The following is a 72,089-nucleotide window of genomic DNA, read 5'->3' as shown; positions in this document are numbered from 1 at the left end:
CATGTATGTGTATAGCTATGGGTGTGGGTATGGGTGTAGTGATAACTATACACTATACACACACATATGTAGACCTGAAAGAATATGTATCAATCTATTGAAAGTGACTTAGTCTGAAGATGACAGCAAGGATTCAGAGATGTGGCTGGCACCATGGCTCAATAGGCTAATCTTCTGCCTGCGGCGCCGGCACACCTGGTTCTAGTCCTGGTCGGGGTGCCGGATTCTGTCCCGGTTGCCCCTCTTCCTGTCCAGCTCTCTGCTGTGCCCGGGAGTGCAGTGGAGGATGGCCCAAGTGCTTGGGCCCTGTACCCCATGGGAGACCAGGATAAGTACCTGGCTCCTGCCATCGGATCAGCGCGGTGCGCCGGCCATTGGAGGGTGAACCAACGGCAAAGGAAGACCTTTCTCTCTGTCTCTCTCTCTCACTGTCCACTCTGCCTGTCAAAAAATAAAAAAAAAAAATTAAAATAAATAAAAAAACAGTGATGTGCTTATCAGTAAAATATGGATGTTTATATCGATCTTCCTAAAAAGTCTGTCATAAGAACTAGAAGAGGTGGCATATTTAAAGAACTTAGTGGTTGGCACATAGCATGCCCTTAATGAATGTTAGCTACTCTGTTTTATATTGCTGCAGCATACTTTGCTCAGGAGTCAGCCTGGTCTGTAATCTCTTCCATGTCTAGTTACGTGGCTTTGACCAACTTGAAGACTCTGATTCTCAAATCTCCTCATTGTTAATACACATTTTATTTTCTCAGATGTTATATCTGGACCCTGGACATATAGAAAATCTTGGTATGTATCTTGTCCATTTATCAATAGTTTCTGTAACTACAGGAGAACTTATTAACTAATGATGCCTTCCCTGGACTTAGCACACATAAAAAAAGACTTTTCCTTTATATTGTAGTAAAAATGGGTAACAACATTTAAACTTTATAATTTAAATTATATGTAAATAATGTGATGCACACTTGATGTTTTGATATAAATCGGTATATACATAGTGAACTTACCACCACACTCAAGCTAATTAATATCTCCATATCTTCACATAGTTACTTTTTTTATGAACACTCAAGACCTATCCTCCTAGCAAATTTCACATATACAATGCAATCATGCACCACATAAAGATGTTTTAGTCAAAAAGGGACCAAATGTACAACAGTGGTCCCTCAAGATTACATGCATAGCAATGTCACAACCATCTTAGTTTGACAGACTCATTTAATGATGCATTTCTCAAATATTCCTGTCATAAAGTGATACATGACTGTACAGTATTATTAACTACAGTCTACATGCTGCACATCAGATCTCTATAAATTATCTATCCCACATAATTGAAGTTTTGTATCCTAGATATCTAGTCCACTGCACACCCCTCCCATCATCACCATTTGGCTCTCTGCTTCTATGAATTCAGCTTTTTAAGGTTCCACATGCAAATAGGATCACACAGTATTTGTGTGTGTGTGTGTGTGTGTGTGTGTAGCTTATTTCACTTAGCATAATGCCCTCCATGTTCAACCTTTATGGTTTCAAATGGCAACATTTCCTTCTTCTTTAAGGCTGAATGATACTCTATTTTATGAATGTGTTGTGTGTGTGCAACTCAAATTTTTAATTCATTAATCCATTGATAAATAACCACGCCATTTCAATATCTTGTCTTTTCTGAGCAAAGAACATGAGAATGAAGATATCTTTCTGAGGTACAGACTTCTTTTCCTTTGGATACATACCCAAAACGTCAAGAAACTAGATCAAATGGTAGTTTTATTTTTAATTGTTTTGAGGAAACTCTGCCCTGTTCCCCCTAATGTCTATACCATTTCCATTCCTACCTAGAGTTTATAAAGGTTTCCATTTCTCCATTTCATAATCAACACTTGTTGTTTCTTGCCTTTTTGATACTGGCCAGCCTGACAGTTGTCAGGTGATATCTCTAATGATTTTAGCTGGCATTTCCCTGAGGATTAGTGATGTTGAGCAACTTTTCCCATGCCTGTTGGCCCTCTGTATGTCTTCTTTGAAAAAATGTCAATCCACTTGCCTACTTCTTAATCAAGTTATATGGGTTTATTTGTTTGCTTCACTATTTAGGTGTACTATCTCCTTATATATTTTGGGTATTAACCCCTTGATAAATATGTGGTTTTAAAATATGAAAAAAATGAATTCTTATCTACTGATTTAGTGTGGGGAGACTCAAATAGAAAACCTTTCTTTCTCGCACTCCTGTGACGTCACTTCTGGAGCTGTCCATCGCAGGCATCTTTGAGCAGCTGGGTCCTGAGCAACGTGATGCCGGTCAGTCTGTCTTAGGCCCCCACTGTTTAGACGCAGACCTTGGCAGAGATCCTCACCCACTTCGTTGTTATTAAGTTCAAGTTGAAAACAGGCTTGTATGTGCTGTTCTTTTTTACTCTGGGAATGGGCATCGCAATCCTCCTGAGTCAGTTGCACCTGTTCAACGTGCAACTCTTGGAAGAAGGAAGGAATTTCCACATAGAGTTCTTCTTGTGGAAGCAAAGCTCTCTAACCTTCAAGGAGAATTTCTTGGTGTGATATATACTCAACTGCCAGCACCTGCAGATCCCCAAATCAGGATGTCCATTATAGACACACTTGAAAACATTTCTCCAAGAGACCAGTGGGCCCTTGCTCACAGGGACACAGTGATACGGGAATGGGTAAATCTTAGAAGACTGGAAGTGAATTTTCATCCCCGACAACAAAATGTTCTGATGTTACTTCATTTCCTTGTACTCATAGCCCTATCTTCCACCTTTCCCTTTCCCCCTTTTTCCTTCCTTCCTCTCTTCCTCTTCATATCATACCCAGCACCTGTCAGAATCTTAGGTCTCACAGGGCTATCTGCCCCAAGGGATGTGTGACATGAGTGACTTTCTTTCCAAATGAAGCCCACTGCTGCTTTTCAAAGTCAGTGAGCCTGCCTGCTTGCCATTTCTACTCAGGATGACGTGGGACCCCCGCAGCAAGGGATGGCCTGCGGCTCCCAGGGATGACCTAGAACATTCAGATATAATCTCACACACAGCTTCAGTGAACTGATGGAATTCACAAGGAGCATTTTGCCACTCCTAGGAGAGTTCTCTTTGAAGCAAGCAATCTCTCTGGTCTTGAACTCCTTGCCTGGGGACAGGTTGGAGACCCTAACCTACACTCTTAACACAAAACTAGTGCTGTTTCTTTATCTCAGACACAAGGGTTTGAAATGGCTTGGAATCTGGCCTCACAATACCCTTTTCAGTTATGTTCCTCCCGTGCCCCACAATCTCCTTGCCAAAAAAAGGAAGAAGAGGCACAGATGACAGTGTAATTTCCTTAGGGTGAAAAATGTCTTCAATTTTATAGAGAAAAAGGCACTGAGTAATAGAGGGTCTTCCTGGATATTCAAGGGCTGGTTTCATTGTTTCTGTGGAGGAAACAGAGTCACTAGAGAAAGATAACAACTCTACCCATTTCTATTTTTGTATCAAATTTGTATTGAATTTTGCTTTGATAAACTCATTTCTTAAAGGCAGACATGTTTTCAGGCTTCCTTATCCAGAATGTTTGTAGAGTGAGTCATTCTCCAAGTTCACTTGTCTCATATAAGTGATTAATCATCCTTCAATGACTGAGTATGAAACCTGGTGTTTTTTTTTTTTGTATGTTTCCCCGTCAGGACTGTTGACAAATGTGTATATGCAAGATTTTGAAGGTTGTAGGTAAGATTCTTCAAACTTAGGCCATAGACTACCAACTTCAAAGACATCTAGGATAACACGATTGCAAATAGAGAACTTTATCCTTAAGACAATTTTCACTTTTTGTTAAACTGAAAACCAGAGGATCACCTGTCAAATTGCACAAACACACTACCCACCAACTTCATTTCTCACCAATGAAAGAGCTGGCATTACAGGGGCGCTTGAAGACTTCTCCTATTTGGGGCGCATGTCAAGGCATTCTGAAGTGTACTCATCCCCTGGGCAACCCAAACCATAATATTTTCTTGCTCTGCGTCTTTTAGTGGTTTTGGGTTTGCACTGCAGCAGCATATAGCACCTTAGCATTGCTGATTTTCAATGACTCAACAGGTTCAGACTCATAGGCAAGAATTTTAGAGCCATCGCCCAAGGCTGAATCAGCTAGGACTAAATCCAATTCATCACTTTGCAAGGATATTTGTTTATTCTTGTTCCAAATGAGGTTCAAAGAAAAATAAAACCCAGGGAAGCTGGGTACGATTTGTCAGCCTACAAACAGCAATTATTTTAATGACATTAAGTAGATTGGACCTGTTCGCTGTGCCATTGCAAGGGCTCTTTTGACTTCTATTTTTATTTGAAATGACCAAAAAAGTCTGAACTGAGTCATCACTCTTATTTATTGTTCTTAAAGAAAAAATGAGTAATATCTAAAGCCTTTTATAAAAAAAAGATACATGAGAATATTCATAATCCTTCTATTGTCCCTAGTTTTAGTTATCTAATTCCAAGTCTATTTATGGGTGCTCCTTGGATTAAGCCCAGATCTGTGTTGATGGGCAGGAATTATCTCAGGGAACTCATATCTCATGTGAATCTCTACTTGGCATTTTATAGACGTTGGTTGAGATGATCCTAATTATATTATTAATAAATCACCTCTTATTCTATTATTCAACTTCATGTCTACTTTAGGATCAATTAACCTTGAATATCTGGGAGTGCTGCTTCTGTTCTTCAAGGCCTGAGAATCCCAATTTACCCTTGTGTCTTGGAGTGCCACCAATAACTCCAAATTCTGACAGCACCAAGGAATGCCATTTCATTCTCTGACTTCAAAAAGATGCTCTTTTTGACCCATTATCAATAGCACAAAATTACAAAGAAAGGGAAACAGAGAGGTAGAATGGGCATAAGAGTGGAGATAGTCGGTTCCGCAGCAATTGTAGGAGGCCTGAATGCCTCTTTGACAGTAAAATAGTGATGACATGACCAACCTATGATTTTGTAAAGGATACCTTTCCTCCTTTACTTGAAAGACAAAAAAAAAAAAGAAAGAAAGAAAGAAAAAGAAAAAAAAAAAACACCCACATACAACCCACCCTACTTGTTCTCAAATTTTTGGAAAGAATTAAATGAGAGATTGGAATTGCCAAACCTTGTAAACCACAGAAAGATTCTGCTTTCATGTGGGTTGTACTGGTCAGTGTTACAAAGTAAGCCCATAGTTCTTCCTCTGTGTGTATATTAGGAGAAATACCCTCTCTGAGGTTACCTTCTTTCAGGAGGACTGTATCTACCACTAAGCTTCAATCAACCATCTTAGGGAGCTGGGGATGATGCTCTAACTGTTTATGGAGATGGTTGGAAACATCTCTTGCAAGGTAGTTGGGTATAATTGACTGTTGTGGGTCAGGACCACAGCTGTACAAACGGTTCTTGAAAAGCCATGGCATCAATGAGGCATTTCTGATGGTTGAAGTAAGATATTTCCTATTATGTCCTATTGTGAGACAATGTATTTGCTAGTCATGCAAACTTTCAAAAAACTTGTCCAGAAGCACTTTAACTTTGACATGCAATTCATCTTCCTTCAATGGGGGAGAATGGACTTCTTAAAAGTCTACAAGAAGCTTCAACTGCCAGTAAAAATGTGTAGATAGGCTGTACTTGAACGTAACTGTGGTTGTTTGTGAACAGGTGGTTTTCTAAAGTGAACTTCTTCAAGATTCTATAATCACCTGAGTCCACAAAGCTACTGATGGATGAAAGCATTCTGGGACCTGAGTGTGCTGTTATGCTCATAATGGCTTGAGCTTACACTTAAGTCATTAATATGCAAACAGGATCTCTCCTCAGCATTCTATTCACATCTGTCTTCTGGGATTTGTCTCTTTCAACTTGAGTCTAAGTCATATACTGGTATTTATGCTCATCAATAATTAATTTACCGAGGGTAAATTCTGTTACTCACTACAGTAATATTTAATTAGGAAAAGTAATTCAGACTTGCATCCAGATCATGTGGATATTACCATTCAGTAAAGGACTTAAGGCATGTACACAAATGAGGGCACTTCCAGAGTCTGTGAGAAAATTGAATTAAAGATAGCTTTATGTAGTTGCAAAAAAAAATTGGATTCCATACATATCAGGGTTTTCTAAATCACTCACAGTGAATGCCTATTTTGGCAAAACTATGTATGGATTTTGATCATTTTTGTAACAATAAACTTATCTTTTAATTCCATTTCCCCCAGACTTTTTGAAATACACTTGTAGATACCATTTGAAGAAGATGTTCATTCCTCTAAATAGGACACACAATTATACAGAAGAATATTGTCGAACGTAGATCAGGCTGTCCATATGGTGTTGTGCCTTTTCACAATGCCAAACTGTATTAATGAATCACACATGAATTTATCTTTGAGTTATGCTGACTTTCCTGAGTACTCGACAACCTCGGGTCCTCTCTGTTTCACATGGCAGTTGTTGAATTGGTAAGGCACATACGTCATGGCAATCACCAATGTACCTCAACCACATGCCTATAGGAAAGAAGAAATCAGGCTAACAAATCACTCCAAGAAGAAAGAGAGCAGAGAGAGGGAAAGGGAGAAGGGAGAGTCCTGAGAAATTTCTGGACATTGATCCTCATCTTGCAAGGAAGGAGGTGATCAGTTGAGCACAGCCTTCAGCCACTGATGGCTGAAGGGTCACCAGAGTTGTAATGAGTTCTGCAAGATATGCCCTGGACACGGCACAGCTGGCTCTGCAGGTCCAGGTGCAGTGTGTTCTGGGTTACAACTTAGTCTGCATGGGCTGTGCTCTACACCAGTGAACATGCTGTGAATTCTGTTTGCCCTAAAGACTTTGAGGCCTGGTTTACCACAGAGTTCATGTCTCTTAACATGGAGCTAGTCTTGCTGTGTTCAGATATGGTGATGGCTGTAGGTGAAATCTTCAGAGTGAGAAAAATCTTTGTTCCTGTTTCTGAATAAAATGATCTTTGAATTATTTTATAGAAAATTTTCTATAATAATTTTTCAAAATTTTCAATAAGAGAAACTTGATCTCTCTCTTCTCTGTCTAACCAGACAGACTAATTGACTTTGGGAAACACTTTGGTGTTTCTCTAATATCTAGCCTTCACTTCCAATTGATGGTTAATTTTTTCTTTTAAAAGAGAAGTTGGGGTAGAAGTTTGGCCTAGCAATTTAAGACCCTGATAAGTCACCTGAATCCTACAACGGAGTGCCCAGATTGGATACCTGGCTCTGACTCCTGACACCAGGTCTTGAATTCAACTCCCACAAGTGCAGATCCTGGAAGATGTCAGGTGATGGCTCAAGTAATTGGGTTTCTGCTACTCAGATGGGAAACCTGGATTGAGTTCCTTGTCCCCAACTTTAACCCCAGACCAGTCTCAGCTACTGTGAGCATTTGGGGAGTGAACTAATCATGAGAGATATTCTCTCTCTCTCTCTCTCTCTCTCTCTCTCTGTGTGTGTGTGTGTGTGCCTTTGCCTCTAAAATAGAAAAAGAAAAAAAAAAGCTTCAAGAAGGCAGTCACTGCTCTTCTCAAACAAAACTTTTAAGAAGTCTCTAAAAATACTTTGTGATGGGAAACCTCAAAAAGTCTGTGAGAAAAAAAAATGGAATTAAAAGAAAAGTTTGTTATGAGGAAAACAAATTTTGAAATCTATGCAAAGTTTTTTTCGTAATATTAATTTCCAATGAGCTTTTTGAAGACCCCTCATATGTCAATTATGAGTTGATAGTAAATTATAGCAAATAATAAAGACTATAAATCTTAGATATAGCCAGTGATATTCTTTTTTTTTTTTTTTTGACAGGCAGAGTCAGACAGTGAGAGAGAGACAGACAGAAAGGTCTTCCTTTTTCCATTGGTTCACCCCCAAATGGCCCCTACGACCAGTGCTCTGAGCCAATCCGAAGCTAGGAGCCAGGTGCTTCCTCCTGGTCTCCCATGCGGGTGCAGGGGCCCAAGCACTCGGGTCATCCTCCACTGCCTTCCCGGGCCACAGCAGAGAGCTGGACTGGAAGAAGAGCAACCGGGACAGAATCTGTCACCCCAACCAGGACTAGAACCCGGGGATTAGCCAAGTGAAACCGCGGCGCCGGCCACCAGTGATATTCTAAAAACTGGATCGCAAACTTTGTTGGACTGGTCTCTTTTCTATCAGGCTTCATGAGAATGCCAAAAGAAAAATACTATAATCTATGTAACATCATGGATAGAACTAAAACCTTAAACAGCTTCTTTCTACCTTGCAACTCTCAAAGGGGAGATTCCTTCAAAATACTGGAAAGCATTTTTGATCATCAGATTTCCAGGTCTTCTCCATTGCATAGTTGGACAGGAACTTTTGCCCTGCTCAGACAGACACCAATTTAAAAAAAAAAAATCCCAAGCATCTTTTTGATCTAACTTTAAAAAGCATTGTCAATGTCAAGAACACAGTGGCTGGGGGTTGTTTATTATGCTAGAAGGAGTTTTCTGTGTTGTATTGTTTGTGTGGTATGAAGCAACATTGTATGCTGGGTGTCCCTTTGGGACCCTCATGAAAAAAAAAAAAAAAGACATTTTATCTCCCTGCCTATGCCCGTAAATGAATTACATAAACACAATATATAAAGCTGAGCCCAGCTCCAAAATTATCCTATGTGCCTCCCATTGGCTATACAGGAAATTAGTCACTCTTACCAGAGGGCTAAAGTTGGTGTGCCATTAATTAGGTCCCAAGTCAGACATTGATGGGACACCAATAGAAGTTTTAACCAATAGGGCATGCCAAAACACACCTCTCAGCCCACTTCTGCCAAGGAAGCTTTCTCACCTTATCCACAAGGTAAGGAAACTTCTATACATGGAAAGAGAAGTCAGGTCCCTTGTGAACTAGCAGGAGCTCACTAGTTCATGTAGGATAACTGACCAAATACATCAATTCAGAAATACATGTACAAGGTCAATGTTATGGCACTGGCATCCTATATCAGAATGTGATTTCATTCCCAGCTACTCTACATCTGACCCAGCACCCTGGGAAGGTGGTAGAAGCTGGACCAAATGCTTGGGCCCCTGCGGCCCACGTGGGAGACCCAGTGAAGTTTTAGGATCCTGGCATTGGCCTCACCCAGCCCCAGATGTTGCAGCCATTTGGGGAGTAAACCAGTAGACAAATGATCTTTCTCTCTCTCTCTTTCTCTCTCTCTCTCTCTCTCTCTCTGCCTTGCAAGTAAAATAAATCTTTAAAAAATAAAAATAAAAACTCATGTTCACCTTTGTGGTACTGAGGTTTGAAGAATTTTAATTTTATTTTATGGCTTTATATCAATTAAAAAGCACTCGTCCAGCTGGCGCTGTGGCTCAATAGGCTAATCCTCCACCTGCGGCGCCAGCACCCAGGGTTCTAGTCCTGGTTGGGGCGCCGGATTCTGTCCCGATTGTTCCTCTTCCAGTCCAGCTCTCTGCTGTGGCCCGGGAAGGCAGTGGAGGATGGCCCAAGTGCTTGGGCCCCTGCACCCGCATGGGAGACCAGGAGAAGCACCTGGCTCCTGGCTTCAGATCAGCGCGGTGTTCCAGCCGCAGCACGCTGGCCGCAGCGGCCATTGCGGGGTAGACCAACGGTAAAGGAAGACCTTTCTCTCTGTCTCTCTCTCTCTCTCTCACTGTCCACTCTGCCTGTCAAAAATAAATAAACAAATCAATAAATAAATAGCACTCGTCTCTCATGAGGAAACCAAATATTTAGGAATTTAACCACTTGAAATGACCGTGAGCGGGTTACAAACCAGACGCTGAGAATGGACGACAGAGAAGTCAAGTTGAATGATGCCATGGGTATCCTGTTCCTGCCTTGCAGCCTCTTACGCCCATAGCATCAGGTTTGTCTAAGTCTTTCCTGTTTCTTCAGAACATGAGTGCCTGGTGTCAGTCATCGTTGCAATTACATTGTTGGCATGAGCTAAAGTTACCTCGAAGCATGAACATTTGGACTCCAGTGCTAACTGCTGCTTGTTAGCTGTGTGGTTTTAGACGGAAAGCCTTTCTGAGCCTTGCTTTATAGAGATTTTAGGGGGGCTTGCATTCTAGTGGAATGATACAGTGGATTAAGCTACCATTTGCCATGCCAAAATGCCATATTTGCAAAGTTAGTACCCCATTGCAGAGAACTGGTGCAAGGCATGGTTACTCTGCAACTGACCCCGCTCTATACTAATGTGCCCAGGAAGGTAGTGGATGATGATGGCCCAAGTACTTTGGTCCCTATCACCCACGTGGGAGACCAGGTTGGAGCTCCTGGCTCCTGGCTTTCGAGTGGCCCGGAAGTTGGCCATTGCAACCATCCGAGGAATGAAGCAGCAGGTGGAAGATGTCTCTCTCTCTCTCCCCTAACCACTCCACCCCATCATTCTGCTTTCCAAATAAATAAATGTTTTTTTTTTAAAGAAACAATATAGATTTTATAAAACAGCTGTATTATACCTAAAACACATAGTAATTTCATGGATAGTGAATATTTGAAACCAGATTATTATTCTAAGATATGTCTTGAGAAAAATATCTCATGAACAATACTTGTGGTGATGCCGTGGCTCACGTGGCTAATCTTCTACCTGCGGCACAAGCAACCCATATGGGCACTGGGTTCTAGTCCTGGATGCCCCTCTTCCAGTCCAGCTCTCTGCTGTGGCCCAGGAAGGCAGCGGAGGATGGCCCAAGTGCTTGGGCCCTGCACCCGCTTGGGAGACCAGGAGGAAGCACCTGGCTCCTGGCTTCAGATCGATGCAGCGCACCGGCCATAGTGGCCATTTGAGGGGTGAACCAACAGAAGGAAGACCTTTCTCTCTGCCCAACTCTCTCTCTCAAATAAAAAAAAAATACTTGTGCTAATTTCTCTTTAAGATGGAGGATTAAATTGGTATGTACTTTAATTACTATCCTAACACTTTGAGCATTTCCAATATATAATGTGTTAGTATAAGATTTAATTTTCACTAAAGATATTAAACTAATCCTTTGATATTCAAGTGAAAATATTGGTTAGATAACTGATTTTAAACTGATTTAGAAACAGAAAAGTTTAAAGTTTCATAAAGATTTCTAGATCTTAAAAGTCAAAGAGCTGGCACCGCGGCTCAACAGGCTAATCCTCCACCTTGAGACGCCGGCACACCGGGTTCTAGTCCCGGTTGGGGCGCCGGATTCTGTCCCGGTTGCCCCTCTTCCAGGCCAGCTCTCTGCTGTGGCCAGGGAGTGCAGTGGAGGATGGCCCACGTGCTTGGGCCCTGCACTGCATGGGAGACCAGGAGAAGCACCTGGCTCCTGCCTTCGGATCAGTGCAGTGCGCTGGCCGCGGTGGCCATTTCGAGGGTGAACCAACGGCAAAGGAAGACCTTTCTCTCTGTCTCTCTCTCTCTCACTGTCCACTCTGCTTGTCAAAAAAAAAAAAAAAGTCAAAGAGCAGCAGGTGTTGTGCAGTGTGCTAAGCTGTTGCTTTGGATGCTCACATCCTAGATCTGCTATATCAGAATTCCTGGAATCCAGTCTCATCTCTGCTTCAGATCCAGTTCCCTGCTAACTTTAATGCTCTTAGGAGGCAGCAGATGAAGGCCCAAGTGCTGGGGCCCCTGCCACTCATGTGGGAGACCTGGATGGAGTTCTGGCTTCTAGCTTCAGCTGTTGTGGGCATCTGGGGAGTGAACCAGCAGATGGAAGATCTCTCTCACCCTCTCTCTGTCAGTCTTCCAAATAAAAGTTCTAAAAAATTTAGCATAGGCATCTGTGAAAACATAAGTCAGAATCTTATAAGCTCTTCTTTATTTCTCGCTTGAGGACATCCTTCTCAGCTTAAATCATTTGTGGAAACTATTCACTATCACATTTTAAATCCACTGGTAATTTTAACTTATGATGTTAGTGAAGTCAACATTTCAATCACATATAAGGCTGAAGAATCAAGATTTATTCAAAGGGTCTGAATTTTCAATATCAAGGCCTATAAAACGAAATATATATATGTGTGTGTGTGTGTGTGTGTGTGTGTGTGTATTTTATATACATAAAATAAATAAGAACCTGTGTGGGGAGGAGTTACTCAAGAGTCATGTCAAACTCCTGAAGAGGAACAGTTTTAAATTGAATATTCCAAGGAGTGAACATTGGAGGTTTTTCTTCCCCTTATGGATTACAGAAACTTAAAGATCAAGCAGTTAAGATTCCCCAGGCTTGTGCAATGGAGAAGGAAAAGCACTGTGGAAAGAACCACTTGTGGTTCTGTTCAGTGTCCATCTGCTGGCCTTCTGTGAATTTAGTGTGGAAATTTACATTTCCACCAAAAAAAAAAAAAAAACAACTCAGTGTACCTCTATGATGCTCCCTTGGGTGACTTAACAACACGTCTAGATCTGAATGCATGTGCTTTTGAAACTGTAAGTTGTCAACTCCATCGTTGATACAGAGCATTTGTGGAGTTCGATTTGGGCTTGCCTTTTAAAAAAAAATTAAATAAAAACTTCTGAAAACTATACGCCTTTATCAGAAGTGGCCCCTCGGCTATTTACAAGTGCCATGGTTACAGACCTGCTAGACTGATGATATTCCCATGCAGGAAACAATGCAAGGAAAACAGGATTTGCACGGCTCCGACTGCACTGGCCCAAGAATTCCAGGAAGCGATTGTACTTTATGAAACCGTCTGTGCTCCACTAGATTGTCTATAGCTTTTAAGGTCAGGTCCTATCACACTGAGTTTGCAATGCCCTTTGTAACAAGGCTGAGTGTTTATGAAGCCGAGTACACGCTGTATTGTTTACCCGCCCATGTGGTTTCAAGGTGCGATATTCCAATCAGTGGTGCAGGATGGCACCGGGAATCCATCAAGGGCTGTTCTGACACAGGCTTGGGCCGGGTTCAAACAGTCACTGGCAACCGTGACCACGCAGTGGCCCGGCGCATGGAGAAAGTCACGGAGGCACAGTCCCTGGTGGGAGGGCCGGGGTAGTGTGGAAGATAAGTGTGGGGGGCACTCTGAGTTTATGTTATAAGATTTCCGTGCTTCCTGCTGGGGCTGAGCCGTCTCCGTGGAGAGAGAAGGGGCTGGTGTACAGTAACTGCTGATTCTGAGAGTACGGAAAGGAGAGGGAGACAACAATGGAATTTATTTCTTCATAAGAGAGCTGGGAGGCAGCCAGGCATTCCAAGGCCTGGCTCTGGAATTCTTTGATTTCTCTGCAGTACACAATGCCTAGAGACTCCTGGTGCCTCTGGGGGCAGAGATGCTGGAGCTGTGTAGTGGCCAAGCCGCTCACGGCCAGCATCAGTGTTGCCTGTAAACCATGCAGCACGGTCCTACCAAGTCTCTCTGTAACCACCAGGCTGGACGTGACCAACCAGACCCTGCCTGCTTCCCTCCCTCTGAAGGAGGTTGGCTGGGGAAACAAGCAGCAGTCTGTGGCTCTTGTTCAGGATGCCCTAACCGTCAGATCAGCAGGATCCACGACCTTTTTGCTAAGATGGTCAGCTGCTCCCGAAGGCCTCCATGAATATCTGTCTAGATATACTTGGATGCTGCACCCCAATGTCACGGCATCTTAGGCATAAAAGTGGCAGCACTGATGTTTTCAAATGCATAGACAGAGCAGACTTCAGTAAGAAAATGGAAATGCCAAATCAACTGATACACATTTTATTAAGTCTATTAGTTGATGAGTTCGGTGGCTCACACCTAAAGGTGCTACCTCAGGGCTCACAAAGTAAATGAGCTCCTTCTATCCATTTCCCATGCCATGTGCTTCATGCCGGCTTTGCAAGGTAGGGTTGTGTTTTGCTGATCATGTTTTATTTTATTTCTGAATTCATAGAATTTCATTGGAGTTCATAGCTGAATTAATGGGCCTTTTTTGTGGACAAAGATCACAAAGCTATCTTTAAGTCTTTAATAAAACTGTCATTTTTTAGAGATTTATTTATTTATTTGAAAGGCAGAGTCACAGAGAGAAAGGCAGAGGCGGAGTGGGGGGGGAATTCTTCCATCAGCTGGTTCACTCTCCAAACAGTCGCAATGACAAGGGCTGAGCCAGACTGAAGCCAGGAGCTAGGAGCTTCATCTGGGTCTCCTATGTGGATACAGGGGCCCAAGGACTTGGGCAATCTTCTGCTGCTCCCCCAGGTGCATTGGCAGGGAGCAGCCAGGACTGGAACTGGCACCCATATGGGATGCAGGTGCTACAGGTGGCTGCTTAATCCACTACACCACAGTGCTGGTCCCCAAACTGTCATTTCTAGTGAGCTCACAGGGAACTGTTCCTGGATGTAGTGGTGATCTTAACTACCTCATAATTGGTTATAATTACTGACTGAGCCCTTGAAACTAGATAGAAATAAACATAAAGGTGCCACTTATCAGGTAAGTGTAATGTAGAAAATACCAGATCAGAAGTCATGACACCTGTGCTCAGGGCTCGGCTCTGTCATTAACTCCTAGGAAATTTCACCTTCACCCTTTATTGACCTGGGGATGGTCATTTCTAGGCCCTTGGTTTTTCATGTGCAAAAAAATAAACTTTGAATACATGACTTCAGGGCTTCTGTAAAAGGCTATACAGATGGGATAAGAGTCTCTGGAGAGGGGCCGTTGAGGTTTCCCAGGGGAAGGAGGGAATGCAGGAAAACAGGGGAAAGCACAGAAGCATAAAGGGTGGAGGAGAAAGGCTGCAATCGGTAGGAAAAGAAGGCTTCGTACCTGGGAAGCACTGAAATTGTCAACGAGTGCCTCCACATTCATCAAGTCCTTGGGAAAAGTCTAGGAGGCAGATGTTGTGATTTTTGATTCACAAATAAGGAAACTGAGGCTAGGAAAATGCCAGGGACTTACTGAGGGTGCATGGTGAGCATAGACTTGAGTCTAAAAGTAAATCAGACGCTGAGTTCCAAAACTAGGGTTCCTTAGAGGTCCCGCTGAAGGGCTGAGTGCCTAGCAGAGGCGAGCATCAACTGAGGGCACGCTCACTCTGCTTCCTAGCTGCACTCCCGTACGCAGTGTTCAGTCTTCTCCTTGTTTTAGGTGACAAAACCCACAAAGGTCAGTCCTTTGTAACAACATTGTCTGACAGTAACTGTGCTGATGTTATTTTTCACTCTGGTGAGACCTGCATACATAAGAGAGAAAGGAAACTTGTGGAGCTCTATATATGAGGTGTATATATCTATAGGAGAAAACTATATGCTAGAAACAATGACAACTATACCCCAAGCCCTGATGCCTTCGTACACCATCAGATCATGTAAATGCCAAGAGTTTACACAGTTAGAGTTAACACAAAGGCTACATTTTAAAATTGTAGGGTGTAGGGTCCAGGATTGTGGCACAGAGGGTTAAGCTGTCACCTGCCACATCAGTGTCCCATGTGAGTGTTGGCTTCAGTCCTGGCTCCTAGGTAATATGCCTGGGAAAGAAGTGGAAGATGGTCTGAGTACTTGGTCCCCTGCCACCCACATGGGGGACCCTGACAGAGTTCCTGGCTCCTGGCTTCAGCGTGGAACAGCCCTAACTGTTTGGGGGCAATTTGGGAGTGAACCAGTAAGTGGAAGCTATCTCTCTCTGTCTCTCCCTCTCTCTCTGTAACTCTACCTTTCAAATAAATAAATACATCTTTTTTTTTCCTTGTTTAAAATTTTTTTAACTTTTATTTAATGAATATAAATTTCCAAAGTACGGCTTATGGATTACAATGGCTTCCCCCCCATATCGTCTCTCCCACCCGCATCCCTCCCCTTTCCCACTCCCTCTCCCCTTCCATTCACATGAGGATTCATTTTCGATTCTCTTTATATACAGAAGATCAGTTTAGCATACATTAAGTAAAGATTTCAACAGTTTGCTCCCACACAAACATAAAGTGAAAAATAATAGATGATTTTTTAAATGATGATGAAATCAGATCAGACCTATTGTCATGTTTAATCCCAGTGAGAGTCAAGTTGGGAATTGATAATTTCTTCTTTTTTTTTTTTTTTACAGAAGATCAGTTTAGTATACATTAAGTAAAGATTTCAACAGTTTGCACCCCCATAGAAACACAAAGCGAAATATACTGTTTGAGTACTCATTATAGCATTAAGTCTCAATGTACAGCACATTAAGGACAGAGATCCTACATGAGGAGTAAGTGCACAGTGACTCCTGTTGTTGACTTTACCAATTGACACTCCTGTTTATGGCATCAGTAATCTCCCTATGCACCAGTCATGAGTTTCCAAAGCTATGGAAGCCTTTTGAGTTCACCGACTCTTATCTTGTTTAGACAAGGTCATATTCAAAGTGGAGGTTCTCTCCTCCCTTCAGAGAAAGGTACCTCCTTCTTTGAAGACCTGTTCTTTCCACTGGGATCTCACTCACAGAGATCTTTCATTTAGGTTTTGTTTTTTTTGTTTTTGTTTTGTTTTGTTTTGTTTTTTGCCAGAGTGTCTTGGCTTTCCATGCCTGAAATACTCTCATGGGCTTTTCAGCCAGATTGGAATGCCTTTAGGGCTGATTCTGAGGCCAGAGTGCTGTTTAGGACATCCACCATTCTATGAGTCTGCTGAGTATCTCGCTTCCCATGTTGGATCACTCTCCCCTTTATTTATTCTCTCAGTTAGTATTAGCAGGTACTAGACTTGTTTATGTGCTTCCTTTGACTCTTAGTCCTTTCATTATGATCAATTGTGAACTGAAATTGATCACTTGGACTGGTGAGATGGCATTGGTACATGCCGCCTTGATGGGATTAAATTGGAGTCCCCTGGTATGTTTCTAATTCTACCATTTGGGGCAAGTTAGCTTGAGCATGTCCCAAATTGTACATCTCTTCCCTCTCTTATTCCTACTCTTATGTTTAACAGGGATCACATTTCAGTTAATTTTCAACACTTAAGAATAACTGTGTATTAATTACAGAATTAAACCAGTCATATTAAGTAGAACAGACAAAAATACTACTAAGAGGGATAATGTATTAAGTTGTTCATTAACAGTCAGGGCTATGCTGATCAAGTCACCGTTTCTCATAGTGTCCATTTCACTTCAACAGGTTTCCTTTTTGGTGTTCAGTCAGTTGTCACTGACTGATCAGGGAGAACATATGGTATTTGTCCCTTTGGGACTGGCTTATTTCACTCAGCATGATGTGTTCCAGATTCCTCCATTTTGTTGCAAATGCTTCTCGGCCTTTTGGCTAAGATCAAGTGTAGTATCTGTTCTTATCAGTTTAATAAATACATCTTTAAAAACAATTATAGGATACAATAGAAGCAAGTTCTAGAGAGAAAAATAAAGTTTACATTTCTTATATTAGAAAAAAATATTAAATTAAATGAGTAAAATACCTAGTCTAAAAAATTTTGGGGGGAAAGAGCAGAATAAAAACAAAGAAAGCAGAAAGAAATAATAAATTAAAAGAAATAAAATAGCAAATAAAATGTCAAAAAGCTAAAAGATGTTGCTTGAAGAGTTAAACTACTGACTAGATTACCAAGGTGAGGTGAGACGGAGAGAATGCACACATAGCATTGGGCAGAACATTAACAGAACATAATGAACGACCATAGATCAACAAGTTTGTAAGCAGATGAATTATATGAGTTATAGAAAAAGTAGCACCAAGATAACTCAAGAGGAAATAGAAATCACTTACATATTAAAATGATAATTGAATCTGTAGCTCAAAATCTCCTCACAAAGGAAAAGCATGAGACAAGTTCAGCCCTGTGGTTGAGACACAAGCAAGACACCCAAATCCCACATCTGAGTCCTTGGGTTTAACCCCTGGTTTTGGCTCCTGGCTCCAAATTCCTGTTAATGCAAACCCTCAGAGGCAGCCATGATGTCTCAAGTAATCTGGTTCCTGCCACCCACAAAGAGAGAGGCCTGGGTTGAATTCCTGGCTTCCAGTTTTGGCCCCAACCCAGTCCCAACCATTATGGACATATGGAGAGTGAATGAACAGATGGGATATCTCTCCCTATCTGTCTGTCTCTATCTGTCTTGTCTGTCTGTCTGCCACTCAAATTTTAGAAACTGGAAATATCATGCCAGATGATTTTACTCATGAATTCTACCACACTTCTTACATAAACTCTTTCAAGAACAGAAAAAGATGGAACACTTCCCAGCATATTTTATGAGACTTGCATAACCTTGGTATAAAAACTTGCTAAGGACAGAACAAAATAGGAAAATTACAGGTCAGGATTATTGTAATTCACTCCTTTAACAAGTTAAAGGAGATTAAACTATATAATTATGCCCATAGTTGCAAAATAGATGCCCCATAAAATTCAGTAACCATTCATGTTTAAAAAAAAAAAAACTGTCGGCAAAGTTCGAATAGAAAGGAATGTCTCTAATGTAATAAAGAAGACCTACAAACATCACACAGAAGAGCAAACATCAGACATGAGAGTGGAGGACTGGAAATACTCCTTCCAAGGTCATGAGTAAGACAGGGATCGCCCTAGGACAACTTCTTTCCACAATGTAGCAAAAGGTCCAACTATCAAGGCAAAACAAGAGAAAGAAGCTTTGAGAATTGCAAGGGAAGAAATCAATTTCTCTTTATTACATGATATTACTTAGAAAAGCTAAATTATCAACAGGTAAATTATTTAAATTACTAAGAAAAATGGAAACAAATTAAATTAGAAAAAAACATTCTTTCTATGTATCAAAAACTGGATAATGTAATTTGAAATACCCTTTAAAAAAGTAATAGGTGGTGCAAAGCACATGAACACATAGGGATAAATCTGACAAAAAGTATATGTGGCACCTATAGAGAAAACTGGAATTGTTGGCTTTTTTTTTTTTTTTGGCAGATCATTAAAGAACTCAATTAATGGAGAAATAAAGCATGTACTTGGATTAAAAAAAAGTATTTTCATAAAGCTGTCATTCTCCTCAAATGGACCTAAAATGGAAAATGTAATTACAATAGGACCTCCAACAAGTTTTTTCCTACAGGTTTTGAAAGAAAGGTACCTCACAAAGTTCATGGAGAAATGGAATTAAAAGATAAGTTTATTTGGTGCAAAGAACATGTGAAATCCATGTATAGTTTTTCATAATATGCATTTTCCAGGAGCTTTTAGAAAACCCCTCATATGCACCGATTTCAAAAAATTTTTGCACGACGATTATCCTTTAATTTCATTTTCAATAAACCTTTTGAAGTGTATATATATATATATATATATGTAGCCCTTTATGGGTAATAGCTAGCAAATATGCTTCCAAAGAAGGAATTTGTCCTATTAGATATCAAGGCAATTTTAAATTATTGTGACTAATTTATTAATAATGTGAATTTCATATTATCAAACAAATAGCCAAAGCAGCAGAATAAACGCTTTAAAAACAAGCTCACAAACACATGGAAACCTGATTTATTACACAGGTGGTATTTGAGATCAATGAGGAAAAGAAGAACTATTTTTAAAAATGCTAAAAACCCGGATTCAAATCCAAATTCTAAATTCAGGGGCAGTGGTGTGGTGTAGCAGGTAAAGCTGTCACACGTGACACGGGCACCATCTGGGTGCTGCTTCCTGTCCTGGTTGCTCCACTTCTGATCCAGCTCCCTTCTAATGGGCCTGGGGAAAGCAACAGAAGACGGTCCAAGTGCTTGGGCCCCTGATACCCACATTAAAGACCTGTATGAAGCTCCTGGCTCCTGGCTTCGGCCTGGCCTTTGTGGCTATCTGGGGAATGAACCAGCAGAGGAAAGATCTCTCTCTCCCCCTAATTCTGACCTTCAAATAAATATATAAGTAAGTCTTTTTTAAAAATTCTGAACTCTGACTATACCTTCTCCTAAACATCAAATTCAGAGGATTAAAGACATATATGTGAAAAAGTCAATCATATAATCTCAGAAAAAGAATGTAGACTGTCTCTATAAATAAAGCTTAACAATGTCTAAACTCTGAAGAGGAAAAACTGAAAAAATCAAGAACTTTAAAATTCAGAGCTCAGCCAGGCATTGCCTGGTGGTTAAATGGCAGATAAGACCCCACATTCCACACTGGAGCCCCCAGGTTCAGTTCCTGGCACTAGCTCTGGCTCCCAATTCTATCGGTTTTTTTCCTTATGCAGATCTTGGGCAACAGTGGTGATGGCTCCAGTAATTGGTTCCTGCCACCTACGTGGGAGACCTGGATACAAGTCCCGGCTCCTGACTCCAACCTCAGTCCAATGAGGGCCATTTGGAGTGTGTGTATGTATGTGTGTATTTCTCTCGCCCAGATAATTTTTTAATTTAGAGAAATATTCTTTGTCAAATGAGCCCACCAAAAGAGTGAAATAATTAACTATGGACCAGAAATTATAATTAAATCTCACATAACTTATAAAAGTAAATCAAATTTGCACAGTTAAAATTTTTGCTTATCACCATTTCTGCTTTGACTGCTTAAAGAGTGCCAGTAAGACAAAGAAACACCTAGAAAAGAATATCAGCTCCTTCAGTGATCAGAGAGAGGCAAGTAGGAACTCACAATAAGATTTCCATTCACATCCACTAGATGTGGTGGTGAAGAGGGGAGAACTGGACAATAGCACGTGCTGAAAGCATGTTGACCAATGGGAATTCTCATCTACATCTGGTAGGAGTTTAAACGTGTGCTGCAACTTTGGAAAACAGTCCAGCATTACCTAGAAATTAAAACACTCACAGCTTATGATCTAGCACTTAGAGGTTTATAGTCTGAGAATCTTACATATGTGCACTGGGAAAAAAAAAAAAAAAACACTCCAAAACTCCTATTAGTGCCTTTTGTGGTCATCTCAAACTAGAAAGAACTCAAATACCTACCAAAAGTAGAATGTAAAAATTCAAATGTCTATCAAAAGTAGGCTCTGAATTTACTTGGATAAATATTATGTAACAGTGGATAACCATGAGCCATACACAAAGGCATCATGATGGATGTATTTTTAAAACATCATTGTGGCAGCTGGTGATATGGCACAGCAGGCTCGGCCATCCAGGCAACCCATATCAGAGGGCTGACTCAAGTCCTAGGTGCTCTGCTCTGACTCAGCTTCCTGCTAAGGTGCCTGGGAGGGTAGGAGAAGGTGGCCCAAGTACTTGGACCCCTGTTACCCCTATTGGAAACCAGAATGGAGTTCCTTACTTCTGGCTTCAGAACTGGCTGTTGCAGCCATCTGGGGAGTGATCTAGCAAACAGAAGATAGCTTTCTCACTCTGTCTCCCTTTCTCTCTGTTCCCCTGCCTTTCACACAAGTAAATCTTAAAAACAAACAAACAAACAAAAAACCACATAATTTTAGACCAAAGAAGCAAAACCTGGGACAATACAGATATACAAAATCCCATGTACATAAATCCCCCAAAAGTCAAATCAAACCATATCTTGCTTAGGAATATATACACATGTGTTGTCCTAAAAAGCGAAGAATGATGAACATCAAGTTCAGGACAGTGATCACCTCTGACGAATGGTGGAGGACACAACCTGTGCAGGTTATATTCTGTCTGTGAATCTGGGTGGCAGGTATGCCGGTATTTGATTTATTGCTCTTCTTTATAGTACAGATGTATTTTAGACATGTTGTGGAATGTATATTCTGCATAATAAATAAATGAGTCTATACTTATCATCATCTGCTCATGGCCAGAGACCCCTCAAAATACTTTTAATTTTTGTCACTGGACCATTTTGGCAGGAAATGTTTCAAAGTCCTAGTCTCAAGCTTAACTCCTGTGGATGAGCAGCCATAAGGCTTGGATGTACAAGATGGTAGAGCATGATGGAATACTGGGAACCCAGGACGGATACGGAAGGTCACAGGTTGGGCGTTTAGTGGGAGCTGTCGTCAACACACTTCATTAACATTTTGCCTACCACTGTCTCCGCCTGTAGAATTGCCACAGCTTGGAAAGCCCACATCAGTCACCACTTCCTCGGTGACATTCGTTGTTCGAGTAAGTTCCAAGTAATGGATCTGAATCACAAAATAGAAGGAAATGGGAAACAAAGACAGAGCCCTAGAGAAGGAATGCCAAGGCTGGGGCTTCTCCATCAGCCTCTTTGCTAACACATCTGTTGATATTGTCCTCAGTTAAGTATTTGGAAAACACTTGACATTTCAGTAATTTTTTTTATTAAAAGAAAGCACAACAAAAACAGTTTGTTCCATCCTAGGAAGAATGACTAGTTTTCTATTTCCTTATTATGTGAAAGCACCATTTGACCACAAAAAAGCAGAGAATTCTCGTATGGAAATACACACACATATGTAAAACTGTAAAGCAGAACTGGGCGTGATGGACAGAGTGTTAAAAACAGCAATTAACCTCTGTAAAGAGGAAGCAGGAGGGCGCAGTCACCAAGATTCACTGGGTGAGGTGGGTAGCCCTAAAGTACTGGCAACATTATTTCTTACTTGTTATTCTTTAAACTGTACTATATCCTCTGTTGCACATAATATAGAGCCACAATACAGTTTTATTTGCTTTATTTTACCTGAAGTTCTGTCCAGGTTCAAAAAAAAAATATCCAGAGATTTAAAAAGGAAGCCCAACAGAGCAGGCATTAGAACAAAGTAGACGGGTATGAGAGAAGCTTTCCGGGCCATCTGTACTCTTCAGATTTCAGCCTTTTAAACATGTCTTTCAGAAGAAGCAGAATCCCTCTGACCTGGGATGAGTGAAGAGGGCAGGCAAAACCACGAGAAGCGAGGCCACTGTGTTTACAGCCCAAGTGACCCACAGGCAGCCAATCAAGAAGGATTCTGAAAGCAGCTGGCTGACAGGTGCAAAGCACCGGAGGGTAGCTGAGTAACTACCTAAAGGTAGGGTGACTCTGTCTACCAGTTTGCCTGAACTAATCCACCTGTCTTCTCTCCCAGAAGAGTATCAACAGCGCCCCCCTTCATTCTCAGAAGTTGTCCCCGTGTGACAGCAATGGCGGCATCACCCTCTGCCAAAGGGAAGGCTATGCTGGAGCACCTTGGGAGCTAAGGGCTCTCCCCAGAAATCCTTTTGGAAAGGGAAGATCTGGAGCTGAGACGCTATGGCTCTCACCAGCAACGAAGAGTGCAGGAAACTTGGCTGAAAAGGAAATCAGAGAGAGAAGGAGGTGGGGGCAGAAGTGGAGAGATTTGGATAGGAGAAGGAGACAGGAGGAGGAGGAAAATCTGTTGTGTTTGTCTACACCCATTTTTTTTTTCTTTTCAAGAAAATACAGTAGGAGTAGCTATTGTTTCCTTGGTCAACATTTCTCTTGCTTAGAGCTCTTGACTTTTTTTTTAACCCTCAATTCCTTTTCAAAAGATACTGGAATGATCAAGTTGGTTCTGAGATGAGAGAGGGTTCATTCAAGCCCTGTGTCCTGCCCATGCAGCAAAGGATGGAAGCTTCCTACCCATCCTCATCTCAGAGCTTGTGACCTGTAATTCTGGCTGTTTCCCAGTACGTTTTCTTGCGGCTTTGTCAGCTCACGGAATGCTGTGATTTATGAGCTTCCCCCTTGCGACTCCTTCAGCTAACGTTATCAGCATTCTCCAATTTTATTAACAAAAGAGAAGAAGCTATTTTTAGCGATGATGATCACACAAGGCTAAACCCAGACCATCTCATACATGTTGCAATTTTGCAAAGTAGTCCTCTGAGGCTGTTCCTCCTACATGTGGTCTTAGCTCAGAAGTCATTGCTTTTGCCAAATCCTGTCCTAAAAGAAGGACCAAGGTACAACTCTTTCCTTCTTTTTCCCTTTCTGGCCAAGTTCTAATTTGCATATAACCGAATGATGAATAGCTAATGTGGAAAGCAAGAAGAGACAGAAAAGTCACCAGAGAAAGCAGGAGTAAGCAAAAGACGTAACAGAGCCCACAGAAACCAGACAGGTGCAAGTTGCTTTGGGGGTCATTTTGCTTTTCTTCCTGTATCCCTCTTTCTAAACAGTGTCTGGACTGGGATGGGGAAGATCTGACTGGGATCCCAGAGGCTGCATCTATGTGATTTTGTAGATGAGGAGATTAGGAAGTGGCCAGGTAGGAAACCTTTAGGGAAAGGGGATTGTAATGACAAGGCCTTGGCATCCATCCTACAAAACTAGCCTTGAATATTTCTCAGCCTCCAGAAATCCCAAGAAAAACTGGACTGGTGGAACTACCAAAAAAATAAGCAAGTGAGTTGGAGAGAGTAGGTTAAAAAAAAGGCCAGGATCGACAGTCTTGTAGTGATATACTTCTGGGAGAGAAAAGGAAAAATGCCATTTGCTTATTTATTCACAGCAGGCAAGACAAGTAATGGCAGTCAAATCACAGTTTAGTCACAAGGCAGAAAATTTATTTATTTGCTCCATGTACACTAAGCTCTGGATTCCAGGTTCCTGGGTACAGGAGGATCACCCAGAACTATTCTAAAAAGTTAGATGGTATCCAAGGAAGGTCATTAATAGTGAAAAGACCTACACTACACAAGTTTAAGCAGATGGGTGCCGGCTCTAGCAGCTCAGTAAGTATTATCAGTGACGTCTCCATCATTCTTGGTCTTTGGGCTGTATCTTTTCTATATTGTCCCTTCAGTTCTTCCCTTTTCGCCTTTACTGACAAACATGTAAGAGCCATCAATTCTTACATTCGACTTTCCATGGATAGTTTGTGGTGAAAGAATATTGATTCAGTCTTGAAACAAATACATGTAAAGGAGAATAACAGGGAAACCTGCAAGAATCGCTGTCTCTCGTTGTCAACACAGACTCCAGAAAGTGTTAACAGGTGTTAGGATTGGGAAAGATATTGAGAGGTGAGCATGTAGCAGGAAGAGAGGCATCTGCCTTGGAAGTCCTTCAACACTTACTTACTCCATCTTTATCAGGGGAGCCTGTCAAGTGTTTGCTTCTCTTCCATTCCTTTACCACAGAATGGGCAAGCTTGCCTCTTTCCCAGAATCACAAAGGTGGTGAGGATGAGTATCTTCTGGGAAAGACAGCTAATCCCATCAGAGAGATGCTAAAAGGAAGTCACCCCGAGGGAACTCTTCCAGGTGTTGGAACGGCTTCTTTCCCTTTAACATTTAAGCGCATCTGCTTCTCCAGGCAACTTGCACTGTCCCTTCTTTTTAAGACGCACTGGAGAGGAGTCTCATTTCAAGTGTTGTTAACATTTGGATTAACTGTTGAAGTAGTATCTTAGCAGAAACTCAAACATAGTCAACTGGGATCAGGATGAAGCTGTGAGACATGGAGAAGCCTACCGACAGGTATGGGAGGTTCAGGCTGAAGAGGGATGGAAAAAACATCAGGAGACAGAAAATGATAGAAAAAAAGTGTGAAGAAGATTAAAATTAATTTCTCTGATTTAATAATTTTGTCTAATTTGGCTCTGACCATTCTTTGAAGAATGAGCTCATTCTTTTTTTTTCAACTTTTATTTAATAAATATAAATTTCCAAAATACAACTTTTGGATTATAGCAGCTTTCCCCTCCATAACTTCCCTCCCACCTGCAACCCTCCCATCCCCCTCTCCCTCTCCCATCCCATTCTTCATCAAGATTCATTTTCAATTATCTTTATATACAGAAGACCAACTTAGTATATACTAAGTAAAGATTTCAACAGTTTGCACCCACACAGATAACAAAGTATAGAACACCGAGTATTAGTTTTACCGTTAATTCACATAGTATAACACATTAAGGACAGAGATCCTATATGGGGAGCAGGTGCACAGTGACTCCCATTGTTGATTTAACAATTGACACTCTTGTTTATAATGTCAGTAATCACCCGAGGCTCTTGTCATGAGCTGCCAAGGCTATGGAAGCCTCTTGAGTTCACAAACTCCAATCTTACTTAGACAAGACCATAGTCAAAGTGGAAGTTCTCTTCTTCCTTCACAGAAAGGCACCTCCTTCTTTGATGGCCTGTTCTTTCCACTGGGATCTCACTCACAGAGATCTTTCATTTAGGTCATTTTTTTTTTTTTTTTTTTTGCCACAGTGTCTTAGCTTTTCATGCCTGTGAAACTCTCATGGGCTTTTTAGCCAGATCTGAATGTCTTAAGGGCTGATTCTGAGGCCAGAGTGCTGTTTAGGACATCTGCCATTCTATGAGTCTGCTGTGTATCCCGCTTCCCATATAGGACCATTCTCTCCTTTTTAATTCTATCAGTTAGTATTAGCAGGCACTAGTCTTGTTTATGTGATCCCTTTGACACTTAATCCTATCTTTTTGATCAATTATGAACTTAAACTGATCACTTTGGCTAGTGAGATGGCATTGGTACATGCCACCTTGATGGGATTGAATTGGAATCCCCTGGCACGTTTCTAGCTCTACCATCAGGGGTAAGTCTAAGTGAGCATGTGCGAACTGTACATCTCCTCCCTCTCTTATTCCCACTCTTATACTTAACAGGAATCACTTTTCAGTTAATTTTAAATGCCTAAAAATAATTGTGTGTTAATTAAAGAGTTCAATAAGTGGTATTAAGTTGAACAAAAAAATACTAAAAGGAATAAAATAGTAAGTTGTTCCTTGACAGTCAGGACAAGGGCTGATCATGTCATTGTTTCTCATAGTGTCCATTTCACTTCTACAGGTTTCCTTTTAGGTGCTCAGTTAGTTGTCACTGATCAGGGAGAACATATGATATTTGTCCCTTTGAGACTGGCTTATTTCACTCAGCATGATGTTTTCCAGATTCCTCCATTTTGTTGCAAATGACCGGATTTCATTTTTTTAACTGCTGTATAGTATTCTATAGAGTACATATCCCAAAATTTCTTAGTCTAGTCTTCTGTTGATGGGCATTTAGGTTGATTCCATGTCTTAGCTATTGTGAATTGAGCTGCAATAAACATTGAGGTGTAGATAGCAGATGAGCTCATCTCTTTCCCATCAATACCCATCCGTTGGAAAATATTTATTGTATACCCAGTGCTCAACTCTGGTCTTGGGATTCAAAAATGAAGATTTCAGGATGGATACTATCACAGATTACATGGCAACCACATTGAGCTTTGAAGAATAAAAGAAGAAGAAGAAGGAGAGGAAGAGGAAAAGGAAGAGGAAAAAGAAGAGGAGGAGCAGGATCATGGAGCAGAACAGGACAATTGTGATTTCCATCCAGCTCTTCTGGGCCCCCAAATATTGCTTACAGCTCTGTCGCTACACCCTGATGTAACCAACTCTGCCCACACCTTACCTCTCTGAGTCTTCAGTATGAGCTGGTATCTATTTGCTGTCAAGAAATGAACTAGTTTCCCGTTTCTCAAAAAGAGGACCAGCATGCATAGAAATCTTTCGCTTCTTTCTTTCATCATCCATTCACATTTTCCCTCCACCCCATCACCTTGACACAGGGGAAAATGTATTCACACCCTCTCCTTGGTGAAATTGAGTCTATTTTCAAATAACAGAGATCAAGACCTTAACCATCTCATCTGGAAACTGTAATATCATTATCATTGTAATATCATGTAATATCAATATCATTATTTGTTAAATCTCGATGCTCTTCCTTAGGTTTGGCAAGAGAAAAAGCTCACCTCTTCTCTGCCTCAAGAGCAAATACACAAACACACAGCTTATAATAGCATAATTCCAGTCTGCTTTCCAAATCTTGATTGCTTAGATTGCTTCATTAATCTCCTCATTGACAAAGCAGTGAGCTCATCTTGATTCTCTTCCTACTTGACCTTTCTGCACCCTAGGTGCTCCTGACCATTTCCTGCTCCTTGGAATGCTCTCCTTTCTAACTAAAATATTCTTGGAATGCTTTCATTCCCTTTTCTTTTGTCAACTCCTTACCTTTTCTCTTCCTTCTGAATACCTCTCCTGACTTATATAAGTCTTTATGCCTTAAATGGTAATAGTCTCCAGGGTTTGGACCTTGACCCACCTCTCATTTCACTACATTTCCCAAGTAATTTTGGTTATTTTTAAGGGCTCCCTTCCTCTGATTCCTCATACCAAACCAACAGCAATGTCTGTAATCTCTCCCTTAGCTTATCCATCTAACTTCGGGTTTGCGTCCAACCTGCTGCAGTTACGTGGTCTTGTTCATCCTGGTCTTGCACCTGGTGTAGTCTCCTCACACATTTCTCTGCCTCCATTCTGGCTGCCCTCCAGTTCTTCTTCCAAACTGTGCCAGAATGATCTTTCTATGTGACCGATCTTACGTTTTTGCTGCCCTTCTTAAAACACCCGAGTGGCTCCTATGGCCTTTGGGATAAAGTCCAAGACCTTACCAGAATTCTCACTGTGACACTGAAAATCACTTGAGATGTGTCCCAATCTATTGTCCTCAGTGTCTCTTTCCCTGGGGAGAATTTCTCATCATCCTTCAACCGTGCCATGATTTTTATACCTAAGGCCTTTGCTTCTGCTTAAACATGAACATGAAATATCTTTCTCAAATTTCTCTACCTGGAAAAATTACAATTATCCTCCAGAATACAAATAAAATTGCATCTTCTCAGAAGCATTTCTTTTAAAATTGAGATGCAACACAACAGATACAGAAAGAAGAGAGAGAGACCGACAAACAAAGAGAAGGTTACCATGCGGTGATTCACTCCCCAAATGCCCATCATGGCCATGGTTGTACCAGAACTGAAGCCAGCAGCCAGGAAATCAATCCACATCACCCATATGGGTCGAAGGAGCTCAATTACTTGAGCAATCACCACTGCCCACAAGGGTCTGCATTAGCGGAACGTTAGAGTAAGCAGCTAGAGCTAGAAACACAACCTAGGCACTCCAAGGTACTCCAAGCGGATGGAGACATCTTGACCAGCATCTTATCCTCTCGGCTGAATACTCACCTCAAAGTATTCACCCTTTCTGTCTTATAGACACATCTTCTGGGTAAGCTTATGGCTTCTTTTATGCTCCTGTGATATTTAATTCATCCTGTATCTTAGAGCCCTTACCAGATTGCTTAATGACCCTGTGAGAGTGACGATCCACCTGGGAACGCAAGGGTCTAACCCAGCATTGGTGGCCATTTGATGGCACAACTTGAGCAGCAGTGATCTAGAGCACTCTAGCCAGGGAGCCATCCCCTAGGCTACACTGTGTGGCTGGTATCAACCTGCTGGAATGGAGAGAGGCAGATCTGATAACCTCCGAAACACCCCTGTCTGTTACAACCATGATTCTGTGAATATCCTCTTTCAACATCTCTTCACCACAGAACCCACAGAGTCGATGCCTTTGTTTTCTGAAGGCTGCCCTGGGAACGGGGGAACAGCTGCAGGAAAAACAGCCTCTCTCTCTTACCACGTCACAGGCATCATTACTAAAGGGGACACCTTGACAGTGCTCAGGCTTGTTGTCATTCCCAGATGCTTGGGTAATGACTGCCCCTGTCATCTTGAGGGGCACCACGGGTGGCAGAGTGGCTGGGCTTTCTAAAAGGAGATTCTCCATGGCTTGTGGAATAACAGAAATGAATTAGTTATGCTTCATTTGTCTACCTGTTGATTCAAAAGATCTTTCTGAAGATTCACCCAAATATAAAAATGCCCCTGAACTCCAGAGATCTTTCTCTGTCCTGACAGGGGGATTGAAATAGAGATCTGGCTACAAACCTGGAGAGCTGATATATTTTAGTCTCATCGCAGCTATTGAAAAACCCAATTGAGCAGTAATGGTGGGCCAGTTGGGTGAACCTGTAAAAAGATGGGCTTGTTTATGCAGATAGCAGTATTGATTAAAGATTTTAAGTTCCTGGGATAAATTATTATCTTAGGTAACAGTTTGATAATATAGAATGGGAGTTGAGATCCTCCTGTGAAAATGCATGGCCCATAGGAAATGACAGCAGTTCAACTTTGTTAATTCACCCTGCCCTTCTGGACAGGCTCAGGGTGGGAAGGATGTGAAGGAAATGTGGTCCAAAATTTGGAAGGAATTTAGGTCTCATAACAGTTCCTTTGCATCTGCTTCTACGACTTATGGGGAGATGGCCACTGAGTACTTCATTGTCTCCAGTAAAATACAGATAAAAATATTTGCCACACAAAGGCACCGTGGATTATGTATGACAGATGGGCTGAATGCAAGCTGCCTTGGTTCTTAGGAGAAGCTGCACAGTAAAAGGCTGAGGTGTTTAGGTCTCTATTGTGTTACTCATTTAGCAAATACTCACTGAGCCCCTACTATGAGCCAAGTGCTATTCTAGGTTCTGGGAATGCACAGAAAACAAAAGAGGCAAAAATTCCTCCCCTTTAAAAGTTAACACTTAATGGAGGAGGAGAAAGACAAGAATAAAGAATAATAAATAATGTATTTGACGACAGAAGTATGGTAGATGGTATGGAAAACAATCAGAGAGGGGTTGGGAAGCCTGGGGCTTCGGGTGAGTTTCATTTTTAAATAGGATGCTCAGGGCCAGTCTCACTGAGAGTGGCATTTAAGAAGCAAAAGAGGAGACAAACAAGATGAGTTTAGGACATGAAGCTAACTGGACGAGGAGCAGACCAACCAGAGGGGACACAGGTGGGAATGATTTCAGGTGGGAGTACTTTTAGCCAACAGTGAGAAGTCCAGGGTGGCTGGATGGTGGTAAGAAGGGCAGGGAGTTAGCAAGGAGCCCCAGGCATGGAACCTTATGCCCATTGCACAGGTTTGCTTCCTTGAGCGTCGTGGGAGCCATCGGAGGGTCTGGAGTTAGAGGAGCATGGAATAACCCGCGTCTGACCCCTGGCTGCTGCTTTGAGCATAGATTTGTGGGAAGGTGCCCAGGTGGAAGCAGGTAGGAAGCCGCTGCCATCATCCAGTTAGTGCCTAGGATCACAGAGGAAGCAACGGGGGTGCTGAGAGGTGGTCAGACGCTGGAAACACTCTGCAGAGACCATGGGATTTCCTATTGGAATGAGTGTGGGGGTGAGAGAAAGGGTCAGGGTTGACAGGCAGGCCTTATTCCTGGTAAGTGAAGAATGAACAGCCATGGACACTCCACTGGTGCCACTCGTTCCATTTGGGGGAAGTTAATTTAGTGCAATCCCTTCCTCTGCCTTTGTATGTATCTTTCTAATATTAAGCTGGGGATACTCAATTTAGAAATTTTAAAGACTTTAATTGAAATATACTAGATAAAAACACTTTTTTTCTTACATCTACATGCTATTATTGCTATAAAAGGCTCATCTCATCCTAACAAGGTCTCTGATAGAGAAAGCATTTGATTAATGAGAGACAGTAAAGTATTCTCACTGGTGTTTTGTAAATGGAGACACTGAGGTCCTGAGACTTGACATGCGCTAAGATCTGGTCCTTCTGATTCCTTCGCCAGAGAACTTTCCACCATGATCACTGCCTTTCTACCACAGGACGCTGAGCCACAGAACTTTTATAATAAGCCTAATGAGTCTTAACAATGAATGAATCCTCAATTAGACAGTGCTGATTGTCACATAGGAATACAGGACACACTATGTTACCAGCTTTTCTCTTTTCTTTCCTTTGTATTTTCCTACCCTTCAGGTTAGAGTCTTCAATCTGCTACTTTTGCTGGTCTGTCTTGAAATCAAAATGTGAAGATGGACCTGAGATGAAAATGCTATTTTAACTCCTTTCTAGAAACGATGACTTTATGCTCAAATGCTGGAGAGTGGGGGATAAGTGATTGGAGTTCAGGCCCCCCACCCTTTCCAACTTACTATACTTGCCATTCTAGAATGTTCCAAAAAGCAGCAAGCTATGCTGGAGGAGAAAGTTTGTAACAATTTGTATTTCCTCTGCTATGGGGCAAAGAGAACCTTAAATGTCGGTTTTATAGACGTCTACTCTCAGGGGATTTTAGGTATGCAGCGCTTTGCCTGAGACTGGAAAGGAACCACACAGAGGTGGGGACAGCTGCTTAAAATGTTCCTTTGTTTAATTTTTTTCCTGTTATTGTATATGAAACTTTGAAACCATCCTGACTTTCCATTCCAAAGGCACATGCCAGTGCAGGTGCCAACTGTGGCGACTGGAAGAGGGGTAGGCGTGATCATTGGCTTTGATGGGGGTTCACAGCGGAAGCAGAGGGGGCTTCATGAAGAAGCTTTCCTTACGGGATTCAGATGTGTGCCCTGCTGGCGTGAGTGGGCTTCCTCCTCCACTTTTTGATGAAGGGTGCCCTGTGTGGAAACTGCCGAATACAAGCAAGCATACTGCAGGAGTCCTTGTAGACCAAGAATGTGGTGGTCACCCAAGGGCTCTGGGTTCTGCCCTCTGTCTGTGCTGACTTGCTTTGTAACCTGGGGCAGGCGACTCAATTCCCTCAGCCTTCATGTCTTCATCAATTAAGTCAGGCACGCCACAGGCGCAGGTATTATGTAAATACACAGATACCATCCTTCCTTGAAAAAAGAGCTTTGTTTAGCCAACGACAGCAGGGTGACTCAGAGCTTCTGGGTCCCACCCCAAAGTTTGAGGTGCTCTAGACAAGGCCTCTTCTGGCTCTGGAGGTGTGACACGGCTGCTGGTTAAATGCAGTGCTATCTCTGTAATGTAGTGGCAAGGTTGGGGGGGGGGGGTCTGGTCCCTCTTTTGAAGCACTGGCCTCATGGATCTGCTGGCCTGGCCATTCTGACCACGTGCCAAAGCGGATCCCTTCTTTAAGCCTCACTTTCTATGCTCTGCTTATCTTGTGGCCCCTCCCAAACACAGCTCCATCAACACCTGTGCGCTCTGCCCGTTCCTTCTGCTGACAGTCTGAGGGATGCCAAAATGTTTCCACCTGTGAGGGGTCTTCCACAAGCACAAGGAAAATGTGAATTCTGAAAAAGCTGCATGAACTTCCTTCATTTCTCCACCAAACTGAACTTCTCTTAAGTCTAAAATTCCTATTTAGTTGACAGGCAGAGAGACAGAGAGAGTGTCACAGCGAGTTTTTCGTCCGCTTCCCTTGATGGTGAATTGCAAGGGCTTGCAAGAGCTGCCCAGTCCTGTCAGACAAGTCTAATCACTCAGTTGCTAGTAACTGCAGTGACCTCTAGTGGTACTGATTTTTCCGCCAATAGAAAACAAAAGACTCCCAGATCAAAGACCAGTACTTGCGCCATCTTTTACAGTTCTGCTTGTAGGCTCAAAACCCAAGGAGTTGGATAAATGGAAACGAGTGTTTCGCTGAGTTGACTGTTGTAGTAACAAAAACAACCTCTACAAGCTAGTTTTGACAATCTCTTCTGAATATTAGCACACTCTCGTTTTCATTTGGCCTACCATCCATCACTAGGAAGCCATGGGAGACATTGGTTAGCATTCAGTTAAAATGCATCGGATGCCTCCCATGTGTCAGATCCTGTGCTAGACAGAAAATACCATATAAACATGAAAAATGGTCAGGCCTTTGTGAATGTACTTTTAAAAAGTACGCATTTTCTAAAGTCTACTAAAATAAATGTTGGTACAAAGAACTACACCATTTCAGGTTTTATGGAGTTGCAGGAAAGTTTGCTTTTCTGAAATGAAAACAAACAGGTCCCCTCTTGAATAAAGCAAAATAAGGCCTGGATATTCTTTGACTATAGTAGGATTTGCTGCCATCAGCTAGGAGGTTTGGCCAAGAGTAGAGCCAGGTAGTAAAAGAGATATAGATTCTGCTATTTTTGAAAGATCAATGTTCAATAAAGCAAAAACAAAAACTCAAAAATCATTTTAAAGAGTCATTTTAAATTTATTTTGCTTATTCAACAACCACATATCACCTTTTTTGTGGAATTCTAATTTCAAATAAATATATTCCTATATGAAAGTAATATATTAAATATGCAAATATAATCTGTTTCCAAGAAAAAAGTAGTATATATGTGTATGTATATAATGTCTACATATGAAGTGAATGTGACAAAATGTTAAAAATTGTTCAGCTGTAAAGCTAAAACACTAAACTTGTTAAAAATGACAATTTTTTTGCCTTTATATCATTTCATCAGATTCTCTTCTGCCTTGTAGTACACTGACAAGGTACAGACAGTCTGTGCACAAGGGAGGAGGGGTTCCTCCAAAATATTAATATCATGATAGCAAACCTAGGCCTTGGGGGATGAGCACTGGGTTGCCTGTATCCCAAATCAGAATGCTGGGTTTCCCTGCCAGCCTCGGATCCTGCTGCATACTACTGTGCACCCAGGGTGATGGCTCAAATGCTTGGGTCCCTGCCCCCATGTGGGAAACCTGGATTGATTTCCAGACTCCTGTCTTCAACCTGGCCCAGCTCTGGTTTTGGTAGGTGTTTGAATTCTAGGACAGTGAACCAATAGATGGATGCTCTCTTTCTATCCATTTTAGTCTCTTTCTGCCTCTCTAGTAAAACTAAAATAAATAATAAACAAACAGAAAGCCCCTACTTTGATCTTTTCTATTTGATGACTACATGAGACCAAGAAGTATTTTACTTATTAACTGTCTCTTATTTCTCCACTTACACGTTAGGAAGACCCTTGGTGGTAGCTAGCTGACAGCCTTGCCACAAAGAGCTACTCAGACATGGCAGAAATTTAGAAATTCTTCAAGCCTAAAGCAATCCAGAGCCCTCAAAATGAATTCACAGAACTTCAAATTCTCCCTTGTAAAAGAAAACTGGAATTTTCCTAAAACACTGGACTCATTTATTGAGAATTGCAGTCTATTCTCTTTAGGAGTCTCTGCTTGGCCTCACTGATGCTCATCTTATGCCCTGGATATACAGAAATAGCCATGTAAGGGCATCTAAAAAGCTCTGCCTTGAAAACGTATTGTTAAAAATCTCTTATTCTTTAGTCTTTATTATCCTGATTTATTCTTCATTGTATTTATTATGTGCCTTGTTTATTCTTGGCTCATCATCAGTTTAAACAAACTTAAAGATGTCTTACATCTTTAAGATGTTGACTTCTCCATGGTAGGTCTGGGTCTGGTTGGGAGTAACCAAAGAACAGAACACATAATTCACATTCATATGGTATTACAGGAAATATTTACAGGAGAAAACTGAAAACTAAAATTCCACCAGCATCTACAATGTATGGCTGTCTTTGATATCTTATAGTCAATTTATGAGTTCAATTTTTATTTATTTTATATGTAAAACTGTACTGACAATCTAATAGTCTGTCATAGGAAATATTTTTGTAAACATTGACTGATTTGTACACAGTTAAACAGCCTTTACTTTTGAAAACATTTTCATTCAAGTACTAGGCTAATTAGTAAACATGTTGGTTTTTAATGATCTTCCTTTATGTATTTCCACTTAAAACAACTATAAGCGTATCCCAAATAAGAAAGAGTAGGTTGACAACATAGACGTAAAAATAACCTTCTGTGATGACTGGGGGGAGTTATGATACCTGAAAGTCTATTTTCAATTCCTGGAAAGTAATGCAAGTAGTTGTGATCTTCTTCAAGAAAAGTGTTGGGGCCTATTATGTGTGTTATGCTGCTCCGTGGAGTTTTAGGTAAGTTGATTTAGTCTTAAGGGGCTTCAGGAAAGTTGGGGGAGCTGCAATAGATAAAATTACGCCACCAAACCTTTACAATTGAGTTCTTTCATCCCATTGGGTTTTATCCACACAATCTTTGTACCATCTCCCTATTGAGTGTAGGTGAGTGCCTTAGAACATTTTTTGTCCCTTGACTGATTGTTTATATCAGCAGTTTGCTGCCACCTAGTGTCCAGGACAGAGTGTCACCTATAGAACCAGGTGTTGACGGAAGGAACCGGACACTACTTGTGAACACAGCACGAAAAAAGCAAATGCACATGGGTGGAATGATAATGGCGCCAAATTAATAATAAGTCCAGGCCGGCGCCGCGGCTCACTAGGCTAATCCTCCGCCTTGGGGCTCCAGCACACCAGGTTCTAGTCCCGGTCGGGGCGCCAGATTCTGTCCTGGTTGCCCCTCTTCCAGGCCAGCTCTCTGCTGTGGCCTGGGAGTGCAGTGGAGGATGGCCCAAGTGCTTGGGCCCTGCACCCCATGGGAGACCAGGAGAAGCACCTGGCTCCTGCTATTGGATCAGCGCGGTGCACCAGCCGCAGCAGCCATTGGAGGGTGAACCAATGGCAATGGAAGACCTTTCTCTCTGTCTCTTTCTCACTGTCCACTCTGCCTGTCAAAAAATAATAATAATAAGTCCATCACATGATATGCTTCTCTCATTAATATGTATCCTAAATAGGAATGCGTAGAGGGCTGAGGTGAGGGGTGGAGAGAGTTTCAGTTCCAAATTAAACCAGAGAATAATCCTACACATTTTCAAGTGCCTGAGTTTCACACCTTATTGAGTTAATGATGAGAATTCTCCTAGCTCCAGTCCTACTCGATAGGTTTAATTACCGTGATCACAAAGGGCTTGGTATAATTTAAGAGGGATTTACGTAGAATTGGATCTACTCTTCTCAGGATACTGTAGGATACTCATTTCATAAGGTAAATTTCTCCTTATATGTTAAACCTCCTCCATCTAATGCTTTGGCTTGGCCCCAGCTATACTTGGGTCATGTGTAACTTATGAAAGCCTAGTTTTTACCAGAATGTGACACACAGTGTTTGACACCTGCTTTCACTCTGAGCCTGTTCCACTTAGAGCTGTTCTCAAGATCAGATTCATTTTGGGAGCCCCATGCAGGGCCGTTACATAAGTCTGATTGATAGGAGTGAAGGTGGGCAGAAGTTATCAAAATGTGAAAACCAAGTGTTTGAAGGGGAAGGAAAGTATTCTCATTAAAGAGGTGGGAGGGCAGAACTGCCTGTGCCGACTGGATGACTGGCTGGAAGCACCAACCTCCGCTGCAGATCCCAGGAGCTGAGCCTGCCATCCGGGAGGACCCATGATCTCTGCTGACCTTTTTAGAGCTGGTCAGAAGAGGTCCTTGTTTAGCTGCCAATCTGGTCAGAAGCAAGGTCTTGTTTGTTCGTCACCCTTTATGTCTCACTACAGTCTTAGAAACCATGAAGGAACGGCCTCAACCAAGAATGAGCTAAGGGAATGAAAATAGAGGAAAAAGAAGAAGAAATCAGCCTCACTATTAGATACACCCTGACATCTCTCTTCCTTCTCATCTCTCCCTTTCCCTCCCTATTTAATTTCTCACAGTGCCTACACTCACCCATTCTCAGTCTCCATCACGCACACACCCAGCGAGGCACATACTTATCCTCCTTTTTTTTTTTCTTTCTAAGAGAAACATATGCTGCAGAATGATTCTCCTGAGAGTGGGTCGACCACTGAGTTAGGCTGATGCCTAACTAGGTCAACTTAGGTTGACCCACCCAGCTGTTAGGTTGACCCACCGTCACTCAGGTTCCTGAGTGGTTGCCAGTCTTCCTCCTCTGTTTCCTGAATGAGTGTGAACTTTAAATGTCGGTGCACGACACAGGGAAACACAGCATTTACCTTTATTTTTATAATTCTGAACGTTTCCATTGAAACAGACTCTAACAAGGCAAGACTCTTTGTTCTGATCCTTAAGTGCTTGGCTCCTGGAAGGAAGATGGTTTTGAGGCATAGTCTTTACTCTCTGTTGGCTCTGTTGTGTCCCTGTGTATCTGATAACTAACTTTATTTATTTATTTTAGTGGCAGAGAGAGAGAGCATGCATTCCCATCTCTATTGGTTCACACCCCAAAAGTCTGCAACAGCCAGGGCTGGACAGGCTAAAGCCAGGAGCCAGGAATTCAACTTGAACTCCCATATGGCTTTCAGGGACCCAATTGACTGAGTCATTAGCAGGGAGCTGGAGTCAGGAGCCAGATCACGGACCCAACCCAGAAACACAGACATCTTGACTGGCATTGTAACTGCAAGGCCAATGCCCTCTTGGATGACATTTTAAATTAAGACATTTCTGTAAATCTCACTTATGATTTTTAAAAGGTATACATGGCAAACCATAATGCAAGTTGCATACATGTGTGGGCATATGTACTGATACACACAGTGTGTCCTCCCTTTCCCCCAACCACTCTCTTCAGTTTCACTTACTCATAGCCAACCACAGACCAGAAATATTATGTGAGAAAGTTCCAGAAATAAATAATTTGTAAGTTCTAGATTGTGCCCTGTTGTGAGTAATGTGATAAAATCTCACACCATTCTCCTCCAATGCACCTAGGACATGAAGCATCCTTTTGCCCAATGTATCCATACTGTATACCCTACACACCCATCAGTCACTTAGTAGAGTCATCTCAGTTATCAAATGAACTGTCATGCTATCAAATGCTTTATTTCACTGAATAATATCCCCAAAGTGCAAAATCAGTGATGGAAAGGAGGCACCAGGGCATGAAATACACTGGACTCTGGTATAATATAGCTATGTGGCAGGGCAGATAGGGAAAACTTACTATAGATAGGATCTCATCTATCTAAGGATTCAAGCATCCACAGAGGGTCTTGGAATGAATCCCTTGCAGATTTGGGGGGACTGATAAATATCTATCTATACACTCACACACATACACACACACACATGCACACCCTATGTACACATTCTACAGAGACACTAAGACAAGCAACAAGATATTTTACTTAAATATTAGGCAAGGAGAAAAATCACTTTTTCTGAAATAGCATCTTGAAAAGAAACTTTTCAGTGCAGAACTTGAATTGTCAGTTGCTATATTCATAATAAACCTGATAATAATATAATGTCTACTCTTTGTTTAGAAAGAAAAGCTATCAACACTGCATTACATATTAGACTGAGAATTCTTTTGCTCCTCACCAAAAAAATCCATCAGTTGTGATGGTGACTCTATTGACGTGGTCTTGGTAGGATATTAAGAAAAACCCTTTCTGTAAAAGGAAGAGAAACAAAAACCTTGAACAGTGAAAGATTAGGCATTCCAAAAATGTTAGCTAATTTCCTGTAACAGAACATATTGAGAATGCACGTGGACAGTGTGTGTTGTTGTGTTTTATCTACCAAAAATAAATTTTAAAAAGAAGCAGAGACATCATCGAATCTTCTCCTGTCCAGACCTAAAATTCACTTAAACAGCAATTGTGAGCAACTTTGTAAAGATCACCAATATCAGATACTATTTTACAAGACAAATTTCTGTTCATATCTCCAGTAGCCTTATGTTTTAATGAAACAGACTCAAATTAGCACAATGCATATTTCTAAGTCTTGATCATTAAAATTCTTTAGCTGTGGATTACAAGCCCAAAGTAATCAATTGGAGAAAATAAACCAAACTGCATGACTTTCTTACTTCTTCTTACCATTTCTAGCTTTTTGAATCGTCTCTTCCCACTTGTTCAGCCAAAAATAGTCTAAACAAAGAAAAGCCAGTTGTTTGTCCAATCCCTCCCTGCGTAAACAAACTAGAAGTGACCCTATTCCTTACTTCACCACAAACATCTCAGTGACATATCTTCCCAGGGGAAGAGAAATAAGATTGACCAGAAACACAAATTATAAACTTGGGAGTCAAGATAGACCATAAAGAAACAACAGGAAATATCTACTCAACTGTTCACAGCTTGTCAGGCTGAATAATGTAAGAGTGCATATGTGACTTACCTTGACCATTATAAACACTGGAATTTCCTTCCCCTGTAGTAAATTTTATTGTGCCCTTGAACCAGAGAAACCTTGTGATGCATAGTGGGGAAAAACACAGGTTTTGCTGATAGACAAACTGAAGTTCAAATCCCAAAAAGGCCACTCACAGCAGGATGAGTTTGGCAGTTTTTCTTAATGAGCTTGAACTTCTTATTTGTAAAGTGGGTATGAAAATATATATCCAACAGTACTAGGTGTATAGCTAGAGATAATACACACACACACACACACACACACACAATATTCACAGCACATCTTCAACCATTTCTGAGAACAATCTGGGAGTTCAATTACAGAAGATAGAATGGAGACAATGGAGAAGACAGAAGTAGAAAAGGTTTGGGGGGTAGGATCAATCAAATAATTACATAGCAAACAAGAGCCCTATGAATCAGGAAAGTCCGATGATGTAGACTTTGTGAAGGTATGAGCTATCTGACCATGTAGACTGGCATTGCCCCAGGAGAGCTTGTCTCATCTCAGATACATTTCTGAGAAGCCCTTTGATTGCAGGTGCTGTAAACAGTAGCAATGTGGGAAAAGTATCATTCTGCAACAATCGTACTTAAAGTCAATTTTGAAAACTGCCCATACAGTCTTGGCAAACACTAATCTCCAGCATCCATTTGGCACATGTCAAGTTGGCAAGTTCAGAATTTTGACTGTGGTTTGATCTAAATAAGACATTTTTACTTTGAAGTTGTTTCACTATTTTATTAAATTTGGAGATTCATCATTTATAAGAAATATGCAGTATGAGGATTTTTATGTTCATTGTGCATTACTGCCAATGATCCAAAGTGTTAACTTTTCAGCAAGAGCTGGAGTGAGGTTCCTCTCCACATGCTTGGCAGCATGAGTGCATCTGTAAGATGCAGTGCAGAGCCCTCCCAGTCTTGGCACAGCACCTGCATACAGTGCTCTTGGTCTTGTTCCAAGAACATCACCACATAGATCTGCAGTAATGAATCAGACGGTTTAAATTTGCTGGCCCAAGTTTGCTACTGGATTATTAAGTCTATTTACTTTTGCAAACATCAGTTAAGCATCTTTTTTCATGCAAGTCCCTGAATCAATACTATTTAATTTTTCAGTGATCTTGGCCATAACTCCCAAAATCTATAAAAAAGTATTTTATTTTACCTCAAAAAGTATATTACACTGGGTAAAAAAGTAACATACAAACCTTCAAAGCATCAAAACAAGGAAAAATATTTCAGAAACTTATCCATATGCACTATGGTATGATTAAAAATACATCTTTGATGAGCAAAGATTTCTTGAATGTAAAAAAACACTCATAAAAGAAAAGAATTGGTAAATTGGGCATCAGCAAAGTTTAAAATATCTACTTTTCAAAACGTTGTATTGGAATGAAGACGGCAGAGTAGGGAGGGAACTTGCTGCTGTAGTCTAAGAGAAGGTAGCTTTTAAAAAGTGGAGAGAGTAAGTCTCAGGGAAGAATTAGAGAGAAAACAGCAGAGGAAACTCTACACAAATTAGAGGGACAGAGTGGACCTACGGGGAGGGCATGGGCACCTACAACTCAGGACCCCAGTAGCCAAGAGCCTCCACACCAGCATTGGAGACTGAGGTGAGACCACACTGCAGCAGCCCAAGTCACTGGCAATACGGCTGCAGGAAGAGCCTAGAGGGAATCTGGCTTGGAGCCCTGTGGAGGATGGTGTACCTGCCAAACTAGAGGAGAAAAAAAAAGCAGGGGCACGTTTCTCTCCTCCTGACCACCCTGCAACCGCCTCCTGTAACAAGCTGATAGAGAGAGCAGGCACCATTTTGGACGTATGTAACAGCTGCTCCAGACTGTGTCCACATCCAGAAGCCAGCTGAGTGGAGACTCCTGAGTCTGGTGGGGGAGAACTGACAGGAGGCTGGGTGCTTTAAGTAGCACGCTGAACTCAGAGTCAGCCCTTAAGGCATCCTGGTCTGGCTGAAAAGCCCATGAGAGCATTTCAGGCATGGAAAGTCAAGACACTGTGGCAAAAAATGTTCTACATGAAGGATCTCTATGAGTGATACACCGGTGGAAAGAAGGGGCATCAAAGAAGGATTTACTTTTCTCTGAAGGGAGGAGAGAATTTCCACTTTGCTTATGGCCTTGTTTAAATACTGACAGTGTTTGTGGATTCAAAAGGCTTCTATAGCCTAAGCAGCTCATATCAAGAGCCTCAGGTGGTCACTGACATAATATATAAGAGTCTTAACTGTTAAATTAACAACAGGAGTCACTGTGCACTAACTTCTCATTCAGGACCTCTGTCCTCAATGAGTTATATTATGAGAGTTAACTGTAAAACTTTTTCAAACAGTTGCGTGTGTGTGTGCATGTTTGAGCAAATTGTTGAAATCTTTACTTAGTATAGAGTTGGTCTTCCGTGCATAAAGTTAATTGAAAATGAATCTTAATGGAGAATGGAACTGGGAATGGAAGAGAGAGGCAGAGGATGGATGGAAGTGTGGGTGGGAGGGTGGGTATGGTGGGAAGAATCTCTATTCCTAAAGCTGTACTTATGAAATTTGTATTCCTGAAACAAAAAGGTTTCTTTTGGGAAAAAAAGTTCACAGAAATGTGTATCATAAAAATAGTATGCATGTGTTTCAATTTTTTGGCACCAAAATAAGCAACTTTTAAATCCAAAAAAGATTGTGTTAAGACAATGAATAGAGATCACACAACATTGAAGAAAATGTTTGTAGTACATATCTAACCAAGCACACACATCCAGCACATATAAATAATTAATTTAAATCACCTAGATTTTAAAATGCAGTAAATATTGGCAAAAGTCTGAATAAATTCATCCCACAAGAACTTAAACAAATAGACTCTAAGTTCATTAAAGAGCTCTCAACATTGTAAGTCATCAGTAAAATGCAGTACCACTTTACACTTCCTAGAATGGCTACAATTAAAAATAATGACACCAAGTGTTAGCAAGGATATGGAACATCTGATGCTCATATATAGGAGGTCTTTAAAAGTTAATAGGCATGCATATATTGAAAAAATATAGATTTTGAATTTTTTTGCACTAAAATAAATTTACCTTTTAATAATACTTTCCACAAACTGTTTGATGTATCCTTATCATGCTGGTGGTGGGATACCTAAACCTCTTTGGAGAACTGTATGACTTCCAACCATCCCTCTCACTTTGCATGGAGATTACAAGAGTGAGTGTAAATCCCAAACTCAATGACTGGAGAGTATTCCACTTCAGGCAATAGCCAGCTTCTACCAGACCTTTCTACCCACAGAGGATGACTCTAAACAACATGTAAAATACAATTACCTGTAGCTTCTGGAGAGTTACACAACCAGGCAGACACTCAAAGATGGATGATCCTTGGATACAGAAAAAAAAAAAAACAAAACTAAGAGAATTTCATGCTGGCTACTTTTAGTTTGGCAGCAAATCCTAGTCTATACTGCAGTGCAGAAAAGCTAAAGCTCAGCTAGCAATGTGCTGCCTTACCAGCTTGAAGATTATAGAGGTTGGGTTGATCACTGCAGATGGGAAGCGAGGGAAAAATCCTGGAGGGGGGGGACACAATGAGCACCAAATGCTGTAGATCAACCTGCCTAAACTTCACGTTCCTTCACAGACTATACACGGACAAGGCATTGAACTGAAATTTCAGCTGCCTCCAAATACAGTATAGATGGCTTGTAGTCCAGCCAAGTCGCTTGCTTTCTAGAATAAAACATCAGTATTTTTAAACATCATATAATTTAATGTCTCTAAAACATAGTATTTGCCCACAATAAAATGCAAAATTATAAACTGGAGGAAAATATTCCCTACATTCAAGAGAGAAAGTAATCCATGGAGACTGGCCTTGGGATAATCCAGATGTCAAAACTCACATGCAAGTAATTTAAAACAGCATTACAATTATACTATAGTAGGTAAATAAAAGTGTTCATAATGAAGAGAAGGATAAGAAGCATAGTTGAAAATAAAAACTAGAGAAAAAAATGGAAATTCTATACCTTAGAATTTAAAAATCTGAGGTAAAAAAAAATCAATGGATGGGCTTAATAGGTTAAAAACTATAGAACAAAGAGTTACTGATCTTTAAGGCAGAGAAAGGGAAATTATTCAATCTATAGAAGAGAGGGAGAGAAAAAACAAGATTAAAAGATGAATGGAGGGCCAGCCTTGTGGCATAGCAGGGAGAGCTTCTGCCTGTAATGCTGGCATCCCATACGGATGCTGGTTAATATCCCAGTAGCTCCACTTCCTATCTAGCTCGCTTCTAATGGCCTGGGAAAAGCAGCAGCAGATGGCCTATGTACTTGGGCCCCTGCCACCCATGCGGGAGACCCAGATGAAGCTTCTGGTTCCTGGCCTCAAGGTGAACCATCCCCAGCCATTGTGACCATGAGGGAAGTGAAGCAGTGGATGAAAGATTCCCCCCTCTTAACTCAGTCTTTCAAAATAAATAAATAAATCTTTTAAAACAATGAATAGGACTTCAAGGACCTGTGGGTGCTATCAAAATATCTGACATACTCAGACTTTTTGGTGTCTAAAGACAAGAGGAAAGAGAAAAGGAGCCCACCCACCACCAAATGGTTTTAGAAATAATGGGTAAAACGTTTTCATATGGATGTTCACTACACAAGTGTTTTGATTTTTTGTTTGAAATTTTCATAAGATGTTGAAAAATAATATAAAAATTCATCAACATGAACAACTGTCTACTTTATTGTATGTGAAGTATATCTCCATTTTTTGAGGACTAATCTAACTGCAGAATTTATTAATTGTATATTCACATGCCAAGCACTAACTGGGAAGTACAAAATTCAACACCTTTATGGCTCCTGCTTAAAGCAGATCAAATGTGGCCCATAGGAGAGAGGGTGAATGATTGGCTTCTCTTATATGGGATCTACTCCCAAATAGTCTTTCTACTCATCAATTGTCATGGCACTTGGTAAAAATTCTTCATTGCATCTCATGAACAAGTATAGATAGGAAAAGGCAAAGAAAGGAAAGATGGCTGACAATTGAGCTATGAGTAACAAATTCCTCCTCATTGGATGCTGGTGAACTGTGGGGAGCAACCGAGACTAGACTAAATTACTGGAACTGCTAAGAATAATTCTATGCATCTGATCTCCCATCATATGGCGCTGAGAGAAACAACTTCCACACAGCTGCCTCACCAATTTGACTAACAAGCTGCAGGAGCTGATCCTGCCCCTGATTGGAGGAGAGCAGTGTGCTCAGCGCGTGGGGAGAGAACGCCAGCAGAGTTGGGATTGGTGGAAGAGGACTATAAAGGAGGAGAGAGACAACATGCAGGAGGAACATCTGAGGAACCCCTGAGAGCGCCAGCCGGCGGTGTGCCGTCCCTCCGCAGAAGCGAGGGAAGTGGCGGGGGTGCCACCCCTCCGCAGAGGCGGCGGGGGGGGGGGGGGTGCTGGCAGCAAACCTGGGAAGGGCCGGGCAAAGAGAACAGCGCAGGATCCAGTGTCGTTCCTCAGCGAGTGGGGGAGCGACAGTGAACTGTGTTTGTGTGTGTGTGTGTGTGTGTGTTTCTTTCAATTTACTTGAAAGCCAGAGAGACAAAGACAAAAAAAGAAATCTTACATGTGTTGGTTCATGCCCCAAATGCCCACAACAATCAGAGCTGGACCAGGCCAAAGCCAGGAGCCAAGAACTCTATTCTAGTCTCCCATGTGGGTGACGGTGATCCAGTTAGTTGAGACTGGACCTGCTTCTTCCCACCATGTGTGTTAGCAGTGGGCTGAACTGCAAGTGGAACAGCAAGGACTCAAACCCTGGTGCTGCACTCTGGGATGCAGGCATCCCAAGTAGCAGTAATCACTGTATCATAATACCCGCCCCCTGAACTCTGCTTTATCTACAAAGGTGCATTAAAAAATACCAGAAAGTCCAATTTAAATGTTATATTTAAGCCGACAATGGTAAAGAATGCTCTTCTGCAATTTAGTACCCCACCTATGTCATCAAGTAGTTGTGTGACTATACAGAAATTTAACCAGAACTCAATTTCTTCTCTACAATATGAATAGGCAAGAAAAGAATCACTCCCTCAAGTCTCTTTCATTTCTAATATCTGTTGTCATCATGGGACTCTTTGGAAAATAATAAGAATCTCGTAACTCTGAGAAATATTCTGTGATGCGTGGTAAGCCAAATTTGCCTACGACCCTCTGGCAAACAGTCTGACTTTGCCTGACCAACATCAAGGGCAGAGCTTCAGCTGGCCCTGTGTGAACCCAGCAGGTTTGAACATTTTCAAATAAGCAGCACCAACCCTTGAAAGTTGTTCTTTTTTAAAGAAAGGTAGCTGACATTAACAAGCGGGTGGGTTTTAAAAGATACAAAACTCCCCAAAGAAAAGGTAATGTGTTGCCATTAAGTTCCAACAGAACTGACATCCTGTAGGGGGAAAGGGGGAGAAAAAAAAACCACCCACAATAAAATGCTATGCCTGTCCCTGTTTTCAATTTCCTCCCACACATCTACTGCTTCTGTTGAAATCTGCTATTGCTAAAGTATTCTTTTATCACAAAAAGAGTTACAATTCTAAAAGAGACTATTAGCACCCAAATTCAGCTCTGGTGTGAGAGGCAATTAAACTGTGTTTGGTAATTTCTTTCCCTGGGCACTTTCTATTATTACTGTTGTTAGTGTGCCCGGAGGAGAGATGGCTTTCTATACATCAGAGGCACAGCAACATTATCAGAAATGTCAGACTATTAGAAATATCATGCTAATCCCTGAAGACAATGAGGTAGAGAATGCAAGGACTAAAAGAGATACCCGTTCAATTACTAATCAAAGCATGCAAGAAACTCCAAAATGCTCATCTCCTTATTCAGGTGTTTTAAATCCATAAAGTTGTTTTCAAAGTAAATATAAAATATAATTAAAAAAAATTTTAAGCAGGAAGATCTCAAGTCTTGACTGTAGGACCATGAGACTGTTAGGCACATCCACAGACTATCAAAACCCCAAGTGGGCGAGGCTGCAAGACTGAAGAACACGAGAAAGTGCAATGATGAGATTGACCACAATACTTCAAGACAGCGACTCTCAAGATTCCAGAATATCCATGGGCGATTGTGAGATCATGAGTGTATGGCGGAATGCATAGTTTGTGACTTCTTTAAGATATCTGACTAGTTATTCTACTAAGTGGTCGATTGAACCAAGAACTTGAAATTTATGTGGATTTATCTGGAAATAACTAGTCTTGGATCTGTTTCTCTTTTTCAAGCAACCATTAATCTTTACTTATTTTTTTTGAAGTTGGCCTTGGCCAACAAGAGACATTTCTTCACTTCCTAGCTCTTTTTGAGAACCACTCTGGGCTAACGAACAAGGACAAGAAACACAAACTTTTAAAAATTAAATCTACAGCCCTCAGCTACCAAAGGGGAGAAGGAAAACGGAACATTGGAGGGGTCAAGTCTAAATTTTGCAGAAGGTGGTATCAGCACGCAACATGCCAGTTTTGTCTGCAGAGCTGGGGGAGGGTGAAGGACGAGGAGGCACCCGGTTCAGTGGAAGGTGAAGGTCAAGGGGAGAGGCTAACCACAGTGACCACGGCAGTTGTACTGGAAAGTTGCCTCATGCACGTGAACGCTCATGCTTCCCTATCCCAGTCAGGCTACTCTTCTCCCACTTCTACCGCAGAACACAAGAGGTAATTTCTTTAGCAAAAGAAAATCAAGGAGGCTCTACACTCAACAACATCAAGACAAGGAGAAGGTACTGAAATGCAATCAGGACCAAAGTCTGCATTTTACGTATCAGCCTTCTACCAGTCCCTACTGACAGAATGCCAGTAGTCAGGTTCACACAAATGTCCAGACGAGAGATTGGAGGATCTGCCTCTGGAGAAGACGAATCCAGCCAGCAGAAAAAAGAAAACATATGCTGACATTTTAGGGTTCCCCAATGCACCAGGGAATGCTAACAGTGACAATAAAGACTCTTCCCCAACCCTTCAAAAAACACCTAATGATGCAAAAACATTGTTGTTATTTGTGTTTCCTTCCTGCTTACATAAGGGTCATACCCCCATGCAGTCTACCTGGGTTGCCGTGTTCTACACTATGATTCTCTTTTCTGGGGCTCACTTCCTTTCCAGCCTTCAAGAAGTACAGCAGGGCATTCTATGGGCCAGTTCTGGGAGTCCGAAAAATCACTTCTGCTAGTATCCCATTGTATGAGGCTCATCATAAAGCCATCCCTCACTGCTAGGAGTCTGGGGAGTGGATTTTGGTGAGCAGCTGGGAGTTACTGCCATGGTCAGCCAAACAGCTAGATCCATGGTTGATGGATGGCTCAACACAGCCCTGGCTTCACAGACAGTCTTATAGTGCTCATGTCTGTTTAACTATAAACAAGACATGGTATGACCTAATATAACATATATGGACCCATATAATATAACATATATGGTCATAACATATATAGACCCATAGCATATATGGTCATAACATATATAGACCCATAAGGAATCTATAGATGATTCTCAAAAATTAAAAGTATTAGAGTCACATTAGAACATTCAACAAAAATGTTAAGATATAAAACTGAAGAAATCTCCCAGATGGGAAAAAAACAAGAGAAGACACAGGAAAGGAAAGGAAAAGTTATATAAGAATTGTGAGGATCATTCCAACAGCAACACTGACAACAAGAGAGCAATGTCTGTAAAACTTTGAGTAAAAATGTATGCCTAGACCAATGACTCACAAAGTGTGAGGACAGGATAGAGAAAATCTCAAAGACGCAACACTGCAAAAATTTTATTTCCATGAATTTTTGCTCAGGAAGCCAATGAAGTATGCAACTCAAATATAGGAGAAAACCAAACAAGAGTTAAACACAGGAACTAAGGAACAGAAGGAGAGCACCCAAATGGTGGGAGAGAGAAGAAGAAAGCTCTTCGAATGACAGGAAAGGGATGTCTCAGTATGAGTTGAAAAGCAAGCACAGAGTGAGAAACTGACCACAGGTCAACAGAAGGGATTGTCTTGGGAAAAAGGAAAGCGAAACTGATCATCAAAACAGATATTGCCATATGGAAAATTGTATTGAGAGGTGTTTAACAGAGTTAGTTGTTTATGTGGGAAATCTTAACCACAGGGACAAAGGAAACTAAGCAAATGAGAAAAGAAGGCTATGAATTACAGAAGAGCTATACAAGAAAAAATCACAGTATACAGCACAGAGTAAATAAATTATCCCAAGTGAAGAGCTTAAAACAACACGCATCAATTATCTCGAAATATATGGTTCAGGAACTTGGGCAATGCTTCGTTGGGTCTTACACTTCATGTTTTTTGTTTTGTTTTGTTTTGTTTTGTTTTTTACCAGGTGTCACAGCATCCCCCCAGAATCTGTGGTCTCATCTGAAGGCTTGACTAGCAACAGATCTGTTTCCCACCCATTCGATGAGTGTTGGTGGTGTTTGGTATCTCACAGACTGCTACCAAGAGATCTGTGGCTCACTGATTGTGGGCCAGAAGCTACCTTTAATTTCTTGCCCCCAGTCCTCTCTAATATGGACATTTGTTTCTCCCAAGAAGAAAGCAATAGAGAGACTCTGTTAGCAAGACCAGACGTATGACTTGCTGAGACCTAACCACAGAACGGCATCCACTCATATGCTATTTTCTCTTGGTCGGAAATAAGTTACTCAAGGGAAGGGATCACACAGGACCATGAATACCAGGAGGTGAGGATAAGTGGAGCCTACCTTAGAGGCTGAGAATTACACACAGCCATAATATTTTTTAGTCTTTACATACTGAATTTAAGTCTGCAGATTGAACTAAAAATGTGATAGGATTCTATTGCAACGATGGAGAAAAAGGAAAAGAACATAAGGGTTCAGACTACTCAGCTCCCATGGAGGACATCAATAGACGATGTTTAGCAGAGATTAATCAAAGGCTAGTAATAAAACACAACATTTAGGAATATAAGGGGAAATACCAAGAGAAATTTCAAAAACATGGACAGTGATTTTCTCTAGAGAGAGAATGGGGTAGGGGATGGCTGGGTTTTGTGGCTGTTTTTGGTACTATTCTAGCATATGTTATTTAATACAAATAAATATTACTTAAACAAAATAAATAAGATAAAATTAGCATCCCTTCTAGTACAAAACAATAGTAAAGCATGCAACTTTCCTTTGGGTCACAGCTAAAATACAAATGAGTACCAAACCAAGGACGCAGAGCAGCTTATTTTTTTCTGAATAAGATTCACTAGAGACTTGATGTCTCTCAAATAAACCTTAGTGAACTGGATTTTGATTGCAAGAGGAAATCTTTAATGATGACTTTGCTACATTTCAGAGTTTTAAAAGAGCCTTTTTATTATTCTCTTTGTTTTATGATTTTATGTCAGTTGCACTGCTTTTTACTTCTGAATACATAAAAAATATGAGACATGCATTGTTATTTCGTAGATCTAATGTGTTTTGTGTCTTTAAGTTCTGTTTTTTGAGTGTTTATGTGTGTTTACAGAAAAACACAAAGGAAATTCCACATATGAATATTTAAAAATTCTCTTAAAAGAATAATCTTTCTCAAATAAAGTTCCCTTTGAGAGAAGGTTACTACAACTTCAGTTTCATGAAATTCTCTTTTTTTTTCCTGAGAATTAAAAAGGATTTCATTAGTCTGAAAAAGATAGGCTTGAACCCCCAAATTCTGTCTGCAGTTCTTTGTGAAAAAGAATATGCTTAACAGACCTGCTTTATTTTTATGCGTGACATTTATGTAATGACGATAAGAAGATGATTTCTTTCTTTCTTTCTTTCTGATTCAACTTTTAATTATTACTAAAAGAAACAGGGTGAGTTTTTAAAGTATTTATTTATTTGAAAGGCAGAGTTGCAGAGAGAGAAGGAGAAAGGGAGAGAAAGAGATCTTCCATCCCCTGCTTCACTCTCCAGATGGCCACAATAGCCAGGGCTAGGCCAAGCCAAAGCCAAGAGCCTGGAACTCCATATTTCTCTCCCACATGGATGGTAGGGCCCTAGGTACTTAGGTCTGTTTTCCCAGGTGCATTAGCAGGAAGCTGTATTGTAAGCAGAGTTGCCAGGACTTGAACAAGCGCTCCAATATGGGATACAGGCATCACAACCGGAGTTCAACCCGCTTCATCAAAATGCCTGCCCCAGAGGCTCATTTCAAAGAAATTTTATATTTAGATCACCAGTTATTAAGATGAGATTTAAAAAAATCATTAGCAGCCATGGACATAAACAATGACAAACAAATAACAGAGTGGTTTAGATAAAAGAGAAATTTAATTATAATTTAATTATATTTATTATTATATTTTTGCTTTCCTATCCTTTACTTTCTTTATTAGATCCTCACTAATTTTGTGCTTGTAAATACTTCCAATGCCAGGCTACCACTCCATGACAGGCCACTCAGGCTGCAAATATTGAGAGCCACCAACTTGGACACAGAAACTGTAATGACACTGGAGGTAGAATAACAAACAAAAACATTCAGGCTGTTCACAGGGAAAATCCCCAGTTTTTTAGAGTAAAATGAATCAGTAAGCATTTGTTGGACACAATCTATGTGCCAGACACTAACAAGGTCATTCAGGGCTGTATCTCTGGAACCTATTCCATTAATAATAATCAGAATCTAGTAGACTTCATAAAAACAGTTTGAGCTCTCAAAGGTGCTTAATGATTAAGCAATATAATTGCCCTGTGACTGTAGTCCACTAAGATCCTGAGTTGAGGCACGGTAGCCTTATTGATTCTTTTAATCTACAGTTCAAGAGAGCAGAAAAGGAGAAAATATTTGCCAACACAGCACAGGGACTGCATTCAGCATGATTTGTAAATCTCAGCAAGGCGAAAGCGAGTTCACGGGCTATCATGAATATCGTGGTCTGATGATTTTTCAAACGATTTGCAAGACTGACCGCTTCTTTCTGCTTTACTTCACCTGGCTTCTAAGACTCCCTTGGGCACAGCAGTTGCTTTATTGTTTTGTACTTGAGCTTGAAAAGTGAGTTTCTCTTTATTGCATCTGCTTTGGGTACATGGCATCTGAAGACAGAGGGAAGCTTGGCCAGGACCGACACTGGGCGGCCGGTGCAGTCGAGTGGATAATTCCAACCCTTTTAAGTGTGACCTTTCTTCTGAGAACAAAGTGCTTTACAAATATTATCTGACTGAGCTCAGAACCCCAGCAGAGAGGCAAGGAGATAGGAACTGGTAGTAAACTATTTCACACTGGAGGGAATCAAAGAAAGAGAGACTTTCCAACTGAGATGTGAAGCAGTTTTAACCTCTTAACTACTAGAGGCAAATGGTCCAAGAAATGATTTCAGGATGGGTTTGACCTCTGCATACAGCAACTGCTAACACAGCTCACAGAGCTTGTGCTTACTCTGCTTAAATCGTAGCTGTCCAACCTGCAGATTTTGCCATTGCCAATGGCCTCTGGCTCAAGGAACCTGCCTAAGAGTAGGAACTGGGTATAGGGGGCTCTTGACAAAAGATTGCTAAATTGATCTTGCAAAACCTGACTGATTATTTTTTTCCTTAGAGGTTTATTTGTTATTTGTTTGAAAGGCAGAGCTACAGACAATGGGGGAGGGGGAGAGACAGAGAATCTCTCACCCGCTGCTTAACTTCCCAAATGGCCACAACAGACAGGGCTAGGTCAAACAGAAGCCAGGAGCCTGGAACCCCATCAGGGTCTCGTATGTGGGTGGCAGGGGCTCAAGCACTTGGGCCCTCTTCCATTGCTTTCCTAGGCACATTAGCAGGGAGCTGGACTGGAAGTAGAGCAGCCAGGACTCACACTGGTGCCGATGTGGGATGCTGGCATTACAGGTGGCGACTTAACCCTCTGTGCCACAATGCTGGCCCCCTGACAGTGATTCTTAACTTTAAATGGAACAACCATTACAAGAACAATGAATAAAACAGCCTGCAATAACTGCTCCCTGTGACCAGTAAAAGAAGATAGAGCAGCATGAGGCAATAGATTTGGAGAACATCTATCCACAGAAAGGTCTGGAGATTCAAATACACATACATGATATATGTGTGTATATATGTCTATTCATGAGAACTATCACATAGGACTTCCATATACATATAATATTTGTGTGTGAATATATGTATATATGTACTTCAAAAAAGTTCATAGAGAGGTGGCCTTTTGGCCTAGCAGTTAAGATACCAATTAGGATTTCCATGTCCCGTATCACAGTGTCTGGGTTCAATGCTCAGCTCCAGATATGGCTCCTGACTCTAACTTCACACTACTGGGACACAGCAATAATAGCACAAGTTGTTAGGTTCCTGTAACTCACATGGGAAGTGAGTTCCTAATTCCCAACTTTGGTTCTGCCCATACCCAGTCATTTAGCAGAGTGAAATGGTGAATAGGACTTTCTACATCTCTCTCTCTTTTTCTCTCTGTCTCTCTCTCTCATCTCTCCACCTATCACCATCAAACAACCACATTTTTAAGTTCTTAGAAAATGAAATTAAAAGATAAGTTTATTTTATTGCAAAAAATTTGAAATTCACCCTTTATAATATGCATTTTTCATTAACGGTTTGACCACTCATGCACATGAATTTCAAATTTTTGCACCAAAATAAACTTGTTTTTCAATATTATTTTCTACAAGCAGGTTGAAGTATCTTCATATACTGAACTAACTTTTTTAAAGATTTATTTATTTATTCGAAAGTCAGAATTACAAAGAAAGAGGAACACAGAGAGAGAGAGAGAGATCTTCCATCTACTGGTTTACTCTCCAAATGGCCACAACAGCTGTGGCTGGGCCAGGCCAAAGCCAGGAGTTTGGAGCTTCTTCCAGGTCTCTCATGTGGGTGACAGGGACCCAACACTTGGGCTTTTCCCAGATCACTGGCAGGGAGCTGGATAGGAAGTGCAGCAGCCGGGAACAAACCACCACCCATATGGGATGCCAGTGTCATAAGCTGCTGGCAGCTTGACCTGCTATGCCACAATGCCAGCCCTTGAAATAACAGTAAATATATAAGTATATGTATATATGCATATATATACTTATACATATTTTAGTCAAGCAATAATGAATGAAAAGTACAACAAAGAACTAGAGTTTTAATTAAAATGACACTTTATTAATTGCTCCCAGTGGGTGGACATTTGTTACTAGGGTGTTCATTGAAATAAGAAACTAATAAGCAATATGGTGTGTCCTTGGAAGGTTACGATTTCCACTGAACAACTGACTTTCATTTACTGACAATTATAATCTTGGCTCTACCACTGACTAACAGTGTGGCATGGGACAAGTTATTAAATCTCTCTCTTGTCTCATTTTCCACATTTGCAAAATGAGGATATTGAAAGATTTATTGGGTTACATGAGAATTAAATAAATTATAATCATCTCCACTTAAGCACAGGAGATATATTTCAAGGCTTCCCAGTGGACACCTGAATCCATGAGTGATGACACACTCTACATACAGGCTCTACCATACTACAACCAAGATAGCTACTGAGTGACGAACTGGCCAGTAGTTATACAGCATGAATCTGCTGCAGAGATAAACAATCTACCCCAGAACAGAGAGAAGTTTCATCATGCTATTCTAAATGGCCCACAATTTAAAACTTATACACAGGTGCCACCAGCTACCCCCACAGCTATGTGACTGGCTCCACAGTGGAAAATGCCATCTTGCCAAACAAGCAGGAAGAAGGTGCTGTGGCACCTGCTACCAGCAGCCTTAACTGAGGGAGATTTCCACAGTCCCCACTGACTTCAAGTCCAGCCTGGGGAGCTGACATGGCTCTGCAGGACTGCTTTGCTCCAAAAGGAACACCACATTTCTGTGTCCCCTTCCAGACTAAACAGGCAGACTCAATTTCCTGTGGTAGGGTCGCTACTGAACTCTGTTCTGGCTCCGAAGTCAGTGAGAAGTCCAGCTGCTGCCAGCAGTAACCAGAGCCAGAGCAGGAAGGTTTGCAGGGTGGAGAGAAGACCCCCGTGCCCTGTGACTGTGGGAGTTCTGAGCATTAACCTCAGAGCTAAGAAAATGCAGGTTGTGGGTGGGTTCCCACACACCCATCTGGCTTGACTCTAGAGACCTGGCATTCCATGCACACTGGGATGTACCTCACATGGGATCAGTGAGCACACTACAGAGTGATCTGGTGGTCCAGATGGTGCGCACACCTAGCTGGGCGAATTGTTCAGGCACTGTGGCTCACTCTGGACTGCAGACCAACTGGGTCATCCTGGCATGCAGCAAATATGGGCTGCCAACAAGCCAGCCAGCTCCAATGAACCTTCCCCTCACTGACTGTAACCAGAAGCACTCTACCATGCCCATTTTAGGAGTCACTCTGGACTCTGACCCCACACAAAAATGCTGGCCAGAGCTTCTTGGTCCTGCCCAGCACATACCCCTGGACCTCAAGTGTAAACCTTTGGAGCTCCAACGACCACCAGAGGCACATTTTCCAGAATAAGACTTTCAAACAAACAAATAAAAATTATCTCCATAAGCAATAAAAACAAGAGATCCCCTCGATGCACAAAAGTCAATGTAGAAACATAAGAAACAAGAACAAAGAAGGAAATGTGACTCCCCAAAGGGAATATAATAATCCATTAATAATGGTGTGTGAAGAAGGGGACTAAATGCCTGGAGAAGAATTCAGAAGAATGATTGTAAGGGCACTCAAAAATACAGAGAGACAGCTGAATGAAAGTAGGAAATTAGTATATGACATGGCTGAAAAATTCAGCAAAGTAATAAAGATATTGAAGAAAAAGCAAACAGAAATATTAGAAATGAAGTGCTCTATACATCAAAAAATACAGTGGAAAGCCTTAACAAAAGACTTGGAAAGGCAGAAGAAAGAATGTCCAATCTAGTGACAGAGCTTTTGAAATTCCCAGTAAGACAAAAGCAGCAGCAGCAGTAGAGGAAGACAAAATTAGACAGACCAAACACGGTGCTCAGGATCTATGGTATACCATCAAATGATCAAACATGCAAGTCTTAGGAGTTCCTGAAGGTACAGAGAAAGAGAATGGCCCAGAAAACCTATTCGATGAAATAACAGCAGAAAATTTCCCCAATTTTGAGAAGATATAGACATCCAAATACAGGAAGCAGATAGAACCCTATATAGGCATGATCAGAAAAGATTCTCACTGCGATACATTATACTCAAACTTTCTAAAATAAAACATAATGAGAATATCTTAAAATTTGCAAGAGACAAATTCCAGATCACTCTAAAGACATGCCTAACAAACTGGACAGCAAATTTCTCAACAAAAAGCCTAAATACCAGGAGAAAGTAGAGAGATATACACCAAGTCCTAAGAAAAAAAAATCCAATCCAGAATATTTTGCCAGCAAAGCTCTCATTCATAAATGAAGGTAAATAAAGATCTTCCAAGACAAGCAAAATTGAAAGAATTTGTCACTATCCAGCTAGCTTTACAAATAATACTTAAGGAATGGAGAAACTGAAGTTCTCCTTTATCAAAATTGAGGCACAAAGACATAGGAAATGTAAGTAGGAAAGGAGAACTATAGGCCAATATCCCTATTGAACACAGATGCAAAAATCCTCAACAAAATACTAGCAAATTGTATCCCATGACACATTAAAATGATGATCCACCCTGAGTGGGATTTATTCCAGGGATGAGTCAACACACACAAACAAATAAACCTGATCTATCACATCAACAAAATGAAAGATAAAAATCATATGGGCCAGCGCCATGGCTCAATAGGCTAATCCTCCACCTGCGGCGCCAGCACACCGGGTTCTAGTCCTGGTCGGGGCGCCGGATTCTGTCCCGGTTGCCCCCTTTCCAGGCCAGCTCTCTGCTGTGGCCAGGGAGGGCAGTGGAGGACGGCCCAAGTGCTTGGGCCCTGCACCCCATGGGAGACCAGGAAAAGCACCTGGCTCCTGGCTTCGGATCAGCGTGGTGCGCCGGCCGCGGCGGCCATTGGAGGGTGAACCAATGGCAAAAGGAAGACCTCTCTCTCTGTCTCTCTCTCTCACTGTCTACTATGCCTGTAAAAAAAAAAAAATCATATGATTATCTCAATAGGTACAGATAAAGCATTTGATAAAATACAACATCCTTTTATGACAAAAACCTTAAAACATTTGGTTATAGCTAGAACATACCACAACACAATAAGGGTAATATATGACAAACGCACAGCTAGCATCATATTGAAGGGAGAAAAGTCACAGGCATTTCAACTAAGATCTGAAACCAGACAGTTTCCCATCTTCACAACTATTATTCAATATATTTCTGGAATTTTTAGCTAGAGGCATTAGGCAAGATAAGGAAATCAAAGGCAGGGGCCAGAACCATGGTGCAGTAGGTTGATCTTCCACCTGCGGAGCCGGCATCCCATATGGTCCTAGTCCCAGCTGCTCCACTTCCAGTCCAGCTTTCTGCTATGACCTGGGAAAGCAGCAGAAGACGGCCCACGTCCTTTGGCTCCTGCACCTATGAAGGAGACCAGGAAGAGGCACTGGGCTTCTGGCTTCGGATCAGTGCAGCTCCAGCCATTGCGACCATTTGCGGGAGTGAACCAATGGAAGGAAGACCTTTCTGCCTGTCTCTCCCTCTCACTGTCTGTAACTCTCTCTCTCAAATAAAATAAATAAAAAGCTTTTTTAAAAAAATCAAAGGCATACAAACTGGAAACGAAGAAGTCCAATTATCCCTGTTTGCAGATGACATGATCCTCTGTATAGGGGAACCAAAAGACTCTGCTAAGAAGCTATTACAACTCGTAAGAGAATTTGGCAAAGTTGCAGGACAGAAAATGAACACACAAACATCAATAGTATTCTTACATTGCCAACACAGTTCTGGCTGAGAAAGAACGTATAAGATCAATCCCATTCACAATAGCTTCAAAACAGTTAAATACCTGGGATAAATTCAACCAAGGATGTGAAAGATTTCTAGTATGAACATTACAAAGCATTAAGGATGGTAATAGAAGAAGACACAAAACATAGAAAAATCTTCCATGTTTGTGAATTGGAAAAAATAATATCATCAAAATGTCCATACTACCCAAAGCAATTTACAGATTCAATGAGATCTCAATCAAAATTCTAAGGACATTCTTCACAGAACTAGAAAAAAAGTCCTAAAATTCATACAAACACAAAAAGGACCATGAACAGCCAAAGCTATCTTATGTAATTAAAAAAAATCCAAAGGCACCACAATACCAGATTTCAAGACCTTTTCTGTTATTTGTGGAAGTTAATATGTAAAGTGACAGTATAAAAATTGTGTGGATGTCCTATCATTTGGTTTTGGTACACTGAGACATACCCTGTTAATGACAACATATTCTTTTCCCACACTCTAGTTGCGGTGCATCGCTCACTCTATAATGTTAAAACCCACGTCTCCAAGAAAAGATAGTATGTATGTAATAATATCTACATTTGAAGGGAACATGACAAAATGTTTGAAAATCATAAAATAATGCTTTTTAGATGATAGAATATAAAAAGTAAAATGTAAACAGATACAAAATGAGAATATGGGCCTTTCTGTTCTAATAACAAGATTTTCTTGGAACATTAGCCTCTTTTCTTATTAAGAAATAATAAAAGGCCTTTATTTAACTTTAGACTTAGGTTGCGTTTTATCAACATAACTACTAGCACTTTCTGTTGTCTTTATTAAAATCTTTGTGGCGCAATGGGTTAAAGCCCTGGCCTGAAGCACCGGCATCCCATACGGGCACCGATTTGAGACCTGGCTACTCCACTTCCAATCCAGCTCCCTGTTATGGCCTGGGAAAGCAGTCGAAGATGGCCCAAGTCCTTGGGCCCCTGCACCCATGTAGGAGACCAGGAAGAAGCTCCTGCCTAAGGCTTTGGATCAGCACAGCTCTGGCCGTTGTGGCCAATTGAGGAGTGAAACATCGGATGGAAGACCTCTCTCTGTGTCTCTACCTCTCTCTGCCTCTCCTGTCTCTGTGTAACTCTTTCAAATAAGATAAATAAATCTTAAAAAAAAGAACCTGTTTTGTCTGCTTATAAAACCTACAGTTTTGTTTTCTTCAACTATGTAACTTTCTGATTTGTCCTTAAAATTTTGGCACTTTTATTAAATACATAACTATTTTTTCACAGTGGAAATTTTTTAAAAACAGGGAAAAAAGCTGAAAAACAAGAAAAAAGAGTATATGTGAAAATAGTTGTACTTTAATATGTTGGTTGAGAAAGTACTTTGGAATATAAAGCTTTAAGTAATATTACTGAATTAGTTCCTGATAGGTTTGCTGTGGTTTAAAAACAAATAAATAAACAAAAAGAAAAACCCTATATACAGTTTACTCCAGAAGTTTTCAATTGAATATTCTCAGACCATGGTTGACTGCAGGTAAGTGAGACTGTGGAAAACAAAACTACAGATGGAGGGGGCGGGGGCGAGCTGATGTAATAATGAAAACAACATGTACCAGTGCCCAGTGCAGCAGGTGGTATTTAAGTGTTAGTTCTCTCTGTTGTTGTTGTTATTGTGATCATTACTATTATTTCACGCAATTGACAGCTGTTGAGCACTGCCTTCACAATGTTCACATGCAGTCTGTCTGTAAAGCAGACATTAGGCAGATAATTACTAGGAAGTCATGAGCATTAGGATGAGAAAGTGGCTGGCGTCGCGGCTCATAGGCTAATCCTCCACCTTGTGGCGCCAGCACACCAGGTTCTAGTCCCGGTCAGGGCGCTGGATTCTGTCCCGGTTGCCCCTCTTCCAGGCCAGCTCTCTGCTGTGGCCAGGGAGTGCAGTGGAGGATGGCCCAAGTGCTTGGGCCCTGCACCCACATGGGAGACCAGGAGAAGCACCTGGCTCCTGGCTTCAGATCAGCGCCGTGCGCCGGCCGCAGCAGCCATTGGAGGGTGAACCAACGGCAAAGGAAGACCTTTCTCTCTGTCTCTCTCTCTCACTGTCCACTCTGCCTGTCAAAAAAAAAAAAAAAAAAAGAGATGTCATCTTCTAGAATGTTTATTTTAGTGGCATATCATTTTAACATTTGTATACTAAAATGAGCATCACTACATTATACTTGGGGTTGCAAAGTAGCCAGGAATTCTAGAGGTAAAGCACAAAACTAAGGACATCTTAGCTTTGTGACAGACTGAACCAAAGCCGTCCACTTCTCTGCCATCCTAGATCATGCCCCTCTGCCATCAGACAGGCATCTCCAGAACATTTAAGCAGCACTGTCTTCAGTTAAAGGGGTGAAGGCTGAACGCATAATTCTTTTATCACCCAGCAGGCGAGAGACCATAAATTAACGAGAGGATGATGACTCTTACATAGCAGAAGAAGTTGAAATCCAACCTTTACCTAACGTGTGAGGGTGAGCAAGTCGCTTCACCTCTCTGGGTAAACGTCTACATCTGTGCACTGGCAATGAAGACTCCGGTTCAACGTCTTCTCTGGCACTGGTGAAGCTGAAGGAAGGCAAATACGCAAACATTTTATGAATCACAGAATGCTACGTAACTATGGTAAGCTACTCTTGTTTTCGTTTTTCTCATTCACTCACTCTGTGGGGATGCTGGAAGGCCTTCTCTGAGTTTCCTGCCTACAACTGAGCCCCACAGTCCCAGCTGACTGCTTGCTTTATTGATCAGCTTCTCCTCTCTATAACCCACACCTGCAAGGAGGCACTGGGGGTGGAAGGAGGTTGCTTTTGGCTTATGGTTTTGAAAGCTCACAGTCCAAGTCTCGGTGGCTCGTGGTTCTGGTGTATGAAGATGACAGAGGTGGGGGAGCACAGGCTAGCAGAGAGTCAGGGAGGGTACTCATCTCCCATGACCATGTGACTCACTTCATAGGTCACCATGACGTGACCACGGGAGCTCTACCAACAGCTTCATCCAATACCATCACTTCAGATAGACCCCCTACTTCAATCACAGCTGGATGAAGTCTCCACCCTTAATTAATCCTTAATATTAATTTGTTACCTATTAACACAAGATTGTGGGGGACCAAGCTCCTAACACATGGACCTGTGTGGAACACCCATACTAGCACACAAACTGTAGTGTTGCTGGTTTTCTGCTTTCACACGCATGTCCTCGGGCCTCTGAGCTCAAGCTGCAAACTGCCTAAGGTAGCATGTACGATTTTAATCATAAGTACTCATCCATATTAGATATTACGGCTTTGCACAGAAATAGGAAAAAAGTGTTAACATTTTTTTTTGACAGGTAGACAGTGAGAGAGAGAGACAGAGAGAAAGGTCTACCTTCCGTTGGTTCACCCTCAAAATGGCCGCTATGGCTGGCGCGCTACGCCGGTCCGAAGCCAGGAGCCAGGTGCTTCCTCCTGGTCTCCCATGCAGGTACAGGGCCCAAGCACCTGGGCCATCCTCCACTGCCTTCCCAGGCCACAGCAGAGAGCTGGCCTGGAAGAGGGGCAACCGGGACAGAATCCGGCGCTCCAACTGGGACTAGAACCCGGTGTGCCGGTGCCGCAGGCGGAGGATTAGCCTAGTGAGCCGCGGCGCCGGCCAAAAGTGTTAACATTTTTAAAAATCTGTGCATGGTTCTTGCACACATCTCTCCTCCACCTGGAGAATTCGCAGGCCCGCAGGACGACAGGCTTGGTTCTAGTAACGCCTACTTGAGAGCTGGCAGCAGCACTGGTAATCACATTCCTTTCTTTGGAACTGAAATCCCCTCTGTCATTGGCTTATTTGCTACTAATGCTGGGTAATCTTTGGGGAGAGCCAAATACACAGCTCTAGCTGAGAGGCCCTCCATTTGCTGACTACTGAAAAACAGAAAAATGCCTTGTCCTGAATGTGGGTGGGCGTGGACTCAGAGATGCCCCTTCCCACGTAGAGAGGCCAGCCACACACAGGCACACAGATAAATCCCACTGAGAGCACCCCACACGAGTGTGCCTGGTTTTGTCCTTGCAGTTGCTTAGGAGGGAGAATTTTCCTTAGTATTTGCGACTGCATTCTCCTTGGGGTGTAGACAGGTGGGGAAACTGAGGCAGCCCGTAAGCATCAGGAATGTCATGTCACAGAGAAAGTGCATGATTCACAGTTTGACAACAACAAAGGTTGGGAAGGGATCCAGCTGAAACTGGCGTGGGTTTTACCAGAGACCCTGCCTGATAATGCACTATCCAGTGATGTGTGTAGGTCCGAGTGCAGCCTACCTGGTCTCTCAGCTCATCTCTGGCACTCACTGGACCCTCAGGAAACCTCAGTGTCACAGCTGCAGAGGCTCTGCCGGCTCCCTGCACACAGCCCAGCACCGGAGACCAGCCAGCAGCGGTTAGGACTGAGGCTGGAGCTGCCCTGGCCTTGCACAGGCCATGGGACGCTCCCCAGACCCCCATGACTGCCTCGGTGTCCAGTGATGTCCGCGTGAAAGTGGGGTGACGGCCGGCCCCGCTAGGACCCACGTGGCCAAAAAGCCCCAAGTGCCGGAAGCACCTCGCGCCCCAAGCCAACGGTCACTCAGGAGCCTTGGGAACCCGGCCGAGGGCCGCGTCCCCAGATGCTAGGAAGCGCTGAACGCTGAATTCCCCTTCCGCGGCGACACCCCACGGCCGCATCATGGGTCTGTACCTGAGTAGGTATCTGATTAAGTACCTGGCCAAGCCCGAGCCCACCATGTCCGCCGCAGCCCAGAAGCACCGGTCCCCGCGGCCCAGGTCTGTCCACCACCGCCAGGTTGCGAACCTGGAAGTGTCCCAAGTGCAGCGGAAGCGCCAGGCCCGGATCGCACCGCTGCCCACCGCAGCGGCCAGCCTGGAACACGCCCCGGTCCAGAGGGCCACCTTGCCCGAAGCCAGCAGGCTCCTCCCCAGCCGGCCCCGCCAGGCCCTCGCGGGGCTGGACCCCACCAGTGGCCGCCTGAGTCGCACCAAGCGCCGGCTGGGCAAGGCCCAGAACCCCGCGGCGCCCCGCAGCCAGGTCACCATGCAGATCGCAGCCCCGCAGCGCCCTGGCAGCCTCTACAGGTGCGCGCGAGCCCAGGAGGGCCCTGACCCCTGCGCCAGGGACACCGTGCTGAGGGCCCTGGGCCAGTGCAGCAAGGGCAGGAGGAAATTCGATGGCCCGCTCTGGCTGGAGAGCCCGGAGCCCAAGAGGCAGAGGCAGAGGCAGAGCCCGTCGCCGAAGCTGTCTGCCTTCGTGCCGGTCACCAGGAATGGCGTGATCCTTGCCTTCATGCCCAGGCCTGGTGGGCACCTGCACCGGGGCGCCCGCTCGCGGCCAGCGGAAGGCCACAGAAGGAGACGCGCCGCCGAGGCCTCCCGTGCAGCCTCAGCTCAGCCTCCGCAGCCGGCGGCCAGGCCTGCTGCGGGGACCTCGCCAGACCAGGCCCTGCTCACAGGGCCTCCCGCACAGAGCTGGGAGCAGCTGTGCCACCGCCCGCGGGAGCCCGCCCCAAAGGCGCCCCTCCGCCACTGAGCACGCCTGGCCTGCGGGCACACCTGCTCCAGAGAGAGTGGGGGTCCTGGGACCACAGCCACAGCTCTTCCGTGCACGGAGCCCCCAGCTGGCCTCCTCCTGCTGCAGCCAAGTGTGCCCCAACCCACAGGCTTCTCTCTTCCCCCTCTCCTAATTGCCCAAGACGACACACCTGCCTCTTCCCTGTGAGCACGCTGCCCAGGAAGAGGGCTTCTCCCCTTGTGCCCAGAGTTTTGAGTGACAAATTTGCTCTTATTTAAATAAAATTATAGTTATTATAATAGCCTGCTTTGTTTTCCTTAAGATAAGGTATATTATGAAAAAACTGTACATTTATTTCTTTTGCACCAAAATAATACCTTTTCTTATTTTTAAGGAAATTATTAATAACTTAGAATCTCCAGATCACAGCAAATGCATAATTGCTAGAACCCAATTCTCATCTATTCTCATGTTAATATATTAATGCAAGAACAGATACAATGGAGTTCATAGATAAAATTCCAAGAATATAATGAGACTTACCCCCCTCCCTCCCCTTCCCCACTTCCTCCCTTTCCTTCAGTCCTCTCCTTCTTTCATAGTTTTTGAGATAATTTACATTATAGTTAAAGGCCTAATGCTCCACTAAAAGTATTCAAAAGTAAAAATCCCATAGTTCAGCAGGAATAGAGGCAAAGGCTATACACAATAAATGAAAAAATGTCCAATTATGTGCAATAAATTTTAAAATCACAAATCAGATGGGCAGTATTTATAACAACCACAGTAAGAGAAAACATTTTCTTTTTGGGTCTGGCTTATTTAATCTCCAGTTGCATCCATTTGGCTGCAAATGTCAGGATTTCATTCATTTTTATAGCTAATATTCCATCATGTGTAAACCACATTTTCTTTATCCACTCATCAGTTGACAGACATCTAGTCTGGTTCCATCTCTTGCCTGTGGTGAACTGTGCTGCCATAAACACGGGAGGGCAGGTAGCTGTTTGCTATGCTACTTTCATTTCCTCTGGATATATTCCCAGGACAGGGATACTGGGTTGTATGGTATATTTATTTTTGGTTTTCTGAAGGGTCTCCACTGACATTTTCTGTTTGAGGTTCATAGGAGCTCACCCAGAACACAAAGACCAAGGATAACAAAAATAGCCATTGCAAGCATGCTGAGGTAGTCTCTGAAAGGGTGTAGCTCTATGCTGATGTGTCTGGACAAATCAGAATTGTAGCACATAGAGTTATTGAACATTTGCATTTCTTCTCTAAGAAGAAATGCCCTTCACCCAAATTTCTATGCAGGTATTCCTCTTTTTCAGATTGATTTGAAAATTTCATTTATCTATTGAGGACAGGAATGCTTTATCCTAAATGTAGCAAGTTTGTGTCAGAGTTCTTCTTGATTCTTGAATTTATTGTATTTTTAAGTACCATATTAATTTTTTGAATGGCAAAACAAATCATATTGCCAGAGGGAAAGAAATATCAAATATCACCAAGCAAAAAGAGGAAATTGTTGAAAAGGAAAATGCAACCTGATCCACCCCCTCAGATAATGACTATTAATACCTGGCAGGTGTATTTCCCGATACATTCACGTACTACTTCTAAATCTGTTTGCCTGAAGTTGTTGTTCGTTATTATTATCCTTTTCAATGGCCACGTACTTCTATTTTGTATCAGTGGATTACAAGCACTATATATGTGGAGTCTGCATTATGCTTTCTCTCCTACTAGGGACATCATGCATTGTTAAATATACTTAGTCTTTTAACATATTTCCCCTTTGCTATTTCCTCCTGTTTTGGTCTATTCCTGGAGGCACTGTGTCTCTCCCTATCGTCCGTACCCATCTTTTCATCTACATATCCATCCATCATCCATCATCTATCATCTACTTTCTAGTCTGTATGCATCTTGTTAGATCACATCTTCTTTTTACCTAAACGTATTTGTCTGGGCTCCTCAATGTCAGAAAGGTAAATAAATATCTCTTAAGTCACCTTGCATATGATTAAAAATTATAACACCTCCTACCTTTCATTCTGCTTGATATCACCTGAGATTTAGACCCTGATTATGTAGTTGATTCTTTTGTTGATTCTTCATTCATATATGTTTAAATATCATTAGCATGAGCTTCTGATATTTTCATCATGTACTCATGTGCACCTCAAAAAGTTGGAAATGGAATTAAAGGTAAATTTTAATTTGGTGAAAAAAATTTTGAAGTTCCCATATAATGTTTTCATAATATGCATTTCCCATGAACGTGTTGAAGAACACATCATAGGCACAAATTTTAAAAGGTTTTGCACCAAAATAAACTTATCTTTTAATTCCATTGTCCATAAACATTTTGAAGTACCCTCTTACACTGAACTACACATATATATTTACACAAGCAAGAATGAGTGAATAGAAGTTGGAATTTTAATTGAAATGATGTCTTATTAATTGATTCCCATAGTGGGCACTGTTACTAGGATACTCACTGGAGTGTCAAGTGACTAGTAGATACTACAGCTATGCCCCAGGAAGATTAAGGTTTCAACTGAACACCTGACTTAGGTTTGTTGAAAATGCAAATCCTGGCTCTACACATTACTAGTTGTGTGACATTGGCCAAGCTTTGAATCTCTTTATGCCTCAGTTTCTTCCTGTGCAAAATGAAATTAGTCACATAAGAATGTATAAGAATTTGAAGAGTTACCAACACCCCCACTTAAACACAGGAGATATATATATATATAGCTGTGAGCGTGGGAGTGCAAACATATCCTTGGGATGTATACCTGGAAGTGGGATTTCTGGATCAACGGTAGTCCTAATTTAATTTTTCAGAAGCCTTCAAGCTATGCCCTAAGGCCTCACTTGCTCTCTTTCTCTCTCTCTCCTTCTATCTCTAACGTATATCTTCTACCAAACAATCTATATATTCTACCCCACATATCCCTTGTCCACATAGGGCCCCAGTAGAAGCCTGAGTTGGTCGGTGGTGAGAAGATATATATATATACAAGAACAGGCATAGCACAGCAGGTGATTTGACAAGTGGGACGGCTACCAAACGATGAACGGACAGTTTGTCTGCTGTACAGATATATGGGTCACCCCAGCACAAGGGATATGTGGGGTAGAATATATAGATTGTTTGGTAGAAGATATACATTAGAGATAGAAGGAGAGAGAGAGAAAGAGAGCAAGTGAGGCCTTAGGGCATAGCTTGAAGGCTTCTGAAAAATTAAATTAGGACTACTGTCGATCCAGAAATCCCACTTCCAGGTATACATCCCAAGGATATGTCTGCACTCCCATACTCCCAGCTGCACTGTTCACAACATTCAAGGTATGGAAACAAGATAAGTGTGCATTGGTGACTCACATTGGCATAGGACTCAGCCTTTAGAATGAAAAACACTGTTGTTATTGGTGATAATTTGGATGATCCTGGAGGACATTATGCTGAGTACAATAAGCCAGACAATAAAGAAGCCACTTTAGTGTCTCTGTTAGATGTGAAATATCAGCCAAACTCATAGAAGCAGAGAGTAGAATGGGGGCTGCCGTGACTAGGGAGTTGGGAGCAAAGGGAAGATGTTGGTCAAGGGCTACAAGTTTTGACTAAGAAAAATGAATAAATTCTAGAGAACTAATGTACAACATGGAGTCAGCAGTTAATGATGCACAGTGTTTTTGAAATTTGCTATGAAAGCAGATCTTAAGTATTCGTTTTTAAAAATGTGTTTGGGAGTCACGCAGAGACAGATAGACATAGAGCACTTCCATTCACTGATTCACTTCCCAAACGCAGTGGCATGGCCGAGCCAAAGCCAGGATCCAGGAACAAAATCCCGGTCTCCCCTGCAGGTGGCAGGAGCCAATGACTCACCCATCAGCACTGCTTTCCAGGGTCTGCATTAGCAGGAAGCTGGAGTCAGGGCAGAGTCAGGGATCCAACCCAGCCACTCACACCTGGGATGTTGGTGTGTTAACACGTACCTTAATCTCTGGGCCAAACATCTACCCTGTAGGTATTCTCACACACAAAGAAGGTAACCAAGTGTTTGACTGGCATCTTAATTACCTTAATCATGGAAATAATTTCACATTGCATATGGTTGTGAAAACATTTCATTATATACCTTGAATATACACAAGTTTGATTTGTTAGTTGCCCCTCAATAAAACTGAGAAAAGAAGGAAAAAATAATGCTGTATAATTCTAATTCATTAGCACCAACAAGTTAAATATAGCCTCACAATTAGTATTAATATTTTTGTATGTTTCTGATACCACAGTTAAATTTTTAGAACAACCTTTATATTTAGAGAAGAACTCTAAATAGCTTGATTTTTTATTTGTTTGTTTCTACTGTCACGATTATTCCAAACATGTTGCCAATGACCAGTCTAAACCAGGGGAGTGTTAACAGCATAAATGATGAAATGCATGCATGAACTTACTTTAAAAATGTGTGGATAAAGAATTAAAGGTAAATGCACATATTTTATTGCAAATTTTTAAAAATAATTTGTTTTTATAAAACATTTTTTATAACACACATAATTCATGAACTTTTTGAAAACCCTCCACGTGATTGCCTCATATACCTGGTACTACAGATAACACAGCACATGGCTTCTTTATAGCCTCAACTAGAACTTTTAATGCCTGGGAATACACTTCTTTTTTTTTATTTTTTTTTTATTTTTATTTATTTTTTTTTTGACAGGCAGAGTGGACAGTGAGAGAGAGAGAGACAGAGAGAAAGGTCTTCCTTTTGCCGTTGGTTCACCCTCCAATGGCCGCCGCGGCCAGCGCGATGCGGCCGGCGCACCGCGCTGATCTGATGGCAGGAGCCAGGAGCCAGGTGCTTTTCCTGGTCTCCCATGGGGTGCAGGGCCCAAGCACCTGGGCCATCCTCCACTGCACTCCCGGGCCACAGCAGAGGGCTGGCCTGGAAGAGGGGCAACCGGGACAGAATCCGGCGCCCTGACCGGGACTAGAACCCGGTGTGCCGGCGCCGCTAGGCGGAGGATTAGCCTAGTGAGCCGCGGCGCCGGCCTTTAATGCCTGGGAATACACTTCTATTTTTCCTTTAACTTGTAAGCTGCTTTTGCCTTAATGAAAGTGCTTAAATATCTTCTTTTTTTCAAAATTATTATTTTAACTATACATATTCATGCAAATCAGTATGGTGATGCAACCCATGCATTCATTGTCTGATGATCCTATCAGATTAGTTAGTAATCCATCTTTATAAATTTTTTAAAAATATCAGATAAACAATAATCGTATGTCTATTAGGGTCAAACTGGGATTGACTTTCATTACAATCAGAAAATGGCAACTTCTGGTCCCTGTCCCAGCAGAGCCAATTTCTTTTACTAAACTTCCCCATACCTTCTATCTTTGTCCCTGTCCTGAGAGAGCTGTGCCCATGTCACCTGCTTGACGAGACCATCAAACCTGTCTTAGAAGGAACAGTCAGGAGCCCGTGCTGTGGCGAAGAGGGTAAAGTGGCCCTCTGCAGTGCCTGCATCCCATATAGACCCTGATTGGAGTCACAGATGCTCCACTTCTGATCCAGCTCCCTGCTAATGCGCCAGGGAAAGCAGTGGAGGATGGCCCCAGTGCTTGGACCCCTGTACCCAAGTGAGAGAACAGGAGGAAGCTCTTGGCCTGGGTAGGCTCAGCTCTGGCCATTGTGGCCATCTGGGGAGTGAACCAGTAGATGGAGGATATCTCTCCGTCTCTCTCTCTCTCTCTCTCTCTGCCTTTCAAATAATAAATAAATCTGAAAAAGAGAAGGAGGAGAAGGAAAGCAGTCAGTCAACGTTCACTTACTTTTACCTGCACCTGCGCAGGTGCCACTGTGCACTGTGAGGTCCCCACGTGCCCGGGGCGCCCGGTGGACAGAAGTCCCGAGGCTGGCAGGCTTTCCTCGTTCTGCTAAGCCAACGGTCACCAAGCCCGGCGATCTTCAACGCTGGCCGCGTCCGAAGACGTCAGGAACCGCTGGACGTCTAACTCCCGGTTAACGACGGCCCACAGTTCCTACAATGGGCTTCTATCTGAACAGGTTCCTGAACTCATACCTGGCCAACCCTGACACCAAACCGTCGGCCTCCGCCCAGGAGCACCCGGCCCCAGGGCCCAGGTCAGGCCACAACCGCCAGGCCACGGAGGCCAGCAAAGTGTCCCAAGTGCAGCGGGAGCGCCAGGCCCGGATCGCACCGCTGCCCACCGCAGCGGCCAGCCTGGAACACGCCCCGGTCCAGAGGGCCACCTTGCCCGAAGCTAGCAGGCTCCTCCCCAGCCGGCCCCGCCAGGCCCTCGCGGGGCTGGACCCCACCAGTGGCCGCCTGAGTCGCACCAAGCGCCGGCTGGGCAAGGCCCAGAACCCCGCGGCGCCCCGCAGCCAGGTCACCATGCAGATCGCAGCCCCGCAGCGCCCTGGCAGCCTCTACAGGTGCGCGCGAGCCCAGGAGGGCCCTGACCCCTGCGCCAGGGACACCGTGCTGAGGGCCCTGGGCCAGTGCAGCAAGGGCAGGAGGAAATTCGATGGCCCGCTCTGGCTGGAGAGCCCGGAGCCCAAGAGGCAGAGGCAGAGGCAGAGCCCGTCGCCGAAGCTGTCTGCCTTCGTGCCGGTCACCAGGAATGGCGTGATCCTTGCCTTCATGCCCAGGCCTGGTGGGCACCTGCACCGGGGCGCCCGCTCGCGGCCAGCGGAAGGCCACAGAAGGAGACGCGCCGCCGAGGCCTCCCGTGCAGCCTCAGCTCAGCCTCCGCAGCCGGCGGCCAGGCCTGCTGCGGGGACCTCGCCCTGCTCACAGGGCCTCCCGCACAGAGCTGGGAGCAGCTGTGCCACCGCCCGCGGGAGCCCGCCCCAAAGGCGCCCCTCCGCCACTGAGCACGCCTGGCCTGCGGGCACACCTGCTCCAGAGAGAGTGGGGGCCCTGGGACCACAGCCACAGCTCTTCGGTGCACGGAGCCCCCAGCTGGCCTCCTCCTGCTGCAGCCAAGTGTGCCCTAACCCACAGGCCTCTCTCCTCTCCCTGGGAGGTCTTGCTCCAAGGACTGCCCAAGGCGACACACCTGCCTTTCCAGGTCCACGCACACCTGCCTCTTCCGTGTGAGCACGCTGCCCAGGAAGACGGCTTCTTCTCAAGTGCCTGTTTGTCTCCAGTTAAATATTTGCTCTAATTTTAAATAAAATTCATAGTTATAATGGCAAGCTGCTTTATTATTATGCAAAGGCATGTGGTGGAAAATACTAGGCATTGATGACCAAAAGATATCTTTCAACTCTTGAAATTCATAAGGACTCGTTCCTGAAAACACCAAGAGACACCAGGATTACACACCTAAGCATTGTGACCACTAACAGTACCATGATCAAACCAAAGCTTGCACCTCTGCTGCCGTGTGTGTGTTGACAAGTCAGAAATGTAACAGACTCATTGAACATTTGCATTTCTTTAAAATTTTCATGTCCTTTTTTCCAATTTTTAAGCAAGTGTTCCTCTTTCTCTGATTTGAAAACCCTGTTTTGTCTACAGAGGATATTAATGCTTTATCCTAAATGCAGCCTGTTCAGGTTTGGGTTCATTTTTTTTTTAAGTAATCATACTGCTTTGAATGGCAAAGCAAATCATTTCACTCTGAGCTCGAAATGCCAAATCAGTAAGCAAAAAAAGAGTAACTTACTGGAACAGAGAAGCTCAAGTTGATCCACATGCTATTAATATCTAGCATGTGTACTTCCTGATGAGTGCATGTATTTATTTTGAGTATGCTTACCTAAAAATTGTTACTCTGTCATTTTCATTTGCCCACGTACTTTGACCTTGCTTCTGTGGATTAAGCATTTGGAATCTGCATGATGCTTTCTGTCCTACCTGAGAGAGACTTTGTGGACAAACACATTTACTCACTCAACACTTTTCCCCCTTGTTTTTTCGTCCTGTGTCCACCTTTCGCTGAAGAGACTTCACCCTCTTCCTGTAGTTTGACATTCAAGCTGTTTGTGTTTATTAGGCTTTTATTTAATAGGCTTTTATTTCCTTTTTATTTAGACTTTTCCATGCTCACCAATGTAAAAGAAAGAAAAAGTTAAAAAATGTCTAAAGTCCTCTTGTGTATAACTTAAGAACATAACATCTTCTTTAAAAAAGATTTAACTGAAAGGCAGAGTTGATGTAGGAAAGTTTAGATAAGTTTAAGTTCATGAGCTGGGAGCTGCACCTCCTTCACTCTGTGTGGCCATGTTCACCTACCTGTCAATCAAAGGACCCCTCCCAGGAAGTTCCTCCTCTTACCCAGGGCGTGGGGGAGGAACCACGTAAACACTTCCATTTTTCCAAAGTTTTTAAGAAGCTAGCAAGAGCAGACGCACTCACTCCTCTTCGTGGACTCAGGATGAGCAGAGCGGGGTATGATAGCTCCCTTTCTTTAGCCCACTCTCCCTTAATAAAGGCCTAAAGAGCCACTGTGTTTTTCTCACTTTGTAAATGAAGTTTATCACACTGCATGCCGTGTTTGGCTCTGTTCTTAGAATTCTATAGGTAGGTCCAACCCAGCCCATAACAGAGCTAGAGAGAGAAGGAAGACAGAGAAAGTGAGAGAGAGAGAGCGAGAAAGAGATCTTCCATCCACTGGTTCACTCCTCAAATGGCTGCAACAACTGAGGCTGAACCAGGCTGAAACTGGGAGCCTGGGACTCCATTTGGGTCTCCCATGTGGGGGCAGGGGCACAGGGACTTGGGCCATCTTCTGCTGCTTTCCCAGGCACATTAGCAGGGAGCTGGATCAGAACCAGAGCAGCTGGCACTTGAACCAGTGCTCATAATGGGATGCTTGTGTCGCAGGCAGGGGCTTAACCCGCTGCCTGCTAACAAGGATCCCTAATATTGCCTCTTTCTATGCTGTCTTCTACTTCATATCATCTGC

The 72,089-nt window shown here is 42.4% G+C and overlaps 2 protein-coding genes, 1 long non-coding RNA gene and 1 pseudogene across 4 annotated transcripts; 3 read left to right on the top strand and 1 right to left on the bottom strand.

Moving 5' to 3' along the window:
- The first annotated feature begins 17,232 nt into the window (after window positions 1-17,232).
- On the top strand, window positions 17,233-17,337 carry LOC138849907 (U2 spliceosomal RNA; annotated as a pseudogene).
- A 1,362-nt stretch (window positions 17,338-18,699) lies between these two features.
- On the bottom strand, window positions 18,700-62,868 carry LOC138849832 (uncharacterized). 2 transcript variants are annotated; one of them, XR_011389048.1, is made up of 3 exons: window positions 61,876-62,865; window positions 60,043-60,149; window positions 18,700-25,317 (listed from the first exon to the last, which is right to left on the bottom strand). It is a non-coding gene; the product is annotated as an uncharacterized lncRNA (long non-coding RNA). The 2 variants fall into 2 exon arrangements; XR_011389049.1 differs by lacking the exon at window positions 18,700-25,317 and adding an exon at window positions 45,009-58,849 and having other exon boundaries at window positions 61,876-62,868.
- On the top strand, window positions 62,158-70,293 carry LOC127493095 (POM121-like protein 12). Its single transcript, XM_070074869.1, has 2 exons — window positions 62,158-63,229; window positions 70,160-70,293. Exon 1 carries the CDS (start codon window positions 62,279-62,281, stop codon window positions 63,134-63,136), a length of 858 nt encoding a protein of 285 aa, XP_069930970.1. The 5' UTR covers window positions 62,158-62,278; the 3' UTR covers window positions 63,137-63,229; window positions 70,160-70,293.
- On the top strand, window positions 69,068-70,276 carry LOC138849831 (POM121-like protein 12). Its single transcript, XM_070074868.1, has one exon. It carries the CDS (start codon window positions 69,200-69,202, stop codon window positions 70,274-70,276), a length of 1,077 nt encoding a protein of 358 aa, XP_069930969.1. The 5' UTR covers window positions 69,068-69,199.
- Window positions 70,294-72,089: the final 1,796 nt, after the last annotated feature.

This window comes from Oryctolagus cuniculus, chromosome 5 (assembly GCF_964237555.1).
Source record: "Oryctolagus cuniculus chromosome 5, mOryCun1.1, whole genome shotgun sequence".
Lineage (NCBI taxonomy): Eukaryota > Metazoa > Chordata > Mammalia > Lagomorpha > Leporidae > Oryctolagus > Oryctolagus cuniculus.
The sequence above is the reverse complement of the archived record's forward strand: the minus strand, read 5'-3'. Positions and strand labels throughout refer to the sequence as shown.

Excerpts from the sequence above, each read along its gene's own strand:
- LOC138849831 (XM_070074868.1), top strand. The coding sequence starts at position 69,200 with ATGGGCTTCTATCTGAACAGGTTCCTGAACTCATACCTGGCCAACCCT.
- LOC127493095 (XM_070074869.1), top strand. The coding sequence starts at position 62,279 with ATGGGTCTGTACCTGAGTAGGTATCTGATTAAGTACCTGGCCAAGCCC.